Source organism: Rhinolophus hipposideros (assembly GCF_964194185.1).
Source record: "Rhinolophus hipposideros genome assembly, chromosome: 20".
NCBI lineage: Eukaryota > Metazoa > Chordata > Mammalia > Chiroptera > Rhinolophidae > Rhinolophus > Rhinolophus hipposideros.
The window spans coordinates 18,263,418-18,335,351 of NC_138066.1; the positions used below are offsets into that span (position 1 = coordinate 18,263,418).

The 71,934-nt window shown below is 42.0% G+C and overlaps 2 protein-coding genes across 6 annotated transcripts; one reads left to right on the forward strand and one right to left on the reverse strand.

Moving 5' to 3' along the window:
• Positions 1-13,948: 13,948 nt before the first annotated feature.
• Positions 13,949-27,774, reverse strand: WSB1 (WD repeat and SOCS box containing 1). Of its 4 annotated transcripts, XM_081029813.1 has the most exons (9): positions 27,634-27,774; positions 23,251-23,419; positions 22,042-22,310; positions 20,764-20,895; positions 19,570-19,670; positions 17,136-17,308; positions 16,511-16,624; positions 15,370-15,477; positions 13,949-15,101 (listed from the first exon to the last, which is right to left on the reverse strand). In XM_081029813.1, the coding sequence occupies exons 1-9, from the start codon at positions 27,671-27,673 to the stop codon at positions 14,942-14,944; spliced, it is 1,266 nt and encodes a 421-aa protein (XP_080885939.1). In that variant the 5' UTR covers positions 27,674-27,774; the 3' UTR covers positions 13,949-14,941. The 4 variants fall into 4 exon arrangements, with proteins under 4 accessions (XP_080885939.1, XP_080885941.1, XP_080885942.1 ...); XM_081029815.1 differs by lacking the exons at positions 23,251-23,419; positions 27,634-27,774 and adding an exon at positions 18,502-18,677; XM_081029816.1 differs by lacking the exons at positions 23,251-23,419; positions 27,634-27,774 and adding an exon at positions 18,514-18,677 and having other exon boundaries at positions 22,042-22,299.
• LOC308489133 (uncharacterized protein) lies at positions 25,496-37,791 on the forward strand. Of its 2 annotated transcripts, none has more exons than XM_081029817.1 (2): positions 25,496-28,791; positions 34,566-37,791. In XM_081029817.1, exon 1 carries the CDS (start codon positions 27,099-27,101, stop codon positions 28,026-28,028), a length of 930 nt encoding a protein of 309 aa, XP_080885943.1. In that variant the 5' UTR covers positions 25,496-27,098; the 3' UTR covers positions 28,029-28,791; positions 34,566-37,791. The 2 variants fall into 2 exon arrangements, 1 of the variants encoding a protein (XP_080885943.1); XR_013992049.1 differs by having other exon boundaries at positions 28,148-28,798; positions 34,566-35,457.
• The last annotated feature ends 34,143 nt before the right edge of the window (positions 37,792-71,934 follow it).

Sequence of the window (71,934 nt, forward strand, 5' to 3'; positions counted from 1 at the left end):
TGCTTTCATAAATAATTCTCAACCTCTTTGGCATGCCTATAGTGAGAAGGGCATTCGCAATCACTTGTGATGGGAAATAAATTAGTCTTAGCCATTCTGGAGGAAGGTTTGGCTTTTTGTATAAGAACTTAAAATGTTCATGTCCTTTTAAAACAACCTATTTCCTATCCAGTTTTCAGATGCGGATGTTTCACTCAAGACTGCATTTTTACCTGGACCTGAAAGGAAAGTGTGAATATGTCCTAAATCCATGGTCAGTGGTCTAACATGTTTGTTGTTTTACAAAAAAAAGTCCGTACCTTTGGACTCAATGGATAAGGACAGGGTCCTGGCCAGAAACAGGCTCAATGTATTTAGTCTGTAATTGAGGTAGGATTTCAAGTCAGTGAGGAAATATTCTACTAAAAGAGAAAGGCTGAATTGTGGTATTTGGGAAGTTAGCTAACTATTTGAGAAAAAAAATAAATTTAAATCTTTACCTCACACTTTATATCAAAGTAAATTTCAGATAGGTTTAAAAGCTAAATGAAGGAAAAGAAGGAAGGGCCGGCCTGGTGGCTCAGGCGGTTGGAGCTCTGTGCTCCTAGTGCCTAAGGCTGGCAGTCCGATTCCCACATGGGCCAGTGGGCTCTCAACCACAAGGTTGCCAGTTGGATTCCTTGACTCCAGCAAGGGATGGAGGGCTCCGCCCCCTGCAACTAACAATGGCAACGGGACCTGGAGCTGAGCTGTATCCTTCACAACTAAGATTGAAAGGACAACAACTTGACTTGGAAAAAGTCCTGGAAGCACACACGGTTCCCCAATAAAATCTTTGAAAAAAACAGAGAGATTAGGAAGAGTAGGAAGGAGAGAAGAAGGAAGAGAGAAGGGAGAGGAGGAGAAAAGATAGAGAACTGGAAGTAAATTAAGGAAATCTTTGGTACTCAGATGAGCAAAGGGAGCAATTGGCAAAAAGCAAAGGAAGAAAGGATAAGAAAAATATCAAAAGGTCAGACCATATAAAAATGTAAAGTGTATGTGTCAAAAAACAAAATCAGAAGGTAAAGTCCAAGTTTAGAAAAATACGTGTAACACATGTGGCAGACTTGCCCTTTTTAAGAGCTTCTACAAATAAGAAAACATAGAAAAATGCCCCAAAGAGATGAATAGGCAACTCATAAAAGGAGAAGGGCAGTTGTTTGCATCTATTTTTAAAATGCAGCAGACACGTGGTCTTGGGGGTGCCGAGCGCAGGAACACAACCCAGGCTTTCAGCAGAAAAGGCGAATTCCCCTTTTTCCAGCTAGAGGGCCATCGCCCGCCGGTCCCTCTCTATGAGAAGCTGCTCAGAGACCAGGATTCTGGGATGCCGAGCTCGCCCTTTCCCAGGCCGCTAAAGAAACAATTGCATCGTTTGTTGAGGCTTTACCCAGGGCGAAGCCCGTGGCCCCTCAGGGAGGTGGTGATGTGATTCCTCTCGCTGTTTACCGGGGCGGACCCTGGGCTCCAGGGCCGAGGTCCCCAGCGCCGCCTCCTGAGCCGGGGCACCGCGGCCACTGGGGGGCGGTGCTGCCCAGGAGAGGTGCCAGCCTTGTGCCAGGGCGGCGAAGCCAGCGCAGGGAGACCACAAGGCCCCTTTCTTCTCCCCTCTGGGAGATGAATCACAGCGAGGCAAACGTCAGAAGGGCGGTGAACCAATGCGCCGGCAAAGAGGCGGGGAGCGGGGACGCAGGGCAGGCGCCTTTGAGTCACCCTGGACTGCTGCTCTGGAGCATCTGCTGCTCCCTGGGTTTGGCCGGCAGCACCGGGAAACTGGGTCAGGCCAGTGGCCTAGTTTGCTGTTTAGCCGAGCTGCCAATGGCAGCTTGTGAGTGGAAGGGGCATCTGGGTTTACTCGCTGGCCGGTTCATGTGACAAATATCTGAGGACTTCCTAATAAGTGCCGAGCAGATCAGGAGGCACTCTGACAGGCAGTTTTTAGTGAACTTCTAAAGCCCGGGGGCCGTATGAATTCAGAATGTGTAATCTCAGGATCTTGGAAGCTGGGCTTACCTGGGCAGGTCTCCAAATCACTGATCTCTCTGTCATACCTCAAGTTCAGCTGTCCAAATTGGAACGCCTCATTCTGGCACTGGATTCCTTGGGCTCTAACGCTGCTGCCCCACCTCTCGAACTTGCTCCACCAAGTGGCCCTTATTCTGAGCCCTCCCTCCCCATTTCCTGCTCATTTGGGCCTAAGGCTGGTGGTGTTTGTATCCAGCTTGCAATGGCGATCTGCCTCCCACGCCTACTCAAGCCTGGCCAGTCTTCTCTTTGCTTGTGACTTTGTCCTGGGATGTCTGAGCACTGCTTTTATTTCTCTCCACAATCCTCTCTTTTACCTAATAAAAACGACGTTTTTGTCACCTGGTCCACAGGTGTGAGCTGCTGGACCTCCACGAAGCTAGAAGCAATCTGTATAGGTCTGTACCGCTGGAGGAGGGGGAAGCTCAGGGAAGGAAGTGGGGAGCCCAAGTGGTCAAAAAACCTTGTGCCAGGAGGGAGGTCAGCAAGAGAATCAGACGGAGGAGAGGCTGAGTCTGGAAGAAGCTAGCTACCTGGCTCTTCCTCTCCCCTCTTTCCTTCCTCTTCCCACCCCCCACCCTCACCCCCTTGAGGTTGGGTCTGACACTGAACCCACATGGTGGTGGTCGCTGTGGAGTTGCTAACACAGTGTCGTCTTATCCACCCCCTTCCACCCCGCACCCTGTTTCCCAGTGACTCCCAAGCATCAAAGATGCTCTGTTTGCCTGCATTATAGGTGGACACACGGAGGCTCAGAAGGGTCCAATGATTTGGCAGGAAACTGGGCAGGCGGTGTGGCCGAGGGGATTCATTCCCAGGCCTCCTGACGCTGTGGGCTTCAGAGGATGTGGCCAGAATGAATGAGAAAGCAAGTGCTGTGCCTCTTCTAGAGGACTTCTTCATGGATTTGAAGGTGTCAATCTGTCTTTAGCATCCTTTAAAAAATTCTTTAAAAAAAATTTGTTTTAAATGTTTGGTGTAGAATGTCCATACAATATAGAAACGTATAAAATAGAATGTGAAGGAAAGTGCAATTCTCCCCCAGCTCCCATCTCACAGTTAACAGCTTGGTATAAATTTTGCAAGCTTTTCAAACTATAAATAAGTGAATGAACAAATGAAATGATAAATGAATGAATGAATGAATGAATGATGAATGAATAAATAAATAAATAAATAAATAAATAAATAAATAAATAAATAAATTTGACCATACCCTTCTAGGACCTGCTCTGTTCTCTTCTTCTGATAAGAAGTCTTATTTCCTTCTTCTAAAGGTTCCTCACATCTTAACATATGGTCAACTTGGGGCTCTCAGATGAACAATGAGGGAGTTTCCTGGTTTTATCTTTACAGGTACACTTCCTTGGTATACTGTGGGAACATCTCTGGGAATAACTTCCTAAAAGTGCAACTGTGAGAGCAAAGGAAATGCATGCTTCTGCTAGTTTCTTTTAAAGCTTGCAGTTCCAAGAGGCTGAGACGTGCAGGGCAGGCTTCATGGACCCACTACACAGCAGTTCCAGACGCCAGCCTCCAACGATCCCTGCTGGCCACCTGCTCCCTTGCTTCCTGGCCTGTTCCTCACCCCTCCCCCCCCCAGTCAGGAAGCAGCCCTATCTAAATCTTCTGCCTTCTGGCACCCCTGACACACACCCCACACCTCCTTATTAGCCATCAAACACCTCCACCATCCTCTGGCTATCAGAATTGACAACGGTACCACCACAGAAAACCACCCATTCAGCCAGGAACTTGCAAAGTCTTCCTCTTGCAGCCTAGCACTAGGTTTGGTAACAACCCCTCTTTTCCCTCCTTTTAAGGCAGTGACAAAGGGAGAAACAGTTTGTCTCCAAATGCAAATCAGGCCATCTCCACTGCCCCAGAGCTGGGCCTAACTCTGCTTGGAGTGTGTCTACTTATTGTCTTAATGCAGTGTCTGGGGCCCACTCTAAGAGGCATCGAGTGAGAGGTATGGGCCAGCCAAGCAGTAGGCTTTCATGGAGACTGTCTGCGCTCAGCTCCGAGCCAGGCACTGGGGGTAAGAAAAGGGAAATAGAGGACATAATCCCTAACCCTTTTCTCCCCAGTACTTTGTGCACAAGAGTGTCTATCGTCGATCTCTGTCATATCCCAGCGTGGCCTTAAAGAGTTTTGCCTCCCTCCTGCCCAACCCTCCCCTCAAAAAAATGAGTTCATAGGATTCTTTTTCTACAGAATTACTCTGCAGCCTGAGTGTTAGTGATCAGCGTCCTATATTAGTGGTAGATGTTCAGACCAGTTCAATGAGAATTCTCAGAGAACGTCTGTGGTCCTCGTGCCATGCACTGTGTGTCACTGTCTACTCCAGAAACTAGATGGGAAAATGTCCCTGCCCTTAGGTCTAGCCTCACAATCTGGTCATCGGGACAGATGAGAAAACAATTACAGTATAATGAGCTAGGAGCAGAGGAGAGGTAGGTAGAAGGAGGGAGGTTGGTGACATTCATTGATGATGTGCAATATTTATTATCTGTGAAATGTTTAGGGGGAAAAGTGACATTTGCCCAGTTTACCTTCTTTTCTTTTTCACTTGCACATTTTCACCTGTTTAATTCAAGGTTATATGTTCTCTGCCTGTACCTCTTGTTCTTAAAATCCCACTGCTTCAGGAAACGTTTTCAGTTTAGACAAAGATAGTAACCTTCCCAGTCTAAACGCAACTTCCCCCCATGGCTCGGGCCAACTTCACATGCCTGCATGAATCCTCTGTCCTCTACGTAACCTAATATTTCATTCACCCGTCATGAGCTCTTTCCCTTATTCATGGTTGGAGATGTGAACCCCAAGGAGGAAAATGCTGCCTGTTGAACAAGATGGATACCAAACCTTTTTGGGGCAAGATAATACCCAGTGCTGGTGAGGTTGTGGTGAAATTGTAACACGCCCACAAATACTGCTGCTTATGATTTAAATGGACTCCACACTTTTGAAAAGCAATCTGGCAGCATTCACAAAAGTGACAACTTTTGACCCACAAGTCCATCTTCGGGGATGGACTTGAGGAGCTATTTTTAATAGGAGATAAAAAGGGTTAGACCTTAAATGTCTAACCAGAGGGAAATTGTTCACGAGACTGAAAGCTCCTTTGACACAGGGACTTTTCCCTACGCGTGAAGCCTAGTTCAGGCTGCGGCTCAGAGCAGGCCTTCAGTAAATATTTGAGAGCCAGCAGGGCCGAAAGATGCGGTGTAGTGTTTAGATGTACAGCTCTGAGAGCCAGCCTGCCTGATTCGAGTGTCAGCTCTGCCACTAACTAGCTGTGTGACCTGGACAAAGTTCTATCACCGTTCCATGCCTCAATTTCCTCTTCTGTAAAATGGGGATGATGATTAGGGTAAGACCCTTCTCCTGGGATTATTATAACAATTAAAGAAGATAAATATGTGAGGTATAAGCTTGTAAACATTAGGTATCAGTATTATCCCTGAATAAATTGCAATGTTCAGAAATATGATGTGATCTTAAGTGATAATAGGTAGCAAAGTGGGAAAAATATTAATGATGTTGCCCCATTCTCCCTGCCTCTGCCTTGTCCTCTCTGGAATGTTCTTTCTCAGCTGTCACCCAAGGAACTTCTCATCCTCCAAACTTAGCATTGCATCTGGAGCCTTCCTTCCTTCACACTTCCTTCCTTCCTTCACATGGCTGCTCACTCTTTCTGAATCTAAGTATTGGATCAAGAGACAAACAAGCTACTGGCCCTGCCTGCCCTCCAGGTCAGGGCTAGACAGCCATCATGCAAATATTATCAATGCCTTTCTTGTCCCTCGATCTCTTTCTTTCATCCTTCAGCCATTGCAAGGCCAGGGCCGTGGCCCTTTTCTCCCCTTGAGGCACTCAAGGGCAGGCACCACTGCTATCTAAGGAATGAGCCTAGAACTACAAAAGGGGGCTGGCCATAAAGAATGTTTTGAACTGGAAGAAAGCCAGGTAGGGAGGCCAGCTAGGTAGGGAGACCACGTAGGAAGGACTGTGGCACCACCCCACGTGGAGTTTCCCAGCATCCTCCCTGTTTCTTGTGCTCTTCTCCACGGCCCCCTTCGTAGGAGAGACCCATTTGCTATGGGTACTGCTGGGACAGTGGTTTCAACAATAGGAGTGAAAGGAAACAACACCTCATTTTTCTCAGTTCAGGCTCTGCTACTAACTCCAGCTGGTCTTGCAAGTTGACTGACTTCAATAAAATTCAGGGCTTTGAACCAGTGGTTTTCAGTGTGGCGTAGGTTGTGGTTCAGACTCAGAATCTCCAGGGAAGGGACCTGGCAGGTGTTTTCAGAAATTCTACAGGTAACTAACTCATGGTCAGCCCTGGCCTCAGCTCATCTCTGGGGTCCCTTGTCGCCCTCCATTCTCCGGTGAGGGCCAAGGGGCATACTTGCTGTGAGCGTGGGGTGGGGTGGTCCAGAACCCCAGTGTCATACTGCGTGTTGTACCAGTGTTACACCAAGAACTTGCAGCGTCGTAAAGAAAAAAGACAACTTACATTGTGCTATATGCCAGGGCTATTCCGGTGTTACTTTTAAGTCTTTCAATCCTCATCACAACTCTATGAAGATGTAACCGTTATTTTCCTTGTTTTACAGCCAAGAAAACAGGTACAAGGAAGCTCAGTCGTTGCCCATGTTCCTAAAGTTAGTAAGTAGAGAGCTGGGGTGCCCCCCTGGCAGTTTGCCTGCACATTCTGCTGTCAACCAACTCTGTTGCTCCCTGTGGGTAAGCCCAACGAATAAGATGGTGCCAGCGAGCCTGCGTGTGGCCTGTGAGAGCAATTGTGAGGTTGTCTTTTCCTTAGCTGTTTAGTGGTTTGCAGGTCTGGTTTCATTTGCCCCCTAGACTGGAATCCTTGAGAGCAGGAAGTATGTCTTGGTATCCCCAGCACCCAGCATGATCTGACATATGGCAAGTCCTCAAGTGCCGCTGAGTGAATGCATGAATGCATGAATGCGTGAAGGAAGGGAGGGAGGGAGGAAGGAAGGAAAGAGAGAAGGAAAGAAGGTACACATGCATGAATAATAAGTACGGTGAGAGAGGGTGCATGGGAAGCTCAGGTAAGACAACCACTGCCTGGGCAGAGGCAGGAGTCAGACCTGAGTGGGTGGTTTTGTGCCCTGATTGACCTATATCCTCTGGACAATCTCTGCACACAGCCTGCCTCAAGGACGTGGCCCAAGGACCAGTTCCAGCAAAAGCCTCAGCTTGGATCTGAAGCCTCCCCACACCTCTCAGGGCCCCAGCTTTCCCCTCCAGAGGAAGAAGGCCCCTCCCAGGCCTCCAGGGCTTTCGTCTTGGGGGCAGGAAGCCAAGCTCAGTTTTCATCCACTTCTCTACCACCCGTTCCATCCCTCCCCAATCATCTTACTACTCACATGAGGCCCAGAGTGGGGTGTGGCTGTTTTTAAGGACTTTGGCATTGATTTCATGGGGGGAAAAAACACACACACACACAAAAACTTAAGCAAAACAACTGCTTAATACACTAAAAAATATTCTCTGACTTGCCTTAAATTTGGCCCCTGCTGCTGTGGGATGTAATCTTTTAGGCATAATAACAGCTCCCCACCTTAGGGTAGGCCCTATGCTAAGTGCTTTGGGGGCTCGATCTCACTTAATCCTGATAACCATGGGCCTTAGGTAGTATGATCGTGTCTATTTCACAGGTGAGGAAGAGGAGGTTCAGATAGGTTAAGGGACTTGACCAAGGTCATGCAGTTACACAGTAGTTACAGCAAAGATTTTAAACCAAGTATTTTCTAACTCTGAAGCTGACGGTCTTACAGGTATGTATAACCAGGCTGTCTCGGCCTCGTCTGAGGATATGTCAGTGGCCTCTCAGTATTTCAGTGCCTAGAAAATGGCAAAAGTGACTCACTTTGCACAGAAAAGCTACAGATGAGCACACTATTTCTCTCTCTCTCCCTCCTTCCCTTTCTTCCTCCCTGCCTCCCTCCTTCCTTTTCTCCCTCCTTCCGTCCTCTCTCTTCCTCCCTTCCTTTCTCTATCCCATCCTCCTTTTTTGTCATTTGCAAATTGAGAAACTGGGGGATGGGATCTCTGATGTTGTTTCTGGGAAAAAGAATAGTGTGCAGTTTTTTTGTCATCTTTGAATTTTTCCTTACAGAATCATGACCATTTATCTTTAAAAGCAATAAATTCATGAAGACATTACTATAAAAATACATGTGGAGATTTACATTTATTTTTAGATCCTATTTTGCGCTGCCTGCCAGGAAGCTCAAAGTTGAACTTTTTTGCTCAATTGCACATTGAGTGTTTTATTGTCTTAATTCCAGGACCTGAGTCAGAAGCCTGGGGTGGAATCCTGACTCCATCACTTACCATCAGGCTTTTTGGCAAGTTAGTGAACCCTTCTATGCCTCAGTTTCCTCATTCATAAAATGAGATAACAGTATCTGCTTCACAGGGTTGTTGTGAAGATAAATTATACAGGTTAAGCGTGTAGAAGAGTGCCTGAATCATAGTAAATGTTTATAAATGTTAGCTAGTTTTCAATTTTACTAGATTTTTATTGGCTGGATTTCATCATCAAGCCATTTTTCAGGAATGGCTCACTGATGTTATATTCCTTCACTTGTCTCATTTTACCTCAGACTTCATTTACTACCTGTTTCTGGTGTCTTCTATTCCAGACATAATCTATAACATCCCACTGACCTTCTAATTATATATAAATTCCAAGGACTTGGTGTTTCATCAAATCCCAGATGGCACTCATTACAATCTGTACCATTATAGTGTATACCACTTAAGGAAGAAAAAAACTTAAGAGACCATCAATTCTGAAATACATCCCAAGTTCAAAGGTGTAGGGATTAAAAACATTTTATTTTTTATTTTATTTTTTAATTTTTTGGGGGGTGAAGGTGAACAGGACTTTATTGGGGAACAGTGTGTACTTCCAGGACTTTTTCCAAGTCAAGTTGTTGTCCTTTCAGTCTTAGTTGTGGAGGGCGCAGCTCAGCTCCAGGTCCAGTTGCCGGTTGTTAATTGCAGGGGGCGCAGCCCACCATCCCTTGTGGAAGTAGAGGAGTTGAACAGGCAACCTTGTGGTTGAGAGCCAGCGCTCCAACCGAGCCATCTGGCACTGGCCCATGTGGGAATCGAACCGGCAGCCTTCAGCATTAGGAGCATGGAGCTCCAACCGCCAGAGCCACAGGGCCGGCCCAAAAGTATTAACTTTTAGTCGATGAGTATGTAAGACTGTCTGGATCCTTTATTCCTAACCTGGGCTCTCCCCGGCTATGAACTGTCCCTGATCTTTCACTGCCTCAGTTGACCTGGATAACTCTTCCACTCAATCCAGTCTGGCCTCCCAGAGCTCTGGCATAGTGCCACCCTGGTGGCTGGTAATCCTGCTGGGTCAGCTCCAGACAAATGAGTCAAACCTTGTCTGCACAGCGGGTGCAAGGCGCTCAGGTTTCCCGTGGATTTGGCAGCTTGTATGTAACCCGACCTGGTGTTGATCTTGAAAGCCAGTAGCTGAGAGGTCACCTGACTTTCTTACCTCCAGTGACTGTTTTGCTTCTTCCTGCTTCAGCCTGTCTGAGTTGGGTTGTTCTGATGGGCAATAAAAATGATTTGTCTGAGACAATCAGACAAATTGCTGAGAATTTGTCTGAGCAATATGGAGAAAAACATTAACCAATGCAATTTTCCCAGGCAGTGGGCAAAGGACAGAGCTCTATAGCCATTTTCTTGGCTGGGTGGGTTTTGATCGCTAAATTATACCTGGAGTCATACCTGTGTTGTTTTTCCTACAATTCGCTGAAAGGTGGAGCATGTTGGGAATGGTGAAGCATGACATCATGCATGACCCTTGGGGGTTGGCAAAGACGTAAGCAGGGTCTAATTTAGGAATCTGACAGTGACTGAGTGCCTTTCCTAAAGTACAGTGGCCATCCATGGCTATTAGGGAGACGAATAGGGCTCTGGAGACAGAGGGACCGGAATTAAAACCCCAGATGTCATTTCTTAGCTGTATGACCTTGAAGAGTGAGCTGGTCTCGCCGAACCTCCAAAGTTATAAAACGGGGATAATAATACTTCAGAGTTGTTGAGAAGGAAGCACCAGGAATAGCCATGAGCACACGGCCAGTGCTCCGCAAATGGTGGTGGTAACACGTTGAATGCCTACCATGTACCAACACTGCATATAGGAAACAAAAGCAAACACTATCATGCGGGAGAGGCATTATGACAGCCCTTTTTCTTTATATCACAGCTCCCCAAGTTACAAGCTGTTACGCAACCAAGCCAGCAACCGCCCAAGTCTTTCTTGGGACTGCAGCCTCAGCCAGCACTTTATGTAAAGTCCTCTGGGCAACAGGCCCTGGGGTGAGAAATGGGGCCAACCTGCTATATGAATATCCTCTTGATGCGAAGCCAGACGGGCCAAGCCTAGAAGGCTGGGTCTTTGCCAGGCGCTGAGCAGCATGACCTCGACTGTCTGAGGTAGCTGCTTTCGCACAGCACAAGCTGGACGGCTGGCACTGGGCCTGCAATCCAAACTCACCAAGCCGGGGGTACTTCCATGACTGCTGCCTGGGGCTGGTCTCTCATCTTTCTGTGGCTCCAACAACCAGTCGCTGTGACCCAACTGCCAGCCAGAGGCAGAGCGCTATGAGAGAAGGCTGAGAGAACCACCCCTGGCCCAGGTGTGAGGCACCAATCCCCAAGGGCATATTTGAAAGGCCCAGTGGTGTGGAAATTAGACTGATGGAATTCAAGAGGCGAGAGACCACCTCGGTTGAGGCAGCTTGTCTGTGGCCACCAAAGAGGCCATCTAGGTCATAAATATCTACAAGATTTGGGCATGTTGTGAAACTGAGTAAAACAAGTGACATAGGCTTGTTTCACAACATAGAGGGTGGTGAGGACCTTGAACTTGGGGCTGCAGACCCTTGCAACGCCCACAAGAATGTTTGGTGTTTCTCTTCTAAGCTCAACTGGTCTCGTTCAAGAGAGAACTTGAAATGTATGTAATTCCTGCCAAATCATCCTCGGGGTTTGGAGGTGGGGAGACGGTTGAGGAATACAAAAAATGGCAGTCTGTGTGATGTAGCAGAGCTTTCATCTATTGAAGTTTTCAAAAAGCATTCCTGCTGGTCCTATAGGAAGCTTTAACTATGAGTTTCCTCACAATCGCTGTGAGACAGACACTCTGAATCATATGACTTACTGGGTGGGCTTTCTGTTTTGTGTTAGTTTAGAGCCAAATATTTGGCTCACTTAGTGCAAATGTATGTCTTTATAGTTTCCATTTTATATTAGCCTCATTTCTCTTTCTCAGGTATCTTTTAACATTATCATTTTTTTTTCTGTAAGAGCATTTCATTAAGAATAATACACATAACACAACTTATTGGAGTTGCCACTTCATCTGTCTTCATTACAAGTCATTTCATCTCTCACTTGCTGACTTACATTAGATTTCTACAGTTTACGCTTTTTGGAGAACATCCTTAAAAAGAGCAGTTAGTGCTTCAGACTTATTTAAAACAAAACAAAAATACCTATCACCTGCCTCATTGCATTCCAGTTTTTCCTCAGCAAAGTCTAGGGTTTATTTTTACACCATTAGACTTCTTTGTGGTACAGTATTACAGGTGGAAAAAGTTCCTAGATTTCTATCATTCTCTCTAAAAGGGAAACCACAAGGATAATCATAGTTGTAGTCTCTAATAGGGAAAATAATGCTAGAGTTAACCTAAGTGGAATTAAATCGTTTTTCCTTCCCCAATCCTAGCCTCAATCTTTTTTTCCTGACTCTTCAACTGTTAAAATAAGCCTATATAAATACTGAATCAGAACCACACAACCCACCCAACCACCTGTAATACCAAATCACAACCACATAACCAACCACTCAACCACCTATAATAAACTGTCACTTTACACCTACTTCAGATCAAATGTTTTGCTTTTGGCTAAAGGCAAGCTTTGCAGGGCAAAGGGCAGGTTGCCACTGTGTACTAGACTTCATTCCTCCCAAACATCTTAAGAGAAACATAGACAAGGTTATGACCATCTCTCCAGGTTGCATTTTATTGTTTCCTACCAACAGCTCTTTCTTCTGAGGGGAGAGGACTTAAAAACAAAAAAGCAGTGCACTCCAACTGATGCTTTAGCTGTGATTTTGAAACTGACACACAGTAATAAATCCATATGTACCTCGGATAGATCTTGTTTAAAAGCTATACATTCTATAGTTGAAATGAATTGTCTTAGGCCAGCACCTGGTCAGAATTACTTGGACAAAATGTTTATAACCCACAAACCTTCACTCTGACTCATCCGGAGGTTGGAGTCACTGTCTCTATGGTTTCTGGCTTCTGACAGTGTTTTACTTCTCTCATCCTTTGTAGTTTCTTATTCCTGTGCTGGCTGGCCGACAGCCAAGTCCTCTGCAGCCATGAACCACTGCCTCCACCCACAAGCATGCTCTGGTGGAGTCCAGCCTTCTTTGGTCTCGCTGTCCTGAGGGCAGTGCAAACCAGTTGAATCCAACTTTGTCTCAATCACAAGCAAGCAGGGAATTTCAAGGATCCTAAATTTAAGATTTGCCAACCTAAGATCAAGTTAGAGGGCTTAGTCATTTGAAATCACTTTAAATCATTTGAAATTGTGAAAAGATAGCTTGGCTGCTGAGTGTGAGAGGCACTTTCCTATGTTTGCATGCAGACCTATGGGGTGCTGAACTAGGAAATCAAATCTGAACAGAAATGACCTCCTGCTGGTTTTCCAAATGACATGCTTGTGAAAGACTAGAGAGAAAGCAGCAGCATCATTTTTAAATCATGGAGCTAGAATCTGATCTGTTAGTAATCCAACCATGCCTTCCCCCCTTCCCTTGCTTTGGTCACTCAGGCTAAGTATTGCCATCCTGTTATTACCCTATTCCCAAGAGACGAATGGAAAATGTAAGCGTGTCTCTACTTGACTCACATTCTGCAATCTTCCTTTCGTCTTGGAACTATGGTTTTCACAGGAAGAAGCAGCAAGCAATTCTGGCCTTCTCAGAGAATGTATCATCCAAAAATGTCATTTTTACTTGGTAGGATAAGTTGGTTGGAGAGTAATTTAATGGTGTGAAGAGTAAGTAATGTACCTTATTTTAAAATTATAAAGCAGGTATACTACAACATAAAATGCAGAAAAATCACAACAGGTTTAAAGATAAGATGCTTCTGTGCTTCTTTTTGTAAAATATAGGTGATTCTCAAGAAGTAACTTTGGCAAATTTTCCACTGGCTTTCAAATTTGTAAGAACTTCCAAATAATTTCTTAGTGGAAACAATCAAGTCTTCCAGAGCACACACAGCTAATAAAAGTTTTCCCTTTTTTTTTTGGCCTCCTTAAAGAGCCCACATCACTAGATTTTTTTTTATGGCTACTTTAACCAGATAGCTTTACTTTAAGTCTGTTAGTTCTCCTAAAAGGTCATATTTTTCTTTTGCTCAGTAGTTATTTTCCTTTGTTCTGGAGTTTTAAAAGTAAGCAGTACTGCAACAGTTCACCCAGGACAAACCAATGTAGAAGTTGAATCCATGAAGTATTAACTCTAAAGCAGTGCCCTATACTTGTGCTATTTCTTCATTATCTTTCTTTTCTCTTTTTTTAAGGCAAGCACAGCTCCCAGTGGCCCATGAGGAGATCGAATCGGCAACTTTGGTGTTATCAGCACCATGCTCTAACCAGCTAAGCTAACCAGCCACCCCTCTTCATTACCTCTCTTGCTTTTAATTTGCTTATGGTGCTCCATCAATCTTACAATGGAGACAGACAAAAAGCGTTAAAATTTCCAACATATTTAAGAAACTCTGCAGAAGACAGTGTTTTTTTTTAATGTCTTTAATTAAAAAACTCAACAAAAATATATAATCAAGCATTTTACATAATGCATACATTCTTAATATCTGCAGGTAAGATAAATAACAGAAGGCAAAAGCAGGTATACTGTATTGCTTCTCTTTGGCAAGTCACCAATATTATCCCCTGCAGAAACAGGATACATGTGAAAAAAAAAAAAAAAAGGCAAAATACCATGGTCTTAAAATAATTATCCCTTAATACAAACAAAAAAATATTTAGTAATAATACAGTAGCTGGATTTTCAAATTGACTGAAATCTGTCATACCTTTATACCACAGGGGTTAAAGTAGCAAGCTGCTTTCCAAAATTAAGGTCTGGAGCAGTAGTTATAGGAAAAAAAAAAAAGACAACCTTTTTCTAGTTATATCCTGGCTCTGTTTTTAATTTAATAACGTCACATTCAGACTCTACCTCTCAGATGTTGTTCCTAAGGAAAACAAAATCTTTTCCCTATATATAAAAATTGTGTTTTACTTGCAGGTCAGTTGTCTGACTCTCCCCCCACCCCCCAAAACGCACATTTTTGTATGAGGCAATTCAGTTTTAAGTCAATATTTACCATCTAAACTCAGTGTCCCAGAATAATAAAAAAATTCTTTCCACTTTACAGCAAAGATACATATTGTGGCTCTATCGAAGCAATATATACATGTTGGAACTAAAAACTTAGAAAAGCAGAAGGGTCCATTCAACACATAGCAGCTTATATCTAAATATGTACATGTATGTATGTTTTCACAGTTAAGTTTTTAAAAAAAATTTACATTTGATATGTTCAGAAATATTTCTCCTATAGTCTATAAATAATATTTTAAAAGCTCAACTGATCAAAATGCAGTACAAGAATGTATCAAATTAAATAAATCTTCTAAACCTTGAAAAACAGATACTTGAAGTCAGTAAAGCTTGAGGTTTGTGTGAAGTGTGCTCTGTCAGTCCCACCACTAGGGAAGGCAGAGTCCTCTAAATACGATAGGAGAGAAACTCCAGGACTTTAGAAGGAATCGGCAGCTCCTGGACTTCTTGGGTAGGCATCACTCTCCGCATTGACATGCGACATAAATGTTGAAGGCTAGGGATCTGCCTTGGAGTGGCCCAAAAATACACACTTCCATCGTGGGTCCTATTCAGAAACCAAAAAAAATCACAAGGTCAGTTACCCAAGTACATGTATTTCAACATGTGACAGCTCAAACTAACACCCAACGTTGTGCATTAGAGTCACAAACTGCACATTAAAACCTAATTTTCTTAACCAATGATTTCTATGACAAAGTAATAGTATTATAAAGAGTGCTTGTGGAAGATTTACTAACAATAAATACTGGCTGCTTTGACTAAAAGCCACCTTAAATTGTCACTTAAAAAAAACCCCAGAAAAATCTATTTACCCAGCAGCTAAAACACTGCCATCAGTAGAAAAGGCACAGCAAAGACCATTGCTCAAAGATGCAACTTGTACTGGATAATCCTCATCAATTCTCCAGAATCTCACCATCCTGGAAAGGAAATAAATTGTCCAGTAAGTATCTAGTGGGAAATTTACAGTAGAAACAACTTTTAAAATTGAAAAAGAAATGCCACTGTGTTCTGAGGCAGAAAATACATACACATACAAATCACACATACGAATCACTGAAGCAAGCAATTACTGTAACTTGCTTTATAAAGTACAGACTTTATAGTCTGTACCAATTGGTAACTTGGATCAATTAACACTTAAGAGACTATAACGCATGTCTGCCTCACCCTTCCTAGTTCAGATATGTATTCACAACCAAAAGCTTTCTCCTTACTTTCTTACACTTAAAACCCAATCACATCTGATCTGTTTTATTCTTTCCAAGACATTTATGACGCCTTTTCATCTAGGTAAAGTGTGTGTAGGAATGGCAAAGAACTGACATTCAGAATCCATCTGAGCAAAAGGAAAAACAATGATTTCTGGCAAATAAAAAAGAATTCTTTCTCCCTGTACATTTGTTAACATTCTAGAAAGATGATAATGAGTTGCTTTCTGAATTACTGTGACCAAATTTCTTAATGCTATATCATTCACACTGTGTGATAAAAGCATGAGAAAATGGATTGGCTACATCTTGTTTCTGCTTCTTACCAACAAGCAACACATCTCACTCATGTGACATTTCATCTTGTAGTCTCAAATGCAGAAGGTACAAATTATTTTTTACTATTTATTTCATTTTGCAAATGTCCTTTTGCTTCAACCTTTGTTAAGATATTACTGGAAAAAATCTGAGCTAGGCTAAAAGCTAATGAAAAATCTACCCAGTTTGCCTGAACTAGTTAACAAGGAACACAGGGAATGGCATACATTATCTTTAGTTTACATGGATACTGTTCAATTCAATAGTCTTTAAGACACACCAACGTCTTGTCTAGGGAGAGACAGAAAACTGTAGAAAGGCTGGTTTTTTTTTTTTTTTTTGGTCGTAAGAATGTTTTCATTAAGTAGGTGAAAGGAAATCTTTAAAAGACAATAATAGGTCAAATTGTAATTCACATACTTACTTATCATCAGCAAGGCTTGCAATATGCAGTCCATCATGACTAAAAGATACAGATCGTACCCATCGGTCATTTGCTCCTCCAGCAAATATTGGAGTAGGCGGGGGAAACAGGTGCCTGAGGTCAAAATACATGTTTTCAGTGGAAGTGAGAGCTCAAGAAACAGAACCATCCAGGTACAAAGTACATCTGTCTTTGAGCAATGTTTAAAGTGGCCTTAATAAACACAACTAAGAAGACTTAAGAGCCGATATATCCAAATTATATCAAAGGGACCCGAAAAGTACTACTAATCTCTTTTTCACAACGTGGGTTAAGACACTAAAATTAAGTCCAGCTCTGCTTTTAACTATTTTTCCCCAACATGAAACGCTAAATGTAATTACCACTTCTACAGTCATGTACTGTTAAATAGCAAGATCTGTATCAAGAGAGCCCAATTTATTTTTAGAATTTATATCTAAAGCTTTGCATTATTCAAGGGCTTAAATTATACTGAAATTTTAAATTACAACAGACTGCAATTTTACGTTTTACGTGTTACGTTTCACCCTAATCATTCATGTAATTTTTTAAAAGCTATACAGATGGCGAGAGTGAATGACAGACTAAAATAATTCATGCTCACCCAAATTCCATCAGAATGTCTCCAGTATGTGGATCCCAGATATATACTCGAGTATCATAAGATGCAGTAGCCAGTAAAGCTCCATCAGGAGAAAAGTCACAAGCTACAACATCATGGTGATGTCCTTCTAGCTTCCGTATCATAGTATATTTATCCATATTCCAAAGGAAAACCTGCAATAAAAAGGCATATGTTATAGTTTCTTTCAGATACACACAGGACAAAATGGCACATCTTAAACTAAAACTGCTAAATTTAATTCAGATTATATTAAATTAAACATTATAAATTACAAATAATTAAAAGAATATGCTCAGTGTCATAGTCAGATTAAAATCAGTCTTTAAGTTAATTAAAGTAGACATGCAAATTCTATTTCAAATGTTTCTGTTAAATGTTAATTAAAAAATAAGCCTAAACATTAAAAAGGCAGTGCAATTTAACCACAAGTTACACTGAAATCCATTTATTCCAAAAACTAATTAACTAAAATATACAGATATAAATAGGGTTAAGTACTACAAACCCCCTATTTTTTTTCCAGAAACTACCAAATTTTTAAAAAATATACAGACAGAAAATGTAAGGTTAACAAATTGTTACTCCATTGGCATCTCCCTTTGAGATAATCACTTGTTTACAAAAGGCTTGGGTCACCAACGTGAGCCTAGGAAGAGAAACAGATACTGCAAGCAAAGAGAATTTTCACAGCCAAATGAAATTTCTTTGGCAAACAAGGATGTTAAACCACATTATGAAATGAAAATGCTAATTTACGAAAATAATACAATTAACAACAACATTTCTGTGAATCAAGATTTGCTAGTCTTATTTTTCCCAAACTGACCACAATCATTACTTATTTTAAATATAAAACATTTAAATTACTGTAGTACAAATTCACATATAGTTTTAGATTCTAAAATCAGTAATTAGACTGTGCAGAATAGCTTTAAGTAAGATTCTAATGTTTAGTGCAGTCTGTTATATTAAATGTGAGCTTGGAAGTTTATAACAATCCTAGTAAGACAACCTCTCCTCCTCTTGGGAGAAAGCAATCCTTTTGGCTACATTTTTTTCTGCACAGATACAATATATTACTTCCAAAGAAAAATAAATACAAATTTTAAATCGGATCAGACTTAGGAATCTCTAGCATCTCAAAGAATTCCAAAAAACAGTACAGAGAAACCATCTGAAAGTCAATTATATTACATTAAATTGGTTTCACTTGTCAGACTCCCAATTCCATCAGACTGGAAGATCAATTTACTTGGAGGAGTCAGTGGGTTCCACTGTGGGGGAAATTATTTTAAAAAAGAAAAAAAGAAAGAAAGAAAAGCAGAAAGTGGACATCGACCAGCACCTGTGTACGTACAGTACACCTTGCAGCCGAAGGCAAGGTTACTTCATCCTATGGTAAAGGTCGCCCCCAGCCCGGTAGCCAGAGATGCCACTCTTTCTGCCCAGCTAACACCATTGTGCGCCTGTGTGCGAGTGGTGCCAGCATAACCTCAATCACACCAATATTGCTGCCACCACCTGTGACAGGGAAAGCAAGAAGCATATGGAAAACACACAGCCTAAAATAGCAATGTCAACATCTAGCTTTGTTCTTCTTATGATTTTTAAAGAACTGAATATTTTTTTCTAAACTTCCAACATTTGCAACTATCATTTTAACACACTTCTTGGCTAAATAAAATGCATTTTAACCACCCCCACCCCCCTATTATTTCAAAGTGTATTGTGATCATCACATGTATTTGGACTTCAACCAGTTTCATAAATATCTGAAGCTAGTAAGATCTCTTTAACCATACTAACTCAGAGCTGGTAGACAACTAAAAGAGTTCATCAATAAGCACAGCCTCTTAAGAATCACTTTATGCTTGATCTGTCTACAGGTATGCTATGCCTGTCGGCGTAAGGCAGACCATATCAAATTTTTCCTATAATTCACGCTAGGACATACATGAGTGCTACTTTTATTCTTATTAGGTTTTTAAGTTACTTTTTTTCAGTTAAATGTCCAGGACCAGCTGGGACTCAAAACTTTTTAAACAGCAAACTGGACCAAAAAAAAAATAAAAAAAATAGAACAACAGAGAAGAAAATTATTAGCAAGGGAATGTCTTAACATTTGGACTAGATCTCCTGTATAGCACATAAACTTCCTAGATCTTAGAAAAAATAAATTTGGCACACCCCTTATTTTATGAATATTATCTCTAACTAAAAGCAATCCAATTTCTCACTTCACAATCAATAACTATATTTAATTTCCCTCATGCAAATCCTTCCCCATCATGAAATAAAACATTAAAGATATTCATGACACCGAGCAAATCTTAATAGGTTACTTAGATTTGAAATGATTATGCACACATTATAATCCAATTCACAATAAATGTACAAGAACTTTGACACATACTGCTTTACTGGCTCCCACTGAACACAGCATGGAAGAGTCAGGAGAGAATGCACAGCTGTATACCCAGTTCTGATGGCCCCTCAATACTTTCATCATGTTTCCTGAACAAAAAGAAATACCTGTGTTAACCCTAGAATCAATCCACTTCAAATGAGGAACAATCAAAAACGGCAGAATTACAAACTTGTATAGCAGTGATTTACCTATAACAGGGGTTGGTAATATACACCAGTTGCTCAGTTTTGTAACTATAGTTTTATTGGAACCCAATCATGGTTGTTTGTTTATGCTGTGCAGAGATAGCATGGTCCATAAGCCTAAAATATCTGCCATGTGGCCCTTTAAGTCTACTGACCGTTCACTTATAGAAGATAGAATTCTTTTAGTCTAATCCCCTTATTCAACAAATGAAGGAACTGAACTGGAACACCAAAAGGTTCAGACTTGATTAGCTTCAAAATGCTTTTTCAATTTTCTTCCTTTTTGATAACTATATTCCACTTCAAAGTCCCTGTGTTTTATATCCAAAGCACACAATTGTGGCTAAGTATATTTTAACTCTTAGTTTTACATATATCTACTTACTAAATACCTACCACATGCCAGGCAGTAAGGATATAGCTGTGAATAAGACAAAGTCCCTATTCTCTTGGAGCTTACATTTTCCTGAGTTTATGTTCTTAAAACATATGCACACAACCGAAAATATGTTGAGAAAGCAAACATATTTGATGTGCAAAAGAATACAAAAATTTAATTAACTGTTTTAACTGTTGGGATCCCTTCACCCCTCAACAGCTGAGCAAATAGAGAACTGATAAAATGCACAGGTCTCTCATGGTTTTGAAATATTAACATATTATTTTATTAGGCAATGGTTACTACCCATCAGCTGGAACAATTCTCCAAATCTGAGGGGTCTGCTTCCTATAACTTTCAATTTAAGCTACCTTACCCCTAAGCAAGCCTGTCAACCTCCAGCTTGAGGCTGTTAGAGAACGTGCAGATCTCATTCTGGGTCACATTTATGGTTTGGTTTGATCTATACAAGGAAAGGGACCAAAGAACTAAACAGATAAAAGGAAACTTTGATCAGACACTACTTTTAAAGTCAAATGCCCCAGGTGAACCCAATACCTCTCAGTAGCAATATCAAGAAACTAATCTTTTTCACAGTCTGGAAAAAAGACATACCATCATCTTTCAGGTCCCACACTCTCAGAGTTTTGTCTCTCGAAGCTGACACTAGGATCAAGCTTCCATCTGGAGCAAAAGTTAAATCTCTGACCACTTCAGTATGATCTACCAAGTTAAGGAGGAGTTTTCCTAAATGCAATGGAAGGGGAAAATAACACAACGTTATTTTTATCAGCTTCTTTTTTATACTGTTCCTCACCACTAAAAAAAAAAACAATGAATAGAAATACTTGGGCACCTCCTCAGCTTACCAAGTGTAAAATGACTTACTAGTGCTTCTACTATTACCTTTAAAGATTCACTACACTATTTTAAAATGAATTACTTCCAGGATAACAAAGCCTCTATTTATTAGAAAAAATTAAAAGGGAATTCCTGAAACATACACAAACTCCTGCATCAAATTAATTTAGTATCAAGAAAACATACAATATTATCAGTTTTAAATCTTTGTACAGTATGATTTTAAAATATAAAATCAAAATTTTCCTTTTCTTTTCCTTGGCTTTGGATTACTAATGGACTGCCAAACTCCCCCAAGGTTGCAGTTATCCTGCAATCTAAAATTTCAAACATAAGCTTAGTGAAAAAAATGTACTTTATTCATCTAATATTGTAAGAGTATTGTTTTCTGTGAAAATCCATGTGCTGATCTTAAATTTTTTTCAAGAATCCAATCAAATTTAATGACTCATTATTCCCACTCAATGTTAGTATCACTTGCTGTGTTCTAATTTACACTATCTTAACGCTCATTTAAAAAAATCCTTCAATTGTTTGAGTACATACCATCAGCCAGAAACCGTTTTAGGTAGTGAGCAACACATTTATTTTCAAATGCCCCAAAAATGTAACTTCTAATCCTATTTAAACTTTAGATAAAATGTCACTAAAACCTTTCAAAGGTTATATAATGATTGTTGAAAACCAAATTATCCTTGAAACCCGCTATCAGTAACTGAAAACTATATGATAAAATACCTTGCTATTTGAGTCATAAACTAAATTGCTGGTTGTAAGTGATAATTAAACATTCCTTAGACAAGCGCTTCCCGCTGTAATAGTCTCTGAAGAGTGATCAAGCACTGTGAACTCTATTACCCTAAATTAAAACCATAGCTGAAGAAGCTATTCAGGCCAATTATAAAGACACATTCATAGCACCAATTCTTACTTTTCAGTGAAGTTAAAATCCTCAAATCATATATCCTACTGACTATGAGCAATGCCCGACATAAAACAATCAAGTTTGCTTCTGGAACTATGACTCCATACCTGTATAGGCATCCCATATTTTGATACGCCCATTGTTTAACCCCGTGGCAAGGAGTAGTTGATCTTGTCCAAATCTGAATCGATGCCATTCTATATTTACACAGCGACTCTGTTTTTCTGGAACTGAAGATCCAAAAGCAAGACTCCAGACTATATCACCACAGTCTATAATATGTTCACGAGGCTTATTTTTCTGAGCACCATCACTATTTTGTCTTGACAACCTCAAACTGCTTGAATTAGTGATATTCTTGGTGCCATGCAAGAGACTGGTGGGGGAAAGGAGCAGATTGAGATCTAGTTATTATTACTGTAGATTCCTGTGGATATGAAATGTTAAATGTTTGTTAAAACAACCTCAATATTAAAGTGATACTAAATAACAATAAAGTCTTATAAATGGGAAGGGGAAAAGCTGCTACTAGCTATGAGGACATGACCAAATAAATTCAGATCTAAAGATATTCTCAGTGGCTAAAAAAGAGAGTAAGTTCAACAATAAAATAATTTATAATGTGTATCAGAATATTCCTCAAAACCACTATATCAATTAGGACTCCTTTAATTAACCTAAAGTATAAACAAGCAAAAAACAAAAAACTCAAGAACTTAAGATATTGTGAAGCTGACACCAGAAAATTCCCTTCAAAAAAATCCCACAATAATCAGTAATTTCCCATACTTCCTAGACCTCAAGTAATATGTAATAAGGACATCAATAAATATACCCATAAAGATAGAATAGACACAAAAAGCAGGGGAAAGATTAAATTTAGCATGATGCATTTTAGAAAAACTTTCAACAAATATTCAAACTCAATTGAACCCAAGTAAGTACATAAAAATTCATTACATGATCTATGCACCACTGTTATCTAATAAAATGTTGTGAAGTCCAAAAAATGTCACATAACATAGGTCACCTGACCTGGCACAACACAATATATGCACCACACCAATTCATCTGCCTTTCAATACACAGAAACACTTAAAGACACAAAGGTATCTGAGAAAGTGTTCTATAATGTATAAGGCCAGACAACGCTTCCCACAAATTTTCCAATAATATATTCAGCTTTTGATAAAACCCATTTACAACACTCTAGAAAAGAAAAACTTAAGTATCAAACTCTTTTGACATTTGCTCCACACAGACAAAACAGGAAATTCTACAAACAAATACAAAATACAAAAAAAGAAGAGTCTTACAAGTTCTTCAGGCACTGGGACCACGGCACGAGCTTTACTGTACGATGCCCTTGGGACCAAGCAAAGTAGGAACCATCTGGAGCAAAAGCAACAGTCCAATTCTCACGACCACATTTCTTGTCAAAAGGAGCTGCCGGCGCTAAAAGTTCACCTATCGTACGTGATCTCACTAAAAGGAAAAATAAAAATACAGGATATAATACATAACCAGCAATGAATCTGAGACTGCCTCCTTATTACTTTGGGACTCACTCAACTTGGAGTAATTTCTAAAGAAGAAATAACAGACAATTCCATACAAGTTTCATTAAGCGTACTTAAATTTAGCACTCAGAATAAAAGCTGGTATATTAACAGTGTACAGAGAATGTTTTCTGTTCAACAAGCGTGAACAAGTTCCTGCTGTACCTGTGTGCACGCAAACTCAACTGAAATTTCCTCAATCCTGGGAAAGGATCTTCTTTATAAGTGTATCACCAATGCCGTCTTGGGTTGGTCTTGATTTTAAATTTTGCTGTTTTTCCTTTTTAGTTATAAATTATTGTCAAGTTTAGTTTCTCCCTCTTATCTATTTTGTGGTCAGTTATCTGATTATTGCTAGCGTATTTTCATGTTTTTGGCTTAAACTTTCTAACACCTAAACTTCGATATACAGTTCAAATAAGAACCACTTATACTCCCATTGCTCGGGCAGATGTATATACACAAACCCTCAAAATGTACTCGTTCAGTAACACTTCCAGACTCCATGTATGCTCCATCAACAGCTAGTATAGCACCTGGCATATGACAGATGCTCAGTAAATAGTTATTGGACAAATATGAAAGCACGTGTATAAACTCCCATTCTTAAATATTTCATTGCCCAATTCTTTTTGTTTTATTGGGGAATATTAGGGGAGTGTGCTTCTCCAGGGCCCATCAACTCCAAGCAGTTGTCCTTCAATCTAGCTGTGGAGGGCGCAGCTCAACTCCAAACCAGTCGCCGTCCTCAAATCTTTAGTGGTAGCGGGTGAAGCTCACCATCCCATGCGGGAATTGAACCGGCAACCTTGTTGTTAAGAACTCGCGCTCCAACCAACTGAGCCACCTGGCCGCCCTCATTGCCTAATTCTTTGATACGTTACTAAATAAGCTATGGTTTAAAAAGTTAACAGAGCTGAGACCTATTTTTTTATGATATTCATAAATATGAATCTCTAATAAGGCTCATTCTAATTTGGTGTAACTGAGATTATCAGAAATTTTCCTTTTGATAACTCAAAATCTCCTTCCTTGTCACTCCACCCATGAAGTCCTGATTCTGACCTAAGACATTAAGCGTAATCCTGCTCTCATATGACATTCGTACGAGCATATTGAAGATGGCCATGACATCAACTAAATGTTTTCACAAGCCAAAATCTCTAGTCCTTTCAATCATTCCTTCGATTACATGGTTTCATCCCCTATCTTACCTTCATCATACTTTTCTGGATAAACTCCAGTCAGTAATGGCCCTCAAAAAAGTGGCACCCAGAACTAAACACAATACTTCAGGTGTAGCTTAATCAAAACAGCAGAACCCCCCCACCTAGCTCCACCTTACTCATATTAATGCAGCATACCGTGACACTGGTATTAACACTGGTAGTAACATGACTTTCTTCATACAAAGTTTACAAACCAGTGACCCTCATATGCCTGCATAATGAGTTTTTAAATATACAAATCATTTTTGAAAAGGCTTGCTGCTCCGTGTTTCCTTACACTCCTCTAAGCCCAGTCTTATATGGTCACTTCACTAGGGGACTAGGTGTCTGGCCCCTGAACTTGCAACCCCTGCTTCAATTTTTTTTTTTTTTGAACTTGGGTTCCTGTTTAACTACATTTATCTTTTAAATCCACAAATTTTAGGAGGAAAAGAAAAAAAATCAAAGCTCTTAAATAAGGGAAGCAACTTTTAAAATTCAACTGAAAAATGCAAGCTGATTTAAATAATAAAGACCACAAAATTATAAGCTAATTTATTCTCAAATATAAATTTGAGAAATGGGGCCACTATAAAAAAAACTCCGAATAAATACTGTTAGAAGTATTGTATTAATAACTACCTTGCGTTTCTTTGCTTCTTAACAGGAATATCAAATGGTCTCATTTTAATCAAATGGATTTAAGCACTCATTTAAATACTTACTGGTACAATATTATAAACTAGCACAAGGTTTATAATGACGTGCTTTGAAAAAATATTTTTTTTGCAACTTAAATCTTTATCACATTACCTGCAACTGTTTAATGTTAGTATTTTAAGAAATGTTAGGACTTAAAGATCTTGTATAAGTGAAAGGCTGCCTGCCACAGAAACTCGGCCGTAGATACAACCCTCCATTATTAAAGTCTGTACAGTAGTAACACAGCATCTGAGTCACTGCTGAACCAAGCAAACCAGATTTAGCTCCTTCTTCACATTCCTCCCTGCAATTTCATAACCAGAAAGGGAGGATCTGTGACAGTGTCTTGTGAAAGAGGGCAGTAGCTCAAGGCAGTAACTCCCTCACTTAAATTTCTTTAATTACTCATGAAATCTTATCTCTTCTCTTTCAGTATGTACTGGGGAAATCAAACAGCTATAATACCTAAGAAAGAAGGGGAAAAGTAAGTCCTTAGTGATGGATACAAAACTACAGATATTATTACTGTTTAACCTTGTATCCGAATGATACTTGGAAAAAAAGGTTAGAAAAGGCCGAGGCGCTTGGCTAGTAACCACTATATCCATGAAATAACACTGAGACCTAAATGTGTGAAAAAAAAATTAAATTAAAAAAGGCCACTTAGTGGCTGGTTGTACCTTATTGCGGGTATGCTAAGAAGCTCTATCTCTTGGAAGAGAGAGGACTGAAGTTTTCAAAATGGTTCAACAAGACGAAGTAAAGACAGATAAGTGAAGGGCAGATCACTCACATCTGTGATACTGTGTCGTAGGGGTTAAAGAAAACCCCCGCTGGACTGCGAATAAGAGCCTTTCAGTTCTATGCTCCACTGTAGGATGTACTTACTGGTCTTAGAGTTCAAAGGAAAACTGGCCACGAATTTTGTTTTCTCTGTACGTATAAACTAGTTCTTAAAATCAGGGTTCAAGTCCCTTCCTCACCTCCCGTTCAACCTTATCCCTAAGAGACATAAACTCCAGAATCCTAAGATAGCCGTCTCTAGATCAAGTTCACCCGCAATACAGGATAGAGGGGTTTGGGCTACTTCAGCTTCTCCCTTTCTCTATAAATACCCCCTCCTTGTATTCAGTGAAGGCACACGTTTAGTTGAAGAAGAGGGAAATGCAAAGGCTCTCTACTCAGCAGCCACCTCCAATTTTCATTGAATTAACACAGTAAGTTCAGTGTTGGGGTTTCTTTGGGGGAGGGGGATGTCCAATCTATTTTATTTTTTAAAAAATATACTGTATATATGTTTGCATTGTATAGCACGACGACCTGGTAAGGTCAGCGTTGGCTGAGGTCATCTATCTACCAATGCGCAGCACTCCCAGCTCCAAACGCTGTTCCAGTTATTTTCCCTTAAAAGAGGATTCAAATAATACGAGGAGCTTTTTACACTGAGTCAGCGAGTCGGTGGGTCTTGGCACACAACCTTCACAATGTATCAGCGCCCTGCCTGCAGCACGGCACACAGAGAGTCACTAAACCAGTTTCTCGCCCTTGCAGAGCCTGCTCTTCTTTTTACTGCGGCGTCTCTTCCGTCCGCTCCCCCCAGCCTCTCCGCTCCCCCCGCGCCTCTGTGCAGGGAAGATAATCCCGAGTCTCCTCCCCTGAGCCGCTGCCTTTCCGAACACCGCCTTTTCCAGGCGGATGGCACCTCCCTGGGAGCCCGTCTCCTTCACGAGTGGTGGGTGGACACGAGGACCCCTCGTTTCCCTGCAGCTCAGAACACACGCGTTTACTTCTCGTCGCGTCAACTTCAAGAGTCCCCGAGACCTGCCCACCGCCCGGTCGGTCCACGCGGCGTCCCAGCCGCCGAGCCAAGAAGAATCCCGAGGTGATGGCCCCGCGGGGACCTCCGAGGAGGAAACGCGGTTCTCCGGGGTGAGAGTCTGCCCCGGGCCACGAGTCCCTGGGGCCCTCGCGACGGGGCGCCCAGGTTCCCCTCCTCCCCACGACGAGCGCTCTGCCTCCCGCGGACCCGGGCACGGGGGGACCCCATGCCCCCTCGGCGACACCACCCCGCGGGGCCGCTGCCTTCCTGTTGGCTCCAGGCTCTGGCCCGGGCTCCCCCGACTCCCCGCAGACTCCGAGACGCTTCCTCCCGAGCCTCGGGCGGGAATTCCCGGCCTCGCCGGAGCCCCTGCGCGCCCCAGCACCCCTCACCCCCCGTCCCCTTCCTCACCGATCTCTTTCTCGTTGACCCTCGGAGGAAAGCTGGCCATCTATGGGGCACCGTCTGATTCCGGGGGCGCGATGCGGACGCAACGACAGAGAAGGGAGCGGCGAGTGCTGAGGGGCGTGACACGGGCTCGGTCCCTCCCGGTCCCAGGGACGGCTGGGAGGGGCGGGGGCGGTCGCGGCGACCTCTGCCGACTGCCCCGGGAAAGCTCTGGAAGGCCTCGGACCGAACTACGGAGTCAAACACAGACAATAGACCCTGGTCCCTGCCTCTCGCCTATGGACCAAGACGCTTCCTCTTACACTACCGACTGCAAACGAGACACTGGAGACAAAATGGCGGGCGGCGCGGATAATATCAGAGTGGTGGGGGCGGGGCCTCGTGACGTCACGGACTAGGCCCCGCCTCCCGACGCTCGGGACGTGACGGCCTGGGCTCGGCGCCCCACCCTCCCGCCCGGTGCGCACAGGCCTGGCGGGCGGGATCCGACCCTGAACGGCAGGAAGAGCGGGGAGGCGGGGGCGAGGCGGAGCTACAGCCGGAGCTCCGCAGAGGCCGGAACCTGGGTGGGAACCTACGGACTGTGCGTATCCCTCGGTGTTGTTTTCCCGGCCGGGGCCCCTAGCGTGGTGTTTATAAGTTGAAGTGTCTTTGAAAAAGCAGACCGGGAATTGTAGAATACAGATTAGCCCACAGCTTCAAGAGTGCATGGAATGTAAACTAGCTGAACTGAAAAGGACAAAAAAGACACTTAAGATGTTAACCCCAGCCCTCGTGTGCTGGGGAATCCGAGGTCGCACCGATGAAACCAAACGAGATCAGGGTGAATGAACCGCACGTCACGCAGCGATCATTCGGACGTGAGTCAGCCGGTTCTCGGAAGGACCGCGGTGACAGGGCGTGAGAAACTCGGAGCCGACATCCCACCCCCCACGGGACCTCCCTGGGCTGCCTTTGTCTGCAGCCGGGGCTGCCTCCGGGATGCGGCCTGGCTGGCGGTGCGCGGTGCCCCGGCCTCTGGCTGAGGCTGACCCCACCGGGTCAGCTCGGAGGCGGCTCTTCCTGCACCCCAGGCCTAAGCCTGCAGGAGGCAGCTCCTCACACGGGGTCATGACACACGTGTCAGGGTCCGCCGGAAGCCGAGTGGGTTCCCGAGTACAGGTGACAGGTTTGCATTTTAATGGGCTCTTTTGCATTCTCTTTTGCATTTTCATGGGCCCTTTTTGAATTCTCTAAAACTTGTTCCAAAGGAGGGCTTCTAAGGCTGGGAATTTCAAATATGTGGCCGATAGGATGGGAGAGGAGTTGCATCGACAAACGCTCCAGAGGTCTCAAATGACTATATGTAGGATATCTACTTCACCTTTTTCCTTGCATGAGTGATAATTCTTACAATAGTGAAATGTTTAATAGCAGAGATAAGAACTCATTCCCCTTCTTCTTCTTTTTTTTTTTAATCACTCTTATGTCCAGTTCACAGTTTACTGACGACTTACTCTGTGCCAAGCACTGGGGCTAGTTGTTGAATATTTCGAGTAGCACAAAAGAAAACTTTTAATGAAGTCTTGTAGATCATAAATCACCATTTCTAATTTCTTTAACCAACTGCTGTTATCTCTGTGGACTTGTATTATACCATACAAATTCATGGAAAATACCAGTTCTTGAGTGTCTGTGAATTATTTTGATGGCTTTTTCAAACAGTTGTGTAATTCCACTGTAGTTTATTCCTGCTAACCAACAGACTTCCTAATCATTTTCTCAACTGGCAAAGCACAATAGTGGAATGAAAAATAATTTTGTGATTTGTGTACTCATCTGTGATAATATCGAATGTTTGTTGGGTCCATGCTACATGCTAGGTACTGGGCCATATAAGTGCTTTTGTGGATGAACCCATTTAATACCCACAACAGTATGAGTAGTGTATGAATCAGTCACGTTTTCTGGACACTCAGTAATTTGACAGCAGTCACAGAGCTACTAAGTGGCGAAGTGCTAGATTTGCACTCATACTTGTCTGACTGCCTTGCCCTACTTCCATGCTATCTTGTGTCTCCTAAATGAAACCTAGCTTGAAAAGCAAATGTGTACTTTGCATTTCATGTCTGTTTTTTATTTTATTTTAATGTCAAATCTGAATAGACGTATCCCTTGCATAACCCATAAAGTTGGAGTTCTCCTGAGTTTTGTCCTTGGCCCACAGCTTTTTTCTTCTTCCACTCTCTCCCTAGGTTATGGCAACCTTTCTTTTGGGTTTAACTACCAGATCTGTGTGAGGACTCTCAAGTCCAGACCCGACTTGTCTCTTGAGTTTAACATTTGCATATTCAAGTACTTAACAAAAAAACTCAACCTGTCCAAACTGAGCACACCATCTTCTCTCCCAAAGCTGCTTCATCTTCTGTATTCCCTACATCAGTGACCTTGTCTACCCAGTCAGTCACTCAAGCCAGAGGCTGGAGTATTCTTTGACTGCTCTCCTTCTCTCTCAACCCCACAAATCAACCAATCCACAGCCCTGCCAGTATTTTCTCTTAAACTGTTTTGGAGCCTGACCTCTCTGTTCCAGCTCTGCTGCCACTGTCCATAGTTCAAGATCTTGTCATGTCATTTCTCTTACCAATCCTTTATAACCCTATATCCTGAGAAACCACTTGTTGTATTTCCTTCTAGTCTTTTTAAAATTTACTAGCTGTGTGTCCTTGCGCCAATTACTTAGCTCCCTATGCCTCAGTTTTCTCATCTATAAAATGGGAATAGTAATAGTACCTACTTCGCAGTTTTAAGGATTAAGTGAGTTAATATAAGAAAATCATTTAGAACAGGATCTGACACAGACACTGTCAGATATAAGTGTTAGATAATATTTTTATATATAGTAATCCCAGCTAACTGAAAAATTGAAAGATCAATTTCTCGTAAGAAATAAGGGATTGGCAAAGAGCTATAAAAACAACATGAAATATATGTATAAGCAAAATAATAAATAAAAGTTCTGGAAAGCATTTCATTTCCAAAACAAACCCTACCAATGAAAACCTGTTCTTCTGAGTCTCATTCTTGAATTATTCACGAAACATTGCTACTGTGTAGTTATTTACTAAGGCTGATTTACTCATAATTTTTGTTATGTAGATATTATTTCTTTTGAAATATTTGAAACACTATCTTGAAATATATTTTTTTTTAAATTTGCATCCTCCCTTGTATTCCATTTTTTCACATCTCAGCAAAATGTGTTAACAGTCTGACATTTTCATGTCGTTATACCTCTTAAGGGTGTGTTATTTCTGTACCATTTTTTTATACTGGCAGAGAGGTACAGAAGAATAAGCAAGGGGGAGCAATAATTATTACATTCTTTTGTTTGAGGAAAATATAACCATGCATATGTAAATCATTAGTTTTGGGAGTAGGTTACAATATAAAAATTTGTGCCTTGCCTTTTTTCTTTCATATTATAAGATAATATAATCCTATGTTGATAAAAAAAAAAAAAAAACTTTTCACCACATCATTGCAGGTAACCTTAACTTTATTCAGAGACGAACTTTTTCCTTTCCTCCCCCAGAATACATAATAATAGCACACAAAGGTGGGCTTCTCTTGTAGTTAACTTTTCATTACTCATGGATGTTGTAGGTGTACTTCCCTTGATGTCATGAATTAATTCAGTTCACTATTGTGGCTTTCTTGTTTCTTGAGAAAATCCATATTCATCAAAAGTTAGAGTAATTCAGGTGAATTGATGTTGAGATATGCACCCATACAGGTCTCTAAAGTTAGAGACAAATCTCTAAATCAGGATTCCTACAGGATCTGATTTCTAAACCTATGTCTTGGTGAGAGCAGAAAGTGTCTCCTTCCCTATAACTAAAGGGAAGCAATATTTATTTAAAAGAACAACCAAACATGACTAAGATTTTTTACAAAACTAATAAATTTTACAACGGGTTTGAAGCCAGTACCACCACCAGAAAAAAAAAAAAAAACAAAAAACCCCAACATCCAAAGTGCCAAATATTTTATTGTTCCCTAATGGGGTTAAATTTCAAAGATGCAAAAGATTGCCATAATTTTTTTTTTGACTCTCTATTGACCAAGACCAAACAAAAAAAGTTAATAACAGCCTGAAAAGCCCACATTGCTTAAGCAATAGGGGAGGTGCTTGTTTGTGTGTTTGTGTTTGCTTTTTGGACCTCTCTGCTATTATTATATGCTATTATATGCTTTTATTATATGCAATTATAGCTCCCCGCAGGTTAAGTCTTAGGAAAAGCCTACAAATTCATCCAAAGTTTTTCAGGGCTTGAGTGCTAGGGCAGGAGTTTTAAATCATGGAATTTATGGAGATAAGTCTGGGATTCTAGATTAAAGAGGTGGAATTTGCTGAGGATTTAGCTGGACACTCATAACTTACATATATACACACATGTACATCAGTAAACAGTAGGAGATACCTTTATAGTTGTGAAATATGCTGGAAAGGTAATGGGTCCAGAGGAAAATTCTGGTGACAGCCCATTTTGTCTTGGTAGTCTTTCTTGGGATGCAATGTCTAATAGTGGCCCCCCTGCTATCTTATTTTTCACTTTTCTTCCTCATTTCACATATCTTGTGTGGTGTTTTGACAGTGTGGGAAATGAGCAGAATATTAGCATTGGGTTTTCCAAGATGTATAATTTGACCTTAGTTTACAACTACACCCCCCAATGGCTCATAAGTGTGGAAAATAGTGCAACTAGTCTAGATGTTTCTACATTTATGACTGAGCCAGAATGCCCTTGGCGGCACATAGAAAAATTATCATATTATATCTAAAAGAGTAAGCAGGAGGCCTCTGTCTCCAGTGTTCTGGAGGATTCCCTATGCTTGTTGCTGAGCTAACCCAGATCCACCCCCTTCCTGTTCTTACCCCTAAACTCAGGGCACTTACAGGCAGGCAGTGTCCTTTAGCTTAGTTCTTGATCTTCAGGAGAAATCTGCATAACATGGAATATTCCACCCTGTAATGGAGATTATCCTCATATCAAACCTTTGACAGCGCTTTGCATTTTCATTTTTCTGACTATTTCTGCCTGTGACCATTCTCTATCGAGATTATGAGAGGGAAGAACATTACCCTTTATGGAAGGATTTCTCTTACTTGTCCTCCACCTCTATCATTTTGTTTCTTGTTGGTGAAGTGCTTCCCGAGTCTTTCTCTCTCCAGTTGCCTGGCTTTTTAGTCAGATGTTTCTCCCTTCTGGCGGAGGGCAAATTGCATTGGCTAGAATTTTGTCTTTTTCCAGGGGCCCCAGAAAGTCCTGAGGACAGCTCCCAGGTGATCTCCATTGGAGCTTCTGGCCCCTGCGAGCCAGTCTTGCCCTTGTGTAATGGATTTGGATGCAAGATCTTCCTATTGATGCCCTTACTTGCTAGTATAGCTCATAGTTTGGGGGTTGCTTTTTTTTTAGGCTGAGGAATTTCTGACCTATTTCCAACACTTCTCTACATCATTTCTAGTTCTTTTATAGCTTCCATATTGTTTTCTTCCTGAATTTGTTTTTTCCTTTTATGGAATGAATACTCTTGATATAATGGAAATGTTTCTTTTTCTCTACTTGGTTGTAGGTTCCTAAGGGCCATGACCTTTCTTTATCTTGGAATCATTTTTAGGACTTTGCACATAATTGATATTCAGTGTTTGTTGAATGGAATTGAATTGTAAAGATACAATTCAATTCCATCTAACTTCCTAACAGGGTATTTGAGGTTAGTTTAAAAAGCAAGTGTCCCTACTACTGTCTTTAGAAAAATAAAGAGAAAGGAAATTAGGAAGTTTATTAGTAGGAGAGTTCAAAGATTGAAGCAATGGTGGATGGAAGCCAATAAAAAAACAAATTGGTGACTTTACTTATTAGTTTTACATAGAAAAATAAGTGTATTGAAGAGATCACCTCCAATATAGTTAAAAGTCTTAAAGACTAAATATTTAAACTAATTTCTGAGAGTCATTTTCAGACTTGTAGCCGGAAGGGACCATAGGGATCAGACAGTGTAAAGTTATTTTACAGGTGATGGAACTCATGGATGATGTACAGATGACTTCTCACATTCATACAGTTAGTGAAAGAATGAGGATGAGACACAGTTCTGCTCATAAGCTCAGCACTTTTCCCATTGCACTGTAGTTGTTTTAGAATAATGTAGCTATTTGTATATGTGCCATTTCCCCCAAAAGGGTCATAAGTTAATGGAAGACAGAGATCATGTCTTTTTTTATCTTGTTCTTTATGGAAGACAAAAAGGTATAATGCCTGACAAATATGTCTGCCACATAGTATGTGCTCAATTACTCCCTTTGACTTAGGTAAGTTCTTATCTGATGAAAATGTGATTCTTCTTGGCCTCATGTTCACGAAAAGCCACTCTTTATTTGTTCATTAAATATTTATTGATTACTTACTTTGTCCCAAGTGCCATGTTAATATCAAAATGAAGCTCTTTCAGCTTGGAGTCTATATTAAAATATTATGTGAGATGGTAAATAACTCAGTTAGGAAAGGAAGTGAATTCTCATCTGATGTATTTCCTTTTTATAGACTCATTTGCATTTCATAGAATTTTGGTGCTAAAGGGAATGTGAGGTTTCCTAAGGTCACATTATCAGTAAGTGGCACAGCAAGGACCAAAATGAACACCATCTCCCTCAAAACCCACTATTCTTTCCATTACAAAGAATTCCTTCCTTTATTTTGCAGTTTTGGAATAACATATGCCTTAGTTAAATGTATGAGTGTTGATAAAATATTGATCCATGTTTTTTCCAGATTAGATATCAAAATGCCTGAAGGGGGGTGTGGAGAGAAAATAGGGTAGGAAGACAGAGCCATTGATTCTTCTTAGCCAATAGAATAGAAACTGCCCTAATCATCTGCTTCAAATTATAGGATATTAGGACCAGAAGGATCCTTGGAGACCACCTGCACAAGACCTGTTAGTTTCCAGATGAAGATTCTGAGCCTCAGAGAGATTCAAGTAACTTCACCAAAATCACACAGTCAGTTACTACCAGAAGCGGGACTAGAATCCAGGAATCCTGACTCCCCGTCCATAAGGCCAGTGTTTCCTAAACTTCAGTTATTTGCAAACTACCTTTTCAATTTGTCTGAATCCGCTTATTAGTACTTAATAGTTTCATTTGTCAATTTGTTTTCTAAATTTTTAAAATCTCTAATATGTAACATATGTAAAACTTCAGTTTATTTAAAAAATATTTTTTTTGCCATTATCATAAATGGAAAACCAGTATTGTTTTATAAGATAAACATAAAAAATAAAACTTGGGAAGTATTTGTAAATTCTGCTTAGTTGCTCCGCTTGCTGAAGGCGTGGAGCCTGAGGTTTGCTCTCTTTTTAAAGAGAGAAATAAGCAAGTGTCAGAGACCCCAAATGAGAATTATTTATTGATGTAATCAAAGACCATTGAAAAGGGAATAACTTTCTACATAATTTATGCCATTTTATGCTGCATCTAAAATCATTTTGTGTACCACCAGCAGTTCACACCCCACATTTTGGGAAACACCGCCCTAACCAGTAATAGCATTTACTGAAAATGTGTTTTGACTCTGCACGGTCATCCTCTCATCCTCGGGTAACATTGTATTTTGTAAATGTTAATTGCTCCTTATCTAATCTGTATCTTAAAAGCATAGTTTGTTATTTCCTTATCCCACTGAGGAATAAACTGAGTTCCAGAGAGGTTTTGAGAGTTATATCAGCAGTGATAAGTATAACTGAGGGAATATAGCAAATAAACTAGAAGCTTCAATTCCTGATAAGGATTTGGCCACCTTCCTCCCTTGCTTGACGTGATCTGGGAATCCAGAAGTTGTGGAATACAGGTTTGCTCCAACTGTCAAGCAAAGGGCTAAAAAAGGTGGGAAGAAGGCTAACTTTATTCAACTCTGTCTGGACTTTGTCAGGTTAGCTCATTTAGTCTTCCCAGCAAATGTACCCCATTTCACAGATAGGGAAACAGTTTCAAAGAGACCAAATCACTTTTACAAATTCATACACTTAAAGTAAGAGGCAGAACCAGGGTTTGAACTTCTCTTCCTGATTTCTTAAACTCATGTGTCTCATGGACGCCATGAAGTTATCTATTTGAAGACCTGGGTTTTAGGGTGATTTTCCCACCAAATGGAAAACTTAGTATGGATCAAAGATCAAAGAATGCTGAGCCATTATGTCTACCCCTTTTTGCCCAGTGTACACTTCCTTAGTTTTCTCATCACCTCACCCTGGGGCACCAATGGATTCATGTTGTAGGCTTCTCATTCCATCTCTCTTCCCCGTGTAAGAACCTGCCTAAGTACCGTTTGGCCCTTATTTTATATTGCATCATACTGTGACGTTATTAGAGCCATGGCAAAATTTGAGAAATTGGTTTTAGAAATTGAAATTCCAGAATCAATGTTAAGAATCCATGTAAACTAGACTAATTTTTTTATATGTATATGTAGAAATAATACATGCTGAGAAATAATTTAAAAATCCTTCAATTTGGCTACCTGCTAAATCTCATTAGGAAAGCTTTTGGTGAGGGTAAGGGGGAGAGAGGATGCTGAGGGGAACTGCTTGGAGGGAGAGCATCAGACAGGAGACTGAAAGCGCCTAAACATATGGGGAGGGAAGGGATCTTAACAACCAGGAATTCAGAGGGACTTGGGGAGCAGGAGCCAAGTGTGGGAGGATAAAAACAGGGATGGTGGGGAGTGGGTGGGGGGAGAGGAGATGACAAAGGAGGAAGAACAGAAACAGGCTTTTCCTTGCTTCAACTCCTTCTCCTGACTGCTCCGCCTTCAGCAGTTCTTGCATATATCTCAGGGCCTTTTCACATTGCTTGAGCTGGTCGTGCCCTCCAGATAGCAGATTCAGCCTCATTGCTCATTTTTGCTCCCTGTGGACAGCAGCTGCTCCAGCAGCCTGACGCCTTGGAGAACATCGTCCTCTTACATTTCAGCAGGTCATTCCCAGACAGTGCCTCCTGCAACCTGCATGGATGCCTCTGCCCACAGTCCTCACGGTGCTGAAGCCACAGCGCGGCTGTCTCCATGGCCCACGCTCTCACATATTTTCCTGCGTCGGATGGGTAGAGCATCTGGGGGAATACCTTTGAGTGGGGAAATAAGGGCTCTGTCTTTCCGTTTTATTGAGTGAAACACAGCCAGCGTTAACGGACGCTTATCCTCTGAGGAGCCAGCAAGCGACACAGCCTTCTTATTTCTCAGTGGCTTGTCTGATGCAATCATTGATTTTGGACAATTCATCTAACATTCATTTCACTCCCAATACAGCCTACTACTACTCCTGCTACACACACTTCTAAGGATTTTCTTTTTGTCAATATATTATACACAAGAATTATGGGTAGTAAATGACATTTTCAAAGCTGGGCCCTGCCCTCATATCAACATCTTATAATGTTTTAAAACCTGCAATTCTTCTGTCATTGGAGAGATTCCGATTTTATTGATACATAATTTGAAAGCACAAAGACATGATTTCAGAGTCACAGGGCAAGGCATCGTGGCGTCTTTGAGTCAACTACAAAGACATCCATCAAAACCTCTCATTGTCTGCCAACCTCCTGACTTGTTCACTTGGAAAAAGTGATTTCAAACCAAAAGTGATTTCAAACCAATATCTCTAAAGGGAAATCAAAGCTCAATGTAGGTGGGACGGCATTAAGAGAGTATGTAGTCTCGTAAAGGAGCTTTGTCTTCAGTCCCAGGCAATTTCCATCCCAGAGTTCTAAAGCCACCTGCAAATATGATCATGAAGCCAGAGTAGCAACTCTTTGATGAGAAGTCAGGAAGAACAGGTGTTAACTGAATGTGCAACTGCTTGAGGAATTGTACCCAAAGGCGTTGATGAACGGAATGAAACCATCCTCTCTATGAGCGATTTCTTGGGTGATTAAGCGTCAGGAAGAACAATCATCTATCAGAAGGAACCACAGTCTGGAAAGTACATCACTGGGTCTAGAGAGGTGGCAGAGTTCAGTGGAAAAAGTCCAGAACTTGAAGTCTGGAATTTGGGTCTCTTCCTGACAATTCACTTCTGTTGCAGTCATAAAAATGCTTGGTGAATAAAAGAGAAAGTGTCTGTAAAATGCTTTATTGTCTGCAGAAGGAGAAACTATATGAAAGCATAGGATAGTATTAGAATACTTTTCATTTAGCTTTCAGGCCTCACTGAGTTCATTAGAAATTCATTACCAAACGATTTGAGGAATAAACTACAAATTATGGAGGAACGGGAAGTTCTAAAATTGATATAAGTGATTTAGTAAGATAGTACCTGTTTTATTGTTTTGAAATAGGACTAGCAAAACTCTTAAATATACAATTTGATTTTCTTCTGCCAAAGTAGAGCCATTTTCCCAGAACTTATCCTTACTTGTCTTTCTTATTGTTTTCCTCTTAACCTTATCTTTTTTTTTTCTTTTTTAAAACTTCCCATCCATTTACTTTTTGGGGGAGGGGTTGAGCATTGCTAAAGGATTAGCTACCTTACTTTTCTCACCATTGCCTTGACTTAAAGTAGTCCTGATAGTCTCAAAGTATACTTCTGTATACAAACTTGGGTTGAAAATAATAAATGCCGAGCAAAAGGTCTAATGGAAGATATAGAATTGGCAAGGAGTTGAAATCCAAATGCTTCAGTCACCAAAAGGAAATGAATGAGGCTAAAAATATAATCAAGCATGTGAGGAATCAAAGTTTTTTCTTAAGTGAAAATTATTGTTTAGGGCCATTTACTACACCACTCAAAGCTCCTCAAGTCTATGAAACTTTGCTCTGCAAGGAGCTGCTTCAATATGTTATCTTGTTTCAATAATCTCTTAGATTTGGATTCTGTTAGTACACTAGATATAGATAAAAGAAGGCAGAGAGGTGGGGAGGAGAGAGAAGCCTGAGAATATGTTGCTAAGACTTTCAGTTTGTAACACATGACTCTTAAAGAAGGAAGAGCTCATTCTCTTATCCTTACAGTTTCATATTACTCCCCAAACTTGACCTTCCTTTAAACTTGTATTGGAATCTCTCCAAAACTAAATTCTATTGTCTAACTCAAACGATAACCTTTCCTGTTTCCTTCCTTCTCGACTCTCGTATTACAGATAGGGGGCATGGACTTGCTTGTCATTAAAACTTTCTTGTAACCAATGTTTATTTTTATAAAAATATTTTGTGCAATTAGTTGCGGGGGGGCAAATAATGTTTTAAAAAAAGACTCATACCAAAAGCAAAGGCTCCTGATACCCTCAATTCCCATTCTATCATTACTTCCTGCCATTCAGAGGCTTACACTCAACAGGTTAAATTGGTCTCTCCTGACATTTACCTCCACATTTCTAAGAAATATGTGTATATTATCTCTTTTTACTTTGTCACATAACAATTTTATGTTAGGCAATTGGGAAAAGTTTAAAGATGTGAACAAGCGATTCATCTGATCGAGTTTATTGTTCTTCAGAATTCAGATATTAAGTTTACTGTAGTTAATCTTCAAAGTACAAAATTTACATAACCAATCTATAATACACCATTCTGAATGATAAAGATTTGGTAAGTGCAAACCCAAAGAAGATAATGCATTTACCCAAGTACAAAATCAATATAATATAATCAGTCAAGATTCAACCACAGAAGCAAACGCCACAAGAAACTGTGTGTGTGTGCGTCTAGTGTTACGTGTATCATAGGGCGTACATATCATATCTAATCTTACTCTATTGTGGGAACTGTTTAAGCAGTCTCTATAAAGCTGTTGTCTTCGCACCTAATCCTGGAGCTTGAAGACTTCAAGGAAAGCAGCCTGGAAGGGAAGAGAGATGTAAAGTAGGGAAAAGCAAGTATAAGCTAGAACCCACAAACACAAACTGAAACAATGTCAGTTCTCACTGCCTCTGACCTTGAAGGTATAGACACCATGCAGGAGAAGTTGTCCCCCTTCATCATATATCTGGCGCAGGAGTTGGAAAAGCTGGAGGAGGGAAAGGTGGAACAGTTGTAGATCCAGCCACTGTCCCATGCCAAAGAAGTAAGCCAACAGATAAGCCATAATGTGAGCTACGGAATGGCTGCTGCTTTACTTCCAAGCCCCAATCTGTGTAAGAATGTCTCTTGTGGTCCAGAAACATACGTGGAGGGACTTATGGGAAATATAATTTAGCCTCGCCAAGTTGATACATTACAAAGCCACCACAGTCCATCCCCATTTCAATTTGGCACCCATTTTTAAAAATTATTATTATAAGTAAGTAGTTCAGGATTCAAGTGCCCATTCTGTCCCCTTACCAAGAGAACAATGGGAAAGTCATTGTAACGTTCCCGAGACCATGTGGGAAAAATTGTTTGTAAGAGTAAAACGGAACAGTGGTATTTAATCTCTGGAAACTACCTAGAAGTCCATCATCAGGGATATTTGCCCAGCTCCTTTTTCTTTATCCAAATTAAGGTAACTGCTGCATAAGCTGAGGTTTCTGAAATTGTATTCCTTAGGCCCCAAGGCAATAAAACATAGCAGCGCTAGGCTTCTACTTCAGAGCCCTTTTATTTCCAACCAGCATCTTATTTAAAACAAAACAATCAGAAAGTTTCCAAATGAATCATTTATGTTATAGTCTGCATTTATTTTCTTACCTCTTGGCATGTAAGTTAATTTTTTTTAAGTACCTAGGCTTAACTTTATCTCTCATCATCACAATGTAATCTAAAATTTGCTGTTTATTTTGTTTAACAAGCAAAAACAGCCCATGCTATTCAGTAGAGGAGAGGTAAAGCTAGACACATTAAATTTTGAGTATTAAGTGCTTGATGGAGCCACATAATGTAATATTTTTAGAGGAACAAACTTAGTATAATTTCCCTTAGTATAGTTTCCCCTTAGTATAATTCTTTTTTGGGGGAAAGGTTGTATAAAAAGTGGACTATACCTAAATTTTAATTATAAATTAAGTTTAGGTCTTCCTTTGTTTCTTTTAAGTTATTCATAGATGAAATTTATTATTCTTTCCACTGTATGACATGGCATATAAGCAATAGAGCTCTTTTTTTTAAAGCTGCATCTGTTTCTCCCCAGCCTTCTCCATGTGATAGTCATAAAAATCTCCACTAAAGGAAAACTCTTCTGAAATAAATTATGTCTTCAAAAAAATGAACTTAGCAGAAGTTGATTATATCAAACACAAAAGCAAATATAGCTCTAAACTGTATAAAGGAAATCAGTCTAACTTATAAAATGGTATTCTCCCAGTGCACTACTTTGTATAAAAATTGGATAACAAAGAATTACAGTAATTGTGTCACAAAGACAGAGGTAAGATGCTTAAATCACAGGAAGTTTTAAAAATAGTTTTAAATGTTTCTTCCGGTGACAGACAGAAACTATCAAAGTCCTTTCACAGACCTCTTTTCTCTGGATCCTAAGATGTACCTCATTTTTATTGCCTTCTGGGTTTTGGGGGATGGCGTGGAGTTCTGGCAGGGCTCATCCGCATGGCTCAGTTTCCCAGTGAGTTCATCTTTCCATGTTATGGGAATTGCCTCCATCATTATGTGAAATCTCCTGCTTCTACAGACCCACATCTTTTCTACTTTTTACCATGAGTACCATAACAGATTCATCCATGTTTGTTTGGGGACAGGGAGTGGGGAGAGATTCCCTCAGATTTTCTAGATTTAGCAAGATCTTCCATAAGATCCAATGTCTTCATTTATCCATATACCGTACACGTTGGAATAGTACCTGCAAAGACTTCCGCTGAACTCATAGGTTTAATGAGCTTACCTTCCAAAGGCACTTGAATTTGCCCCTATTTGTAATGTTAAATGTGGTTGACAATTAGAAGTGTTTTTATGATTTTTTTCAATTTGCAATGTTTAGAAGAGTACATATAAATAAAAAGCCAAATTTAATAGGCAAAGTATTAAATAGCAGATAGCTATAATTTCACTGTGAACTAGAAAACATAATACCAATAAAATGTCTGAATATCCACCAATATTGATATCTAATCTTAAAAATATTACAGAAGCTTAGCATGTCTCTCTAAGACACCCAGGCTCTCAAAGATCAGAGTAGTTTGAAGGCGGGGTCTCAGGAGGAAAATACCAAGATCACCTCTGGGATTAATACCCAGAGCTGGACCCGCCCCGTGGCTAAGGCAGTTGGAGCTCTGTGCTCCTAACTCCGAAGGCTGCCGGTTCGATTCCCACATGGGCCAGTGAGCTCTCAACCACAAGGTTGCCAGTTCAATTCTCGAGTCCCGCAAGGGATGGTGGGCTGCGCCCCCTGCAACTAGCAACAGCAACTGGACCTGGAGCTGAGCTGCGCCCTCCACAACTAAGATTAAAAGGACAACAACTTGACTTGGAAAAAAGTCCTGGAAGTACACACTGTTCCCCAATAAAGTCCTGTTCCCCTTCCCCAATAAAATCTTTTTAAAAAAAATACCTAGGGCTGCTGGTTTCCTAGGCTAGCTGGTCCTCACTTTCTTTAAGAAAGAAGAGCCAAAATGACAGTCTCATTTAGTTGAGGGTGGGAGTGGAAGAATAGGCAAGCACTCAGGGAAAACCTACAGACTCTTCCATGGCCATAATGTCCATTTGTACCTACTGGGAAAAATAAAAATAAAAAAAGACAAAAGAGTAGCAAACACTTTCTTCGTTATGTGTCTCCGGTTGTTGCTTTGTGCTCACTAAAACCAATTCTGTTTAAAATTCTTGTCCAGGATACGATGACTCAGCAAATTGTTTTCCTTTTAATTTGTGAGATTCAGTTGCTTTTGCATAAGCAATGCCTTCTGCCAGCAATGTTTCACCATGATATAAGTTACAGCTTTAGATGGACTAAGCTGACTTTTCTTTTTTCGAATGCAAGATGTGCTTCTCAAGGAGAGCATACTGTGTAGTTATGTTTAAATATTTACACTGGCACCTTTAAAAATGTGGTGCTGTCTTTAGGGGCTTTGTTGCTGGGGCCTAGAAAACCAAGGCAGCACCCTGTTATGACGAACAAAAGTTTCAATGGATACAGCAAGGAGTAGCCAAAAAGGTGGGCAAATTTGGGTTTCAATTTTAAGGAAACTATTTGGTTTTAGGTAGTTGGAAGAGGAAACCCCTTTCCCCCTTCCATTATTGCATTAGTTTCCAAGCAGCTGAGTTCCTAAGCCAAGAAACCACTGGGTAGAGATTTCTTCTGTTTCTACAGTTTTCTCAGTAGATGCTGCTAGGAGCTAGCAATGAAGCTTAATAAGAGCTTTCTTGTATGTTCTCTGCTGCCCAGGCATGGCCTAAAAAGGGTGTGCATGGTCTTTCAACAACAGTTTGCATTGAGCAAAAAGTAACCCTGGGCTCATCCCTTTACCCCCACCTACTGCCTTACAAAATTACTAAAGGATATAATTAAAGAAATAAAAAAGGATGAAGCTACTAATTCTTCCCCACAAATTTAACAGTGCAGCCTCCTCAACCAACAGCCTTTTAACCAGTAAGAGGCTGTTACTTTACAAAGTTGTCTGTAGACCAGTGGGAGTGGAAATATCAGATGATCCCTCTGTCGTTATTTCTGAATGAGGAAATAATTATCCGTTTATTTATTTTGTGGCCTTAGTGAATTCTTAGTGAATTAAAGCCCAGTAGGGCTGAAAGGAATGCTTCTAAAACCTGTTCTCTAGAAGTTGGCCCAGTTCAGCTGCATTTTGTAGGACAACTTCCCTATGATCTCAATCAGAGTATCAGGAATCTTCTTAATCCAGCAGGATCTCTTTTGGGTGTTCAATTAGCTCTTTCTCTGCTTTGTGGTTTGAGCTTTTAGCAGAATTCAAAATGGCTGATGATAAAACAGAGAAGACTCCTAGAAAGGCCAGGACAAAGGTGGATCCCTATTGTAGAAAGCTGGCTACGCAGTTTCCAGTCCGTTATGTTCATCCACATCTGAAACACCCTCCAACCAGCCATGGAGGTGTGGGAACAGCTGACACCAAGCCATCCAGGAGTCCCTCAGCTCTTGAAGGGGCAGGAAACACACATCACACGTAAGCTGAAAAACATTTGCCAGGCACAGACACTCAAGACCCTCATTAAGGCCATAATTGCCAATGGTGGTGTCCTTTGACACAAATCTCTAACTCGGAAGAAGAACTACAGGAAAACTGTCGGAAGAGGCCTAGATTCCTGTTACCTCGTACTCAGATGATGACTTTTCTCACATGTCAAGTATCCGGGCTGGGACGGCTGGAACAGCTAGGGCCTGGGCAGCATCTCCATCTCTCCACGTGTCTGGCTTGGGCTTCCTCACAACATGGCTGTCTCAGGGGAGCTAGATTTCTTACTTGGTGCCTGACTTTCCCCAGAGTGAGCAATTCAAGGAACCTGGGTCAAAGTACAAAACTTCTTATGATCTGTCCTTAAAAGTCCCAGAACTTCATGTCTGCCAAATTCTATTATTGAAGAAGTCATACAGGTCAGATTTAAGGAGAGGGGAATTTGACAATACCTCTGGAAGGGGGAAGGGCATGATCTCATTGCAGAAGAGCATGTGAGGTGGGAGATATTGGGTAGCTGTCTTTGAAAAACACAATCTGCTGGACCTCAGGACTTTGAATTTTCTAACCACTCTAGTATTGGTAGTTCTGTAGGAAAAAACCCTAAATTTTGCTCTTGGTAATTCTATGAGGAAGTTGGAAATTTATTAAGCTTTCCAAACAACCAAATTTCTGCATTTGGTTGTAACCATATTTAAGAGTTACTATGATGTCAAAGAAGCTTTTGATTCTGAAATAGTGGGCTTTGATTGAGTTGACTCTAAAAAAAATGCTATTTGGATTTTAAATGTTACATAGACATTATAGTAAATCATTGGTTTTCTACCAATTATTTCTATTCTGGAGGATAAATTCAATGAATATAACAGTGAAAACTTAAAACAGAAATGAGGATGAGACAAGTACAAACAAAACAGCACCCAGAAAATCCTCTTCTAAGACTAGCTAGAGACAACTTCACTGGGACTCAACTAAGACTCAATGAGTTTAACCTCCATTGTTGAACTTGGAGGAATAAGTACAGGAAAAACCCAAGTCATTATAGCCAATTTCCTTCCCATTACCTTTTGGAACTCAGTCAGCAGAATGGGACTTGCATCTAGAAATAAACTTCGTCACCAGCATGGAACAAAGACCATGATGGATGGGGTGGGTGGGTGGGGAAGAGGGAGGAAGATCCTGATATACGCACAAATAGAGAAGATTCCATCTGGAGGATAGTCATCAGATTCGCAGAATCTGCCAGGAGACAGGCAATGCAAAACAGTAGGACCTCTGAGTGGGACATAGCAGGATAGACGTGAAGGAGTCCCCAGACAGCAAGGACACCGTGAAAACCCAAGATTCATGGGCAGTGCTCAGATCCCCAGAGAAACTAATCTAAATGTGCAAAAGCAAAGGACAACGCGGTTATTTGAAACAAAGCGGGATTAATACCAGTTCGATATCAGTTATGTTCTCTTCTGCCTAAGGTTATGACTGGTCTTGGGAGGAGAGGTAGAGTTCCACTAATTAGATATAGGGGTCCTAGAAGGCCTATTCAGGGCAGGAGCTAAGCCTTATTTGGTCAGAAACCAACGCATTGGCTCTCAAAGATGAGTGTGTACCCAAATCACCTAGTTGGGTTTTTCAAGGTCATATTCTGAGCTCCACTCCCAGAGGCTCTGGGTTAGTATCTCTGGAGTGCAGCTCAGGAATCTGTGGGTTTACAACCTTGCCAAGTAATTCTGCTGGCCCACATTTTGAGAATGACGGGAAGCACAATTTTTTCCACTTGATTGCAGGCTCAAGGATGTTGAGCACAACTGAGTTAAGATTTTAATCCACAAATGGAGCGGTGAGAATTTGTCAGGACTTCAGAGAGCCTTCGACATAACTGGCCTTAGTGAATCATTAGTCAGAAATGATCCCATTTCACAAGTTTTGCTTTTTAAACAATTGCAGCAGAACTGTAACTGCCACATAAGAGGTTTGAAATGTAACTAGGAGCAGTTCACATCATTTAAAAATGTTAAGCATTCAAGATGTTTCCCACCCTGATTTTAAAAACTGCACATTTGAAAATAAAAATACTTTTTTTCCTTAAAGTAAAAATAACCCTTGTGGGTGGTAGAAAATTTAGATAAGCAAAAATAATATTTTTAAATCTCCGTAATCCCACCGCCCAGAGATAACCACAATTAACCCCTTGGTGTATATCTTTCCTAGACAAATATATTCATATATGGGCTTGTTTTTCTCCCCTTTGTTTTGATAAATGGGATAGCACCGCACATACCTGGATAGTGGTGATTGTTTTCAAAGCTTTTGTTTTAGAATCAGGCTAAGAGGTCACTCTGTCCCTCCTAAACTCTGTATTCATCCATTTCTACTTCTCTGGGCATCTGGGCTTCCTTCTTGTTTATTGATTGGTTGTTATTTTGCGACCCAACCTGGGTGGCCTACAAATTGCTGATAGAGGCAACAACATGCATACATTTCACAGGCATTGTGTCAAACGATAGAAGGCAGACACAGAAGGAATACATGTGGTGCGATTGCATTTATACAAAATTCTAGAAAAGGCCCAACTCGTCTGTAGTGGCTGGAGACAGATGCATGGCTGACTGGGTATGGGGTGAAGGAGTGGACTGTAAAGGCGCCTGAGGGAAACTTTGGGCATAATTAAAACATTCTATATCTTAATTATGGTGGTAATTTCATGGGTGCATACATTTGTCAAAACTCATTGGACTTAAGATGGGTGTGCTTTATTTTATGTAAATTATGCCTCAACAGAGCTGATTTGCTCTATACTCTTTTACTCAAAATTTTGAGAGAGGGATTCTTACTGCTCAGTTTGAGTAAGATATCGAGTCTGAGTCCCATCAGCCAAGGCTGGAGGCCACTGTAAAAGACACAGATTGGGGTAGATTCCCAGCTCACAACAAGCCTCCCTTCTCCAGAAACAGCCCCGAGACTCAGTCCACCTGCCACAGCTCACTAGTGCAGGGTGGAGACGTGAAACAAACCAGGTGAGTCCTCCCACCCTGGAATTTTCAAATGGGAACTTAGGAGAAAGAATCAGCATCTCTCTGGGGGTGGCCTTTTCGGATGTGAGTTCCCAGGTGCTGTCAGTATGCAGGTCTGCTCTCTGGGAGAACAAAGTTTGCATGCAGACAGCAGCAAGACAGAGCAAAGTGCCAGGAGAAAGTCTTTTTCTGCAGAATCCAGTGGGTATGGAATAGGAAACAATAGTGTCAAGGAACAAAAGTCTAAGCACACAAAGTCAGCCATCCACTAGCTTTCCTCTTCCAGGGCTAGAGAAAAGTCCAAGGGTGGGGCTTGATCTGAGTAGTTTATCAGAATTGCCAGAAGCCGGCGTAAGTGGGAAGGGAGGCTTCCACAGCAAGTGGAGCAAAGGCAAGCATGCAATGCAAGCAGCCAGTGGGAGATCAGACTTAGGAGGCAGTTCACTTATTTGTGCTTTCAATGCACATTTATTAAGCGCCTACTGTGTCCCCAAAACTGTTCTAGGTGCTGGAAATACAGCATCGAGCGAGGCGGATGGGGTCTCTGCTGTCGTCAAGCTTTCGTTGTACTGGAGGGAGATAAGCAATAACCAAACAAACAAGGAAGGACACCTGGAAATTCTAGATAGTGACACAGTCAATGAAAAAAAAACCACACAAAAACACAGTCATATGATAGTGGCAGAGAGAGAGAGAACAGTCCACTTTAGACAAAGAGGTCAGGAAAGGCTTAGCAATAGAGGTAGCATTTGGGTAGACATAAGAAGGAGCCCAGGCAGCCAGACGAGCTTCCACAAAGACTCTGAGGTGGGAATGAGCTTGGGGTGTTTGAGGAAGAGAAAGAAAGTCCATGTGGATGGAGTGAAAATAGCAAGAAAAGCTAAAGCAAGGGATGTCAGAGAGATCACAGGGACCAGACCACTTGGGGCTTGTAGACCAGGGGGAGAGGTTAGGTTTGTGCTAAGGATGACGGGAAGACATTGGGATATAAAGAGAAGGTTTCCATTTTTAAAAGTTCCCACAAGCTATGCTGAACACATTTTGTGTAGGAGGGCAAAAATGGAAGCAGGGAGACCAGATAAGAAATCACCACAGTCAAATCCTGTTGGAGACAAGCAGACAAGTAGAAATTTGGACTATGCATGACATCAGGAGCTGAAAAAAATTAAAAACAGGTGTTGGATGGAGTTGAAATGTGTAGACCATGAACAAAGCAAGGTCACATGACACAGAGGCTAATAAGCCAGCTTAAAACAAAATGTCGACAGCCTAGGAGGCTTAGGATGGCCGAGTCATGTGGCTGCCCTCAGTGCCCAGAGGCCCACACAAGGCTCTGCTGCTGAAGTGGGGGAACCCCTCCTCCACTTTTTGTCACATTTTGATGTCACCTGGGCATCAAAACTATGTGGCTTGTGCCCTGGTTTTTCAGACTTCTTAGGGACTTCTTCTCTTTCAGCATCTTTGGAATTTCCTCTCTCCCTAGCACTCAGATAAACACTCACCTCCCCGTCCCCCGCCCCCAACATCCTGTCCTCTGGTATGGGCAAATGTTCGTGCTCCTTCTGCAGCAGCTCACATAAATGGAATCTGAAGAGCCGACTCCTTGTACCACTCAACCCCTCCTGGCCATCCACGTCTGCATAGCCCAGTGATGGACACAGCTAGGTTCGAGCCAAGACTGCTTTAGCAGTATTATTTTAAATCTCCCTAATTAAGCTTCCCTAACATGTGAAAATATTAAGACCCTATTAGCAAAATTAATTTGGATAATCTAAACTCAAAATAAGTACGTAACCAGCAATCCCCCTAATCTGAGCGTTCTGTTGGGTTTTTGAACATTTCCCTCTGATCTTCAAAAACAGAGAGACAGACCAAATAATAAGAAATAAGACATGCTATTATAATCTCTAGGCTAGACGTGAGTACTAAACTGAGTGCCGAAACACCAAGATGTTGGTCCTCAGAGATATATTTTTTCTTCCCACCAAAATCCACTCTTCCTACCCTTCCCAATTTCTAAGCCCATACTAAGAGAAGGATTATAAATCAATAGTCTTAGGTTATTCAGGATGAGAACATTAGGAATAATTTACCTCCTTTTCTAGTCAAGGATCTGTTGGTTGCTAGAATCAAAGGCTCATACCAGAAAAAGCTAAACATGGGTTTGAGGAAGAGTAGAAACTGAGGCCCTCTCTTGTCTTGTCTTTCTCTTGCTCAACCCCACTCCCTTGTATGTGTGTATCTACTCCATTTCTCTCTCACTCTCTTTTCTGGCTGGCTTCCTCTGCTTACTCATTGTCTCCATTCCCTCATACCTTAGGCATGCACTAAACCCATGAGGGCTGCCCAATTTTAGCTCTTTATAACTTTGCAGAACCCCAAGCTCCACCCTCGCAACCCCCCACCATTCTAAATGCCCCAAAGAGGAATCTAATAGCTCAGCCCCTATTTTCAAGCCATGTCACAAGGCATAGGTCACAAATCAGGCCAGGAACTATCTACCTTTGAGCGTGAGGTCTGTCTCTGATTATTGGGGTTGTGGCCAGGGGGCTCAGGGTCACACGCTACTCAACGTGATCACTCAGGGGCAGCTGGATATCGGGAAAGGAGTGGATGGGTAGACACCCTAAAATATTTTACAATATCTTCCCTATTCTGGGACCCAGTGGCCCTGTCATAACTGTTAAGTTGCTGTGCTGTTACCCAAGTCTCCACGTTAGCAATAAAACCTGGGACCCAGTACTTCCGTGGGTGTCCATCCCCAGGCATCGAGCTGATCCTGAGTCACCATTCTCCCCTCATTCTCATCTTTATTCCTTTAATAGCCTGAGTCCAGAGTTATAGAAGTGCTTCCCATATTTCAGTGGATATACCAGTCAGCTTGGGGTTTTGTTGAAATGTATACACTTATTTAGTCAGTCAGGGACCTGTGCCTTTGCATTTCTAACAAGCTTGCGGGTAGCAGCAATTCTTCTGCTCCAAGGACCTCACTTGGACTCAGTGAGTTTCCAGCTCTTTGGTTCTAACTGGGTTTTGTTCTTAAACAGTTTGGTGTTTACAAGGCTCTACTCCTGGCACAGTAAGAGAGCATCAAGCTCTACATGATGTGAAAACTAGAACCTGCTGCCAAGGGACTCGAAATAAATTGTCCTTCATGTGCAAGGCAGGGGAGGAAATTTTATTTCTTAGAATTCCAGAAGGGCTGCTCCCCAACAGAAGTTGTCAGTGCAGAGGACTGGACCACACTCCCCAGAAACCTCCCCTAAGGACCACCCCCAACGTTTGCTGGCCCTGGGACTAAAGCTCTGTGGAGACCCACAGACTGTATGCCTAAACCTTTAAATGTCATAAATCAGGTGAACTAACTGCTAAATAAAATGTGTTCCATCCTACCACCTTGACAAATATCCGCATACCTTCAAGATGACAATATTTTAAAATGCATGTAAAGCTATAGTTTTATATGGCCAAGTCAGTCAACTATCAAAGATGATGCTGTTTAATTATGAATAATATTCAAAAGTATGGCAAAACAAGTATTTTTGTTTGTGCATCGGGTTGGGGAAAACACGAAGATCTCCCAGAGACTTTATTTTAGACCCATTTAGGCCAGTGATGCCACTAATCCCAGGGTGACACACTTTTTTTTTTTTTTTTAAGATTTTTATTGGGGAAGGGGAACAGGACTTTATTGGGGAACATGTGTACTTCCAGGAATTTTTTTCCAAGTCAAGTTGTTGTCCTTTCAGTCTTAGTTGTGGAGGGCGCAGTTCAACTCCAGGTCCAGTTGCCATTGCTAGATGCAGGTGGCACAGCCCACCATCCCCTGCAGGAGTCAAAACGGCAACCCTGTGGTTGAGAGGACACTCTCCAACCAACTGAGCCATCCGGGAGCTCAGCGGCAGCTCAGCTCAATGTGCCATGTTCAATCTTAGTTGCAGGGGGCGGAGCCCACTATCCCTTGTGGGACTCGAGGAATTGAACTGGCAACCTTGTGGTTATCGAACCGGCAGCCTTTCGAGTTTAGGAGCACGGAGCTCCAACCACCTGAGCCAGCGGGCTGGCCCTATACACTTATTTTTTGACCTTTTTACAGGGGTAGCTTGGAGCTTTTGTTCTCTCTCTCTCTCTCTCTCTCTCTCTCTCTTTGTCTCTCTGTCTCTGTCTCTGTCTCTGTCTCTCTGTCTCTCTCTCTCTCTCTTTCTCACACACACACACACACACACACACACACACACACACACAACACACACAGCCTCCTGTACCCTCAGTTCTCCAAACTGAGCAATAACAGGCAGCAGAAATAACCAGAGCTCACAGTTCTGACTTTAGCTTAGCAAACACACATAAAGAAATAAGAGAAAGTGTGCTGTGGATAATAATGTCAGAACATGTGGGACCAGTCAAGGTTCCAAGGCATGCCAAAGGTAAGTGACAGTGTTGGCAAGTACCTTCCAATGAAATACCAAGAAAACTTCTTTAGCTGAACCCCAGACCCATTCTGATGTCTGTAGCAGTGCAGAATTCTGGAACTCCTCTTGGGACTTAGTCCATATGTGTTGCCACATGTACCATTCCATCATGGACTCTGCCTGATGTGTGGTACTTGGCTTATCAAATAGAACCTCATCTTGCCTGTATCTTTCTACCAATGCCACTTCATTTGAGTTTCCTGAGGGGAAGGGTTCCCCCCCACACCTCGATTTTGGTTACCAAACAGATGGAACTTTTCCAAGTTCAAAGCAGCAACTAGGTGCAGAGCTGACCCAAGGTCAGTGTTCTGACTGTGGTGAATCCTATCTAAAAGGTACCTGCTGTTTCTTCCACTCCTTAGATTATTTTGCTTATTAGAGTCTGGCATTCCCAGGGGATCTGAGGGCTGGTGAGAACAAAAGCAGACAAGATGCCCTTAAAAACATTCCCTGTTCTTTTGACCTTTGAGGGACATGTTAGGAAATGGAAAGGCTTGCTTTGCTTCCTGAGAAAAGTATAGCAAAAGAAATTTGCAGCTCGGTATTATTTTTGGGAAGTGTTCAGATTTCTCTGACTTTTTTTTTCTCTCTAACAGAACAGGAGTAAAGAAATCCAAAGATTATTTTAACGAAAAGAGAAGCAATGTACCCTGTCTTCCTGTGTGTTAAAGCAGTTAGATTAGATAGCATATTTAGTTGAGTAAGCGCTTTCTCTAGACATGTTCAAAACTCAAAATGTTATAAATATCTGATTTCAACCTAAAGAACTTTTCCATAAATTAGAAATAAAATTCTAAGAAATTATTAGTACTTTTGGATAAGATGGTAATTTTGGATGCTAACATCTAATTCCATCCCACCTGGCACCCCCAGTTCCTGAAAGGAATAAAACACAATAAAAGAACCTCAATATACAGCTAGAAAAGGATATCATCTACATTTCAAAAATGTCAGGAATTTCTACTGGACTCTAGCAGGTAGTCTGCATTGGAGAACTTCCTAACCCTCCTTCTCCCACAGGAAGCAGAGTCCTAGAATAATTGATGGGGATCCCGGGTCCCACTAATTTCTCCTAACAAGGAAGAACAGAAATGAAAGGTAAAAATGGGCCCTGGGTCAATCACTCTACTTGCAATTCTCTTTATCTTTAAAAACCAGTTGTGCAGGAGGCCCCAAGTTACATAGAGTTTGCAGCCTAAACTTCAAAACCTAAACTTCAAGCTGAGGATGTACAGTGGTCCAAGGCAGATAGCAGTCTCCAGTGCCTGATAGAAATCAGCACACGTTATTTCTGAAAGAGCCCATTTTAATCTTTGGACTCAAGGAATTTCTACAGATAAATTAGAAGAAAATTGAGGAAATCAATAAACATGCAAGGAAACAAGACATCACGAATGGAAGCCTACAGAAGACACATGCAGAGTCAGACTTGCAAAAATACCTGTTATTGAAATCATTAAAACTAGAACATTCGTGAAATAAAAGGGACACTTAAAACTCTGAGTAAGCAAGCATTGTTGAAAAAGAAGCAAACAGAACTCAGAAATAAAATAGATTTACTTTATGCATATCTAAATGCCAATGGAAGAGTCTGTCCTCCTCCAACTCCTATGAAGCATATGTAATGGCCACCAGAGACCTGTTTGTGGCAAACATTGTTAGTTGCCTACCCAACAGACCCCAGCTTTAATCGGATATCAGATGGTCATAGCTTCAGGGGAGGATGGCCTCCTCACCAACCCCAGAGGCTGGATCCTGATTGGTTGAATTCTAAGCCAACCATGGTTGTCTGGTCCCTTTGCCTGTGATTGATAGGCAAGGGTAATGTGAGGCCGTTCTAGACATTAAAATGTGAGGAGAAGTCTGCTAGAGGCTTCTGGGAAGGTCTTTTTTGCTCCTGAAAAGAAGTGAATGATGAGAAACAGCCCTTTTCTAACTCTAGTCATTGCGATGTGAAGCATGGAACTACAGCAGCCATCTTAGGCCCATGAGGGGAGCTGGCCTAAGAGGACAAACAAGTATCCTGAAGATGAGATGGCAAGAACTTGAGTCCTTGATGACCATTTTTGCTGGTAAATTAACCAACTCTGAAACTGCCTGACCTCCGGAATTCTTGTTATGTGAGACATACCTTTCAATATTGCTTAAGCCATTTGAGTCAAGCTTTCAGTGACTTAACATCAGGAAATTTCTTGACTGACATACCGTGCTCTCTCACTGCCACGCACACCTGGGATAGCAGGTCAAATCCAGACAGGGGCAGCCAGGACTCAATTCACAACGAGCTGGCAGCTCACCTGGAGCTTCTAGAAAAACTGTGATTGGCCTTCTACCAGCTTCCAGAGGCCAAGGGTCCAGGGGCAGTGGGATGTATTTTGGCACTTAGGGACTGAAGAAAATTACGTACCTGTTTTACAGCAAGAGTCCTGCCTTTGACGTCATTCATTTAGTTACTCATTACAAATTTGTAGACACTAGGTAAAAATGTAAGGACAAACAGAAGTGCAGAACAGACATGGTGCGTCTTCTGGGTCCCCTCCCTCTCACTTTCACCAATCCCCGTTTTGGTGTCATACCCACCCCTCTCCGCAGTTACCAGTCTCTCTCATTGACTCTTTCCCTCGAGGTAGAATTACGCATCATCTGAGAGTTGGTGTATGGGCTGGATCAGGCCTTGTAGACCTTGAGAACTAAGGAATCAAACTGAACTCTCAGATAGTATCATTGTGCTTTGGGTGAACTCTATTCCCTACCCTGTTCTTCTGCTCAACATACCCACTCTGAACCTAAGGGTGGGCTGGAATCAGACTGCCCTACAGGAATTTATTCGAAAACCATTCATTACAAAGGCACAGAAGAAACTCACCATGCTGTTTAAACCTCTATGATTTTGCACATGTCATTTACTCTCCTTGTTCACCGGACAAGCTCATACTCACTCTTCAAGACTAGCTTAAATATCATCTCCATGAAGCTTCCATAATCCTAATCTCCCTTACCATTACTGCTTCTTGACAAAAGAGAGTGCCTCTTTCTCTACACTTCCAGTGTGCTTTGGACACAACTCTGTTCACTAGGTATTGAAAATCTTTGGTGAGTTCTGGTCACCAAAGTAGGTGACCAGAATGCTGTGCTTGCCTCCTCTCATGACCACCTCAAAATTACAACTAAACCACAGAACAACCATTGTTGAGAATCACCTGAAGTCTAGCTGAACAGAGGTCCTAAAACTAAGGATGTACAGAAATCACGTGGAGACTGGTAGGAGGAGTAGAGATGCAGAAGGGGCTGTCCCACACCCACATGTGGTGGTTAAAAATCAGGAGACATGTCTCGACTGTGCAGGCCCCCCTGAGGAGCGAGGTCCCAGCCCCACACCAGGCTCCCAGCCCAGGGTTCCAGTACCAGGAGGAGAAGTCCCCACAAGTTCTGACCATGAAAACCAGCAGAGATTGTGGCTGAGTGAGACAGGAGGGCTGCTGGAGTCCCAGGCTGTCCTCTTAAAGGGCCCGCACATGGACTTACTTGCTGATGGACTTACTTAACTCTGAGCTCCAGGGCAGGGGCAGCAGCTGGAAAGATGCCAGGGATTTATGAGGAGGAACTGAATTGTCTGGCTTCAGGGCAAAGGGAAGAGGGGCAGCTTTCTTTCAGACAGAAGTGCTGGCAGAAGCCATTGTTTCTTTGTTGAGCCCTCCCCCTACCCAGCATGCAGACGCAGGCAGGCACCATATTTGAGTCTCCATCAACCTGGCTAATACCGTTTACCCTGCTCTGGTGATTCCCTGAGACCCTGGCCCACCCAACTTGCTGGCCCACCTAAGCCACTTCCAGTGCCTTTTCCGTACAAGGAAAAACCAATATAATATTGTATGTCAACTGTAATTGAAAAAATAAAATATTTATAAAAAGAAAATCTTTGGTTTGTGTGTCTATTTCTCCCTCCATGACTTAGTCATCTTTGAATCTCTGTACATGACATACAGAAACCTTCATTAAATGTTTGTTAAAATGAAATGAGAAGAAATGGAATAATGAAACCTTTTATGGAGCCATGGTGTCTGCTGCACCGTGGAATGTCTCCTAGTCTCTACTCTGCTGTTGCCTGCAGATCCACTTTTCTTGGGGATGTGGACTTGAGGTAGTACTGCAGTTGTTTCCTTCTGTCCAAGGAAGGCACAGAAACAAATTAAGGAGATATCTTTGCTGAGATTGAACAGGTTCTTTTAAAGTTGCTAGTTAGATCTCTTGGTTTCCAGGGGTCTCTAGGGCCCCCGTAATGTTCTATCAGCTTGCAAATCCACCTGTAGTCTTTGGATTCAAACACTGCTGCTCTAAATTCATTGGTTGGATTCAAACACTGTAAATTGCTTGGATTCAAACACTGCTGGTCCAAAATTGCTGCTCTAAAGTGATTATGCATATGACTGAGAAAACAGTAATTTCAGAATGATTTAAATGAGACCCCTGCTAGAATATATAAAGAACTCTTACAATCAACAATATAAAAACAAATACCCAATTAAAAATGGGGACAGGATCTGAATAGAGATTTTTCCAAAGGAGACATACAAATGGCCAATAAGCATATGAAAAAATGCCCAACATCATTAGTCATCAGGGAAATGCACATCAAAACCACAATGAGATACTCCTTCACACCCACTAGGATGGCTATAGTAGAAAAGACATAATAGCAAGTGTTGGTGAACATGTGGAGAAATTGGAGCCCTCATATACTGCTGGTGGGAATGTAAAATGACGCAGTCTCTTTAGAAAACAGTCTGGCATTCTTTCAAAGGTTAAACATAGAGTTGCCATATGAACTAACAATTCTACTCCTAGATATATACTCAAGAGAAAGGAAAAAAGTCCACACAAGCAGTTGCACATAAATGTTCAGAGCAGCATTATTCACAATAGCCAAAAAGTGGAGACAGCTCAAATGTCCATCAAGTGATGAATGGATGAACAAAATGTGACATAGTCACATAATGTAATATTAAATGGCACCAGCATGATTTGAAGTACCAATTCATGCATGCTACAACATGGATGAGCCTTGAAAACATTATGCTTAAGTGAAAGAAGCCAGTCACGTGACTGGTGTATTGTAGGATTTTTCCGTTTATATGAAATGTCCAGATTAGGCAAATCCGTAGAGACAGGAAGTAGATTAGTGGTTGCCTAGGACTGAAGGGGTGGGGGTGGGGACAGGGACTGCTAATGTACACGGTGTTTCTTTTTTGGGTGACAAAAATGTTCTAAAATTGATTGTGATGATGGTTGCACAACCCTCGAATATAATACAAATTATGGAATTGTACACTTTAAGTGGGTGAATTGCACGGCATGTGAATTATATGTCAAAATAAAGCTGTTTTATGTGTCAAATAAATCAAACCCCTCAAACAGAGTCAGCAGCCGGCCTTCGTCCTGTTTCCATGGCAGGGATTTCTCTTCTGTGTTGTTTTTTTTTTCTTTCAACATTTGTCTTCTTGTTGAGTAGAATCCACCCAGCTAGAAAACTCATGTTTGCTCTGTGGTAACATCCCTAGGATACACCAGGCCCAGGGCCTGACATTTCTCCACAGTCTTTGCTAACTAGGTCGGTGTCAGGGAAGGCAAACACGGTGTGGCTAATTTGGAGTGTCACAACAGGAGGCCATGAAAAGCAGTCAGAGAGCCCCTCCGCAGGCTCCCTTGGATAGGACACTGGTGTCCCAGCTTCTTGTTGAAACCTCCCATTGCTGTACCAAGTGGTAAAGCCGGATTCCAATGTGGGGGGCTGGAAATAGGAAAGTGCTTCCCTAGGAGAGGGACAGACTCTGGGGAGTCATTACAGTGGGAAGAAAGAGGACAAACACTGCCCTGTGAAAACACTGTGCGGTTGCTTTTCATCCTGATCTCATTTAATCCTCCCAATGCCCCTGTGAGGTGTGAGGGAAGGACCCTTTTTATTGCTGTTTTACAAAGGATGGAACTCAGGTTCGAAGAGGTTAATTAACTTGCCTAAAGTTGCATGCCTAGAAGTGTGTGAGCCAGATTCCACTCTTTAAAAAACAAAAAGATTCTAAAAACCTGTACATCCCACAATAGTGGACTGGTTAAATTAATTATTCATACAGTGGAACACGATGCAGACACTAAAAGGAACTAGGCATGCATTAAATACTGATGTGGAATGATCACAAAGATGTGTTTTTAAGTGAAAAAAGCAAGGTGTATAGTATTCTATCATTTGTATAAAAGAGGAAAGCAAAGAATCCCCATATTTGTAATTGCTTATTTCTGAATAAAATATCTATGAAAGGACACATAAGAGACTAGTGACATCTTTTGTTTCTGGGGAAGGTATCCCACATCCCCAAGATTCCAGCCTCCTGGTAGTCACACCCTAGATGTGCCATATTGGGCTGACTTGTTAGTGACACCAATAGGACATTGCAGAAATGATGGTGTGTGACTTCCAAGGCTAGAGCATAAGACATTGTGCATTCTATCTTGTTTACTCTTGGATAATGAACTGACATGTCATGAGGACACTCAAGCAGCCCTATGGGGGTGTTTAGGTGGAGAGAAACTGAGGCCTCCTGCCAACAGCCATGTGAAGAGCGATTTTGGAGGTGGGTCCTCCAGCTTCAGACAGGCTTTCAGATGACTGTGGCCCCTGTGACATTCAACTGTAGTTTCATGAGAGACCCAGAGACAAAACCACCCAGCTAAGAAGCACCCTGACCCACTGAAAGTAGGTGAACTGATAAATGTTGACCGTGTCTGTAAGCCGCTAAGTTTGGGGTTAATTTGTTACGCAGCAATAGATTACAAAGACAGATTTAGATGAGGTGCTGCTGTTAACAAATATCTAAAAATGGCTTTGGAATAGGTCAGTAGGCAGATGCTGAAAGGACTTTGAGGGGAGTGTTTGTGAAAGTCCAAGGTGCCTTGAACAGACTATTTATGTAAGCCCAATGGCATTTGGGAAGACTGTGGACTTATAGGGAAATATGACTGGAAACTAGGGAAAAAGGGATCCAGTTAGGGGACTGGAAGGCTAGGGGATGGGGGTGGGGTGGGAAGGAGACTGTTCACTTTGAACCTTTTGAATATTTAGCACTCGTAGGAAAAGAGCAAATGATAGTATTTAAACAATAATTTAAAAAATGAGGCTTAGAGTGTGATTTCCATAATTCAAGCTGACTTCCAGGGCCTCTGGTCACTGCTGTTCCCCTCCTTACCTCTAAAGCACACAGCTCACCACTCTGAATGCTCTGAATGGTCCCATTTTCAGGAGGACTAGGAAGGTCCATGTGTCCCTGAGTCCAAAAGCCATGGCCAGGGTTCTCTCAGTGTATTTCAGGGGCCAGAGGGAGCTTTGGGATGTTTGGATTGGTCCCTCACGTGTCTTTTCTTTCTTCTTTTCCATCTCCTTTTCTTTTTGTTCTACTTTCTGGAAGATTTTCTTGATTTTATTTCTGGGACTGTTTTATTTATTCCATCATAGGTTTAAGTTTCAAGAACTGTTACTTGTTCTCCGATTATTCCTTTTTGTCAGTATCGTACTCTCATTTTATGAGCGCAAGATCTTCCCTTAACCTAGCTGAAATTTTAGTTTTAAAAATGGTTTCCCTCTTTTCTGTATTGTCTCTGTTTTCTCAGTTCTTTCTTTTTCCCACTTTTTAAAAATGTTTCTTTTCTCCTTTAGACTTGAGGTGTCTCATAAATGTCTGCTGTGCCCTGGTTCCCTGCTTCTATTTGGGAATGAGATGTTAAAAGGCTCATTGGAGACCATGGGGGGGAACAGGCCTTCTTCACTGAAGGCATCTCCTTAGCCTGATTGGGAAGGAGCTTAGTTTTTCTTGCCAAGCTCCCTACTGTCCACGTATAAAAGGTTTTTCTCTGGGTGTTTTCAGTTTCCCAGAGGAAAATCCCAAATATACTACCTGAGATGTAACCACCTGGCTATGGGCTTTCTGGAAACTGACAAGAATGGGGAGAAAGAAGAGTCCGAGGGTCGAACGCTTTGTCAAGCATTCAATCCCTGTTTTTGGTCCTATGCTTCCATCACTGCACTCTACTGTTCTTGAAGCCCTTAAATTAATTTAGTCTAAATTTGGGGTATGGGGGGTGTCTCTCAGGCTTTCCATTAATTCCCCTGTTTTCACTCTCAACCAGACCTGCCCTGTACTGTACCTAGTAGCCTTGACCCCTTGGGGTCAGAGGGGAAAAATCACCTGAATTTTACCGATATCCCCTCAGCCCTGCTAGACCAGTTATCACTCCTCTGCCTTCCCAAAAAATCTTGAAATTTCTTTTCTGACTGTCTTCTCTCCTGTTCTCTTTGTCCTAAGGCTTTATTGTTGTTGTTCCTTTACTAACATTTTAGTTGTGTCTCTGTAAGGAGATCAGATCATCTCTTGTAATCAATCTGCTCTGTTTAGCTGGAAGTAGCTCATATTTTGTTAAAACATACCCTGTTTCCCTGAAAATAAGACCTCGCTGGACCATCCGCTGGACCACCGCTCTAATGCATCTTTTAGAGCAAAAATTAATATACGACCCGGTATTATATCATGTCATATATCGTATATCGTATATCACATATCATATATCATATCATATACCATATCATATTATATTAAAGACCTGGTCTTATAGTAAAATGAGACCGGGTTTTATATTAATTTTTGCTCCAAAAGACGCATTAGAGCTGATGGTCTGGCTAGGTCTTATTTTCGGAGAAACACGGTAGCACAGCCTCAACCATACACACCTATGGGCAGGAGTCAGGTCATCGATCACCAGTTTCAACCAAAATACTACCAGTGTGGGCTCCAGCAAGTGGGTGAAAGCTAGTTGCGAACCAGCCAAAAAGCCTGCCTGGAGGAGGGATGCAGAGCCTGGGGAGTTAGGGAAACCCTGAGGTGGAGCAATAACACCCTAAAAGGATCAACAATTGAACATTAATGTCAAATAATTTTACATTGCAACTGCAATCCAATTAGGATTATCTACCTAGTATCTAATACTGACCCGGACTACCTGGATTTTTAGCTTCTTGTCTAATGAGACAAATATGTAACTGGGTATGTAAGTGTCCTTTTTTATCATTAAGAATATTTCTTGATTGGGAAACTATCAGAGAGAAGTAGTTTCCTTTATATTCAGCGCAGGTAAATGGGAATACCCAAGAATATCATAACATACAAAGCATACTATTGGGACATTAGTTGAACTTTAGTATCATCTAGTGATTCCAGTCTCTAGTAAAGGCCCAAAAACCCAACCCAGCAAGCTCTGTCCCCACTTGCCCACCTTCATCTCCCAAGAGAGGCTTGCCAGAGGAGGGGGAGAGCTGAGGGAATGAGACAAGTGGAAAGGAGCCTTTCCCTGACCCACCAATTAATCAAGATTGTACCGGTTGGTTCCTTTTCTTCCTCCAAGCTGGTTCCTTCCTCCACATTAAAGGAGATTAGATCAGCAACAGTCCAGTGTCTGCCTGGAATTCAAAAATAGTGCTGAAATATAAGTTAGCCTCTTTTCCTACTGCTTCCCACTCAAATGATCTCTCAACCAAGGTAGGGACAAATGAGCCTGCCCCTCCTCTTGGGACATATTTCGATTTCATGTCTCCTTGGGATTGCTCAATTTCCCTTCCTGTGTTTGCAATGTCCCCATGCATGTGACTTGTATTTGGCAACTGTTGCCTCGGGGCAGCGGGGATAGTGGAGTTCCGCCTCACATACTGTGTTTCCCCGAAAATAAGACCTAGCCGGACAATCAGCTCTAATGTGTCTTTTGGAGCAAAAATTAATATAAGACCCGGTCTTATTTTACTATAAGACCTTATCTTTATAATATAACATAACATAATATAATATAATACCGGGTCTTATATTAATTTTTGCTCCAAAAGATGCATTATCTGGCTAGGTCTTATTTTCGGGGAAACATGGTACCACCTTCCTGCACCACAAAGTCAAATTGCATTTATTAGCTAGATCACCCAGCCCCCCACTCCATCCTCCCACCCCATCCCTTGTCCCTAGCACCCATCCCATCTTCCTTGTGCCCCAGTTCCAGTAGGTAGAGGAAAATTCTCTCTCTCTCTTCCTCTCCCCCTCCCCCCTCCCCCTCCTTCTCCCTTTCCCTCCCCCTCCCCCTCTCCCTCTCCTTCTCCCTCTCCCTCTCGCTCTCCCTCTCCTTCTCCTCTTCTTCTCCCTCTCCCCACTATTCAGCATTTGAACCGCTTTAAGTTTGGAGAATGCTCCACTTTATGGTTTTATTAGGAAGAGTCACCCACTTCCCACTAGAGAAATTGAAAATGCTGGATTTTCACTTTTCTGGCTTCCCTTTGCAAGTAAAGCCTGGGCAAGTGGCCCAGGCTCATCAATCAGAGGGGCCTGTGCCAGACGTGGATTGATGGGGGCCAGGCAGTGGCCTGCACAAGCAGGGACCTCGGTGGTGGAGAGGGCAGCAGATCTGAATCCCGGCACAGCAGTGTCGGTGAAACTAGCTGTGGCACACAAGAAAGTTCTGTTTGGAGCGATGTCCCTGACTGTAGCTTTGAGCCTAGTTCTCAGGTCTCCTGATGGTTCTGTGAGCTGCGCATTAAGCTTTTGATGCATTTTCTGCTGAATGCAGTCATTTGGTTTCCATGGTGTATAGCTAGAGAACTATGACAGTTATTCAGTGACTGAGTCCCTGACCTGTTCTTCCAAGCCTGACGTTCTCCTCAGGTCTCACTTGAAGTATAAGGGTGAAGGGACACAGAATTCATTTCATCTCAGGAAGGTTATTAATGAACTCATATTCTTCTTTTGCAGGCTCCTTTCCTCTCCCCTCCCATGTTTGTGGTGGGGGAAGGCAGTGTTGTGGAAAGTGTGCTTAACTCAGAGTGGGAACCATGTCAAAACTAACCTGGTGACCTTAGGCGAGTCACCTCACCTGTCGGGGTTTTCTCATTTGTCAAATGGTCCAGCTGGAGATGCCCATCAGAAAATGCCTCATTTTAATATGGTCTCTATTCTCCGGCCCAGGATCTCATCATAGTGTTTCAGTTTAATAGAGTGCTTTTGTTTCTTTTTCTTGTGATAGCTTATAACTGTAGTTCCAGCAAGAAAGCTTGATCGATGGTTAATTTTATCGCCCCATGCCAGTCCTGGTTTCCAACACCGGGCTCAGATATGTCCCAGCTTTAAAAGCCCAAGAACTAGAGCTCTGCAATATAAGGATTAAAATACCATGTGTATTCAAGCTCTATATGAGGACTGGGATCTAGCAAGTATGTCCTGCTTCTACTTCCGGGGGGCATCCCCTTCACTTAGGGATGAGGGATGGTGTATCGAATGAGCCCGGCTTGGGGCTTGAATCCTGGCTCTGAGTGGCCTTGAGCAGGTGACTGCAGACAGGTTCCCACATACTGCTTCATGCTGCTAACTAATGGGTTGGGGCTGACTTACCTTCCTACGGTTGTGAGTTTCTCAGGAGCAGGACCACTGGCGGGTGGGGTGGGGGAGGGTGGGGGAAGGTACCTGCAAGTTTGGGAAAGTTGGCTCCCATGGGGACCTCAGCAGACCACAGAATCAGAATGGAAGTCCAGCCATTGAGGGAACTGCTTGAGGAGGGGATGGTCACGGGCTCACTGAGAACCTGTCCTTTTGGTGAGGTTGGAATGAAGGTGGACCGGTTCTACAGGCCAGGTAAAAATAAAACCTAGAAGATGGCAACAGAGTGATCAAATTTCTGGGTGTGAAGGAAACTGCATCTTCTCAGCCTTTTGGCCACGAAGCATCTCAGCCAGGGCCCTGTCTTTCCCAGGAAGTCAGAAAGAACTGAAGAAAGGTGGGGAAAGATGGGGTGCTCATCCACCCCTCAGGCCTTCCCCTACTGCTCATCCCTCTCCCCCTCCCTCTACATATTCTAACTCCCCACCTGCCCCACTGACTTGTTGGCCCAAAGAAAATGCTGCTGGCTTGAGGGAAGGAAGGAGAGAAAGAGGACAGTGGTGCTGGTGTCTTTACCCTCCAGGCTGGTTTGGGAAAATGCAGGCGGCCTGCTACCAGCAACACTGGTGTTTGGTTGTGTGTGTGTGTGTGTGTGTGTGTGTGTGTGTGTGTTTCCAGGACCCATCAGCTCCAAGTCAAGTAGTTGTTTCAATCTAGTTGTGAAGGGTGCAGCTCACAGTGGCCCATGCGGGAATCGAACCGGCAACCTTGTTGTTAAGAGCACCACGCTCTAACCAACTGAGCTAACCGGCTGCCCCCCAGCAATACTGGTTTTGCAGGGCAAAGCATCATTTGTTTGAGTCAGACATATATCTTAAATAAAACTTGGTGATTCTGGGACGCCGGACTGGCACTGACATTTGTAGCTAGAGAAGACATAGAAAAAAATATGGCTAATTTATGCTGGCCCCCAAAATGTGAACCAGTTGCGTTTGTCTTTGGTCACCTTCCCATCTCCCCTTTCATTTCATCAATCATTTATTTGAGGCCCTGCCATCTGTCCGGGGCTGCGCTAGCCCTGCCCACCTCTCCCCCACCTCCAAGAAAGGCAAGCACTTCAGTCTGGAGTAAACAGACAGTGCAGGTGGGATGAGTTTGGAGGGGGCTGTAATTAGCTGGGGCCATCGGAGGAGGGTCCCTAACCTAGAATCAGATAGGGGCAGGGCATGGGGGTGTGGGCCTGAGCCAGTCTTGAAAAGTCAGTTCAAGTTTGTCAACCAAAAGGAAGCTCATTCTTGTTAGAAGAAACTAGGCAGAGGACAGAGATCCTGGTGGGATTTCAGGGATAAAACAGGGAGGATTTGCAGACCTCTGTCCTACCCCCAGAAGATCTTACACTTGCTGGCTCCTTTTCCTGCTCTCACTCCCACCCCCAGTTAGACTAAGCTTTAGTACCTCCTGATCCAGAGAATGAGCAGAAAAGGTCCAAAGGGGAGGTATTTGCTTGGGGTTAGGGGAGAGAGGTAGGTCAGTCTTCTGATAAAGAGTGGAATGGGTAAGAGGGAAGGTGGGTGGGGTCATTCCCAGCTTTTGAACTGCTCTTCTAGAACCCACCCTGCCATGCAATTAAATCAGTTGTAAGAAGAATGAGGGCTTGGAGGTGACCTTCCCTAAATCTTGCCCTCTAGACAATCGCTGCTCGGCCCAGCAGTTACACTAATCTCAGTAGCCGTCATTTATCCCCTCATACATCCACTCATTCATTGATGCAGAAGATACAGCCACAGGCAAAACAGAGACCCCCTGACCTCAAGGGACTTCTGTCCTAGGTGGGGAGACAGGCAAACCAGGAAGGGATAAAGGGGAACAAGAGAGAGGGAGAGGGAGAGAGGGGAGGTGTACTAGTTCATGTGTGCAGGGGGAGGCCTCGATAATGTGACAGGTGGTCAGAGACCTGAAGGGAGTGAGGGAGGGGAGACCCACGTAGATATCTGGGGAAATCGAATTCCAGGTGGACGGAGCAGAACCTGCAAAGGTCCTGAGGCAAGATTGTAGGAGAAATTTCTACAAGGCTGCTGGTGCTGCTAGAATAGAGTTGTCGTGAGAGAAGAGACCCAGAAGATATTGACGAGCACCGGCTTTGCAGTGGTGCATGCCTGGGATCTACTAATTACTGTCTCCATTTAGGCAAATTGCCTGATCCCTCTAAGGCCCAGTCTCCTTGTTTGTAAAATGAGAAAAACAGTGTTTTTGCATGTACTGTGCTCTACATACTTTCTCTAAATAAGAGGCAGCTCTTACTAGGGTTTTTTTTTTTAATAAAATGTGTACATGTTCAATGTTCAGTATGACTACTTTCCCAGTTTTTTCCAACAAAATATAGACTAGATTTTTTTTTTTTGGTTTTAGTTTTCCAAATTTTTTATTGTGGAAAAAAAGACGATAACTTAAAATTTACCGTCTTAAGCATTGCTCAGTGTGCAGTTTAGTGGTGTTAAGCACATTCACATTATTGTGCAACCATCACCACTGTCCATCCGCACGACTCCTTTCATCTTGTAAAACTGAAACTCTGTACCCAGTAAGGGCTAACTGCACATTCCTCTCCCGCCAGCCCGTGGCCACCACCATTCTAATTTCTGTCTCTATGAATCACTGCTCTATGAATGACTCCACATGTAAATGGAATCCCACAGTATCTGTCTTTCTGTGACTGGCTTATTTCACTTAGCATACTGTCCTCAAGGTTCATCCACATTGTAGCAGGGTGTCAGAATGTCCCTCATTTCTAAAGGGGAATAGTATTCCCTTGCATGTATGCACCACTTTTTGTTTACCCATTCATCAGTGGAGGACACTTGGGTTGCTTCCATCCTTGGCTATTGTGAATAACGCTGCTGTAAATGTGGGTGTGCAAATATCTCTTCAAGACCCTGGTTTCAATTCTTTCCGGCGATTCACAAATGAAATTGCTGGGTCATATGGTAATTCCATTTTTACTTTTTTGAGGAACCTCCATACTGTTTTCCACAATGGTGCACCATTTTACATTTCCACCAATAGTGCACAAGGATTCCAATTTCTCCACATCCTCACCAACACTTGTTTTGTTTTGTTTTGTAACAGCAGCCATCCTGTGTGTGAGGTGTCTTTTTTGGGGTTTTGTAAATACATCTTAAATTACATTGACAGCAATATGTCTCCTGTGCTGTATTTGGCGTATGTGGGCATCATATGCCAGCAACCACAAATTACACTCACCGCTTCCCCCGTTCCGCAGGGTGGATGCTTGCCGTCATTACTGCAGAGCTTCGATACAGGCACCAAAAGCAAGGCCAGAGGAGCAGAGAGCTTGGCGGGGTCTAGGCAAGTCAGTTGCCAGAGTCAGAATTAGGACCCAGTCATCTTCAGACGGAAGCAGAAAGTTTCTCTTTGAATCGACACTTCCTTCCACTTTCTTTTCTTTTGAGCAAACAGAAACCCTAAGCGTCTAAACCCTTTCCAGGGAGTTCTGAGCTATGGTCAGCATAAGGAAACAGCTGTCTTGCATTTATTTAATCTTTGGTTTTCAACGTGTGTCCCTGGCAGGTCCCTCAGGGACTGGCCTGCGTCCCTGGGATGATCTCTGGAGTTTGGGCAGATTGTAGCCTATCCTACTTTTGCCCCTCCTTGCTCGGTCCCTACTTCATCCTCACCCCTGCCAGGCCATGCACGCCTTATCTGATCTGGAGTGTTCTTTTCAACCATGCCCCCTGCTAGCCCAGCTCTGACCTTCTCAGGGCGCCCTGCCCCCACCCCGCCTGCCCCCACTTGCTGCACTGCTTATACACGTTGTCGTAGAAGCCCGGCACAACCCAGCTTCTCTCCTGCAAGACATACAGAGGTCTCCCAGCTCTTCTTGGTCCCCAGGCTCTCGGCTCTCATAACCATCCTCCGTGGCTGGGCCGTGGGTCCATGATGGGGAAAGCAATGGCCACAGACCTTGTCCTGGAGGAGCTTGTCATAGCAGGAGAAAAACAGTAATGACAATTAGCGAATTGAGTGCTGTATTAAGTAAAAATTAAGTGCTGTATTAGATAAAAAATAAAGGTCCATAGGCCAAAGGTGGAGCACTGGGAAGAATAGTTCATCACTGCGCAGGGAGCTGGAGACCCAGCACAAGCCTTGGCTCTGCGGGTGATGTTTGAGAGCATTTAAAGGCCGACAGTCTCCACTCCATAGACGGCCAAGGTCCTGACTTTTGATGATGTGCATTGGGTCTAGCAGCCTCTGCTGCTCCTGTGAGGTGCCTGAGGTGGGGATGGTGGGGCCAGTCAGTAGGCCAGGTTGCCAGGTTGGGGTCTGTCAGCTCCAATAGCTGAAGCACATAGTCGTCTGATATCGTCAAGAAAAAGGTTTAGAAAAAGGCATGGTGGTTTTCTCTAAAAACACTAACTCCCCACAAATAAAGTAGAACAACAATGGCTTTAACCTATCGATCATTTGGTATGTGGCAGGTGCTTTGGGAAACTCTTTACTTGTATTATCTCATTTAACCTTCACAACAATCTTATGAGACTTTATCATTCTCATCATTTTATAGATAAGGAAATTGGGGAGTTTGTCTCTATGGAGGTTCAGTAACTTTACCCAGGTTCAAATGTAGGTCTGTCTAATCCAGAGCTCAAACCTTTAATCACCAGACTCTGTCTATATACTACCTTTGCTTTAAACAGCCGGGATGGGTTTGATCTGGCTGTAAGGCTTTTTTTTATTCCCCACCCACATTCAATCCAGTCCTCCAGTTTCTGCCTAAAAAGCAATGCTTATCATATGTGCATATTGATTAGAAGCCTCTATCCCTGTAATGGTGTATTTCCCAAATAATTTTTTTGGTGCAACCAGAAGAGAGAGAAAAATATTGGTCAAACCCCACTGTGATAAGAATTTTTCAAATTTTAACTGTGTGAAGTGAAGGATGTGTTAACTGACCTTATTATGGTATCATTTTGCAATATACATGTATATCATTAAATTGTATGTCTTCAACTTACACAATGTTATATGTCAATTATATTTCAGCAAAACTGGAATAAAAAAGAAAAAATAAAGAATTTTGCTGAAGTAAATATTTTTCAAAATAAACAGGTCATTAGGTGCTGGTTGGGAATTCTTTATTATAAAGTTTTAATGAAATGGAATTTTCTGTAGCAGGTTTATTGTCTACATTGACTCTAAGTATAAAACCATCCCTAACCCTTGGTATCACCTTCTGTCTGGCATTTTACCTTTTGCTCACCAGGCATTAACCAGAATTAGGATCTAGAATTGGGAACTGGTTTCCATTTGACGAACAGGCCCAAAGCCGATAATGCATCTCTGCTTTAATTTTTCAAGAAAAATACCTGTCTTTATGCCTGGCCCAACCTTAAAAATCAGATAACACGGAGAATTGGAAGTACTACAAAACTGTGTTTACACCAGTAACGGATTAATGTAGACCTGAGATTTTAGTGATTTCTTCTGACCTCTGCTGGGCACACTTGAGATTGCAGGGCCCTCGGGTCCTTCAAAGCCACCAGCAAAATTAGAATTTTAGAGTTGAAGTTTACAGAGAGTGTCACCTAAATCCCTCATTTCAGAGATGAAGAAAGTAAAGCCCAATCAGTTTATGTGACTTATCCAAGGTCACTCAGTTACACAGTGGCCTATTCAGGACTAACACCTAGAAATGTATTATCTCCCTATTAAACACAGATATGCAAACATCAATCAACTCCATTGGTTAGATTATCTATAGAAAACCATCATTATAAGAAACGGAAACAGCTAACATAGACAAAGTGGTTGGTAGCCAAGCATAAAAATTAGGATTATTTGAGCAAGGTCATAATTATCTTCATCTCCCATATCCTGTAATCTCATCATTATCTTTACTCACAGCTTGATGATATATGTAGAATAACAAGGAGGACATTCAGAGAATTTATTTTCACAAAAGCTTTTTTTTAGTTGCAAATTCCCTTTCCTGATTATGGTTTGTTAAAATTAGTTTGCATTCTCAGAGGAAATTTCAACTGATTGTAGGAGAGAAGACTTCCTGGGGTTAAAAGGATTGCTCTTTTTAAGAACTAACTTTCTAGTGTCCCTGCAAAGGCACTTGGGACCAAGAGGTCTTTAGTGCTTTTTCAGTTAGGAATTCCAGGTCCCTTCTTTGAGGCATATCTAGGTCAGAAAACTGAATGACCATTGAAATATCCAGTCAACTTATTCCACATTTTAAAAGGCCTAAATATGTACGTTATCTAGATTTGTAGAGTATCATATTTGAAAGAACATAAGCTTTTAGAACCGTATAGTTACTTACTAGCTGTGTGAGCTTAGGGAAGTTACTTAACCTCTCTGAGCCTCAATGTCTTTGGCTATAAAGCAGGAATCATAAATGATACCTTCCTAGAGAGTTGTTTGAGAATAAATGAGGCTGTGTGTGCAAATCTTTACACAGTACCTACTTCAGCAGGCCAAAGGGATGAATAGTGTTTAGCTTCTCACAAGATAATAAAATACTAGATCTTAGTGGTGGAAGTTATAATAGTTTTGCTTTACCCACAAAAGTACTAATTTATGTATTTATCATGAAGTGTCAATTTTATCCCTCAAAGACCAAATAAAATAATCAAACGTGGTCAAGACATACATTCACAAATTCTTTAAAGAGAGAGGCAAAACATTCTCACACCAGTATTTTGTTGTCATTTGCTTTTTGTGGTTTTGTTGTGCCTTCTTCACAACAAGAAGTGCTCTTAAAACTTGGCAACTAAATTGATTGATGTGTGTGTGTGTTTGTGTGTGTGTGAATATCTCACAGGCATTTGCTTAGCACATTTCTTTAAAAACAAACGTCTCTTTGTCAATGAGAAACTGCCAAAGTGATGCCTCCCTGAATTAATGAAGTCAACCCAGGCTATCTTTCGTTTTATGAGAGAGGGGACGTGTCATCCTTTCCCATATCATATAGAGCAGAAGTCACAATGGGGGTTCTATTGAGAAAGAACTAAGGACAGAATTCTGGGGCTTTGAAACCCTTTAGCCAGAGCAGTGCTGCATTGGTCAGTTTGCTGATTTGTCTGCTCTCGTAGGAAGATTTTGTTAGGTCAAAGGGTTTTTTTTGTGGATGAATAATATTTACAGAACACAGATCTAGTCTCTGTCACTAATTTTACATAGGAGGAAACTGAGGCTCAGGGAAGTGAAATGACACATCACTAAGTTGGAAGCAGAGCCAAAAATAGTAACCAGGCATCTGTGTCAGTCAAGGGTCTTGGTTGCCAGTTATAGAAACCAATTCTGGATAACTTAAGCAAAGGCTCACAGGAGCTGTCAGAATGGATGGGAACCTGAGAGTCAGACGTGGAAATGGCAGGAACCAAGAGTGCTGTAGAGAGCCAAGAAGCTGGACAAAGTTCACAGACAGTCCAGAAATCATCTTATAACCAGAGGAGCCTGTTCAAAATATTGCTGCCTCTTCCACCTCAGCTGCAATGGATGGCACCGCCTTTTAGTCTCCTGTCACTTGCCCAAGATTCAAACTCCCAGGAGAGAGTGTCTGATTGGCTGAGCTGAAGTGACACACTCATGCTGTGGCTGAACTAGAGCCAGGACAGACCCGTCTAACCCCTTGGGCTCCTATCTGAGGACATCACCACATTTACTCACCCACAATCAGGGCGGGATAATACCCCAAAAGGAAACTTGGAATACTCTTTAGGGGGATGTATGTGGGCAGCCCCCGGGGCAACTGCAGGAAGCCTGATGGCATATACTAGCAGATCCTGACCACATGGATAAATTGCCCCAAACAGAAGGAGACACCGCAGGGAGAAAGAGATCCCGGTTGATAGTAAACCTGGCTCTGGTCTTCCACAGCATAAGCCTCTTTTCTGCTGTGACATCCTTGCAACGGTTGGGAAAACTTCTGACAGTAATCTCTGTTCACTCCATCAACTCATCATCAACTGAACTAATTACTTTTCTAATTCTATAAATAATACTGTATTTTATAATACTATAAACTAATTCTATATATCCATTGCTGAACAGCTCTTTCTTTTTCTTCTCTCTAAAAGACAGGGTTTATTGAGCCATATGCTACCCAGAAAAAGGACCCGATCTTGGGGCCTGCAGTCTGAAGCACCAGAAGCCGGGCAAGATGGGGAAGACCACATGTCCTAACAACAGCTCTTTTAGAATAGTATTTCTTAAAAAGGAGGTGTGAGTCCAAGGTCAGGATAAAGAGCAGGTCAGGTCAGGGGTATCAGTCAGGGCTCTCCAGAGAAACAGAACCAGTAGGATGTCTATATACACAGACAGAGGGATTATAAGAAATTAGGTCATGTGATTATGGAGGCTAGTAAATCCCAAATCTGTAGGATAGGCCAGCAGGCCAGAGACCCAGGGAAGAGTTTCAGGGAGAGCCGAATGCGGTCTGCTAGCAGAATTCCCTCTTCTGGGGAAGTCAGTCTTTGTTCTATTAAGGCCTTCAACTTGGATGAGGCCCACCCATATCATTACCACCAGGGTAATCTGCTTTAACTCAAAGTTGACTGATATAAATGTTAATCTTATCTAAAAAATCCCTTCACAGAATTATGTAGAATAATGTTTGACCAAATATCTGGGTATCTCGACCTGACGCATGCAATTAACGACCACAGACGGGTTTCAGAAAAAGAGCTGGGAAAATTGAAATGCTTTTACAGCTAGCTGTAGCCGGGCTGTGACCTTGGACAGCCACTTTCCTCTGTAAGCTTCAGTTTCTTTATTTGCAAGATGAGGAGTTGGAGTTGGGTGGTCTCTAACGGTTTGGGTGTAAAATAGCAAAGTGAGTGTAAGCATCAAATTTATCCCCTTCCCTGAGTCTCATTGGGAATTTCCAATAGAGTTTAAAATGGTGAGGACTTGTATCAGATATGGAAACCAGAGGAGTTCCCTTTGTGGCTTTCTGACCCAGCACCCATTTCCCTCTTCCTAGCAGCATCCCAGCTTTTATTCCCTTTCCCATCTTTCCTTACATAGCCCTTGTGCTTCAAGAAAAACTGACCTCATGCCCAGTACCGGGCATTGGCCTGCTTGGCCTAAGGGGATTTTATCTCCCTGCCATTGGTTGGTTCAGGAATGCAGTCAATTAACACATAGCACTCCCCTGGACAAGAGGATGGGTTCACAAGAGATTTGGTAACCAGTTGGAGCCCATAAGACGTAAAGAGAAGTTTGCTGGGAACTTTTTCTGT

Coding starts and splice junctions, on each gene's coding strand:
- LOC308489133 (XM_081029817.1), top strand. CDS start 27,099: ATGGCACCTCCCTGGGAGCCCGTCTCCTTCACGAGTGGTGGGTGGACA.
- WSB1 (XM_081029813.1), bottom strand. CDS start 27,673: ATGGCCAGCTTTCCTCCGAGGGTCAACGAGAAAGAGATCG. Junction 23,420..27,633: donor GGTCAACGAGAAAGAGATCG/GTGAGGAAGGGG, acceptor TTTTCCTTTTAG/TGAGATCACGTACGATAGGT. Junction 15,102..15,369: donor GGCAGTGTTTTAGCTGCTGG/GTAAATAGATTT, acceptor GTTTCTGAATAG/GACCCACGATGGAAGTGTGT.